At 36.5% G+C, this 72,089-nt stretch overlaps 2 protein-coding genes across 5 annotated transcripts; one reads left to right on the plus strand and one right to left on the minus strand.

The window, feature by feature from the left end:
• Positions 1 to 9,900: 9,900 nt before the first annotated feature.
• Positions 9,901 to 29,594, minus strand: LOC115209219 (actin-related protein 2/3 complex subunit 4). The gene is made up of 6 exons (XM_029777485.2): positions 29,398 to 29,594; positions 18,329 to 18,447; positions 16,235 to 16,346; positions 15,034 to 15,129; positions 14,189 to 14,376; positions 9,901 to 10,271 (listed from the first exon to the last, which is right to left on the minus strand). Exons 1-5 carry the CDS (start codon positions 29,398 to 29,400, stop codon positions 14,200 to 14,202), a joined length of 507 nt encoding a protein of 168 aa, XP_029633345.1. The 5' UTR covers positions 29,401 to 29,594; the 3' UTR covers positions 9,901 to 10,271; positions 14,189 to 14,199.
• On the plus strand, positions 26,978 to 57,322 carry LOC115209923 (nudC domain-containing protein 3). Of its 4 annotated transcripts, none has more exons than XM_036501456.1 (8): positions 26,978 to 27,100; positions 40,548 to 40,629; positions 46,027 to 46,117; positions 46,806 to 46,983; positions 47,978 to 48,080; positions 51,797 to 51,973; positions 54,579 to 54,767; positions 57,139 to 57,322. In XM_036501456.1, the coding sequence occupies exons 2-8, from the start codon at positions 40,606 to 40,608 to the stop codon at positions 57,256 to 57,258; spliced, it is 882 nt and encodes a 293-aa protein (XP_036357349.1). In that variant the 5' UTR covers positions 26,978 to 27,100; positions 40,548 to 40,605; the 3' UTR covers positions 57,259 to 57,322. The 4 variants fall into 4 exon arrangements, with proteins under 4 accessions (XP_036357349.1, XP_036357348.1, XP_029634387.1 ...); XM_036501455.1 differs by lacking the exon at positions 26,978 to 27,100 and adding an exon at positions 31,308 to 31,342; XM_029778527.2 differs by lacking the exon at positions 26,978 to 27,100 and adding an exon at positions 35,730 to 35,885.
• The last annotated feature ends 14,767 nt before the right edge of the window (positions 57,323 to 72,089 follow it).

Raw genomic sequence — 72,089 nt, forward strand, 5'->3', positions numbered from 1 at the left:
AAGGATTAAAGGCAAAGTCGACCTCAGGGAAATTTGAACTAAAAACATAAAGACAGACGAAATACCCCTAAGCCTTTTGCTCAGCACGCTAACAATTGCCAGCTTGCTGCCTTTCACAAACCTCTTTCTGTTCTACATCAGTGATGGTATGTGTGCCACTGTCACTCTCAGCGACGTCTTGATTCACATTCACACACTGTTTTGCAATCTGAAACATTATATGCTTCTATCCACTCATAGCAGAACATTGACAAAGGTCTCTTAGCTTGTCTCTGTGCTACATTTGCTTGATGTCTATCTTTTCTTATAGCTAAATGATACTATTCCCTGTTTCACCTTTCTTCCAAGTCTTTCAACTCATGTCACCTATCTGAACTGTACATTGCTCCATCCACACTTCTAGTCTGTAGCTCATAACAGGTTGTCTTTTACAAGCTCTCACCATGATTATTGTGTCTCTGTACATTGCTGAAAAGCCAATTATCAAACCCTAACTTCCTTAATGATCACTGAATCATTTCAAGTAGAACCCTCTCAAAGGCCTTCTCTAGGTTAACAAATGCCAGCTATAAGGGCTCATTCCTGGTTAGGTACTTCTCCTGTGCTTATCTAAATGGGAAGATAGCATCAATAGTACTTTTATCTGGCACAAAGCCGAACTGCTTCTTATCTAAGTTCATTATCTTCCTAATCAATTGATGTGTGTGTGTGTGTGTGATATGCAGGTGTGGTTAAATTGTTAAGAAATTCACAATCAAGTACCATGGGTTTGATTCCACTGCTCAACTGATGGGTTAAATCCTCTACAAAGGTTTTGGTTGGCTTAAGCAGTGAATGAAACTGGGTTGATTGCAACTGTGCAGAAGTGTATGAGATAAATCAAAGAAGCCAGCCCTTCCTGTGATGCAGTATGAAACTGATTTCTGCGAGCAGATTATATTAAAGATACATGTGTCTGTAAAATACACAACCACGTACACCATAATATACTGAGTAGATAATTCCATTCATTGAACAATGAACATCATCAAAATTAACACATCATTCCTCATCACTATATGTGTCAGAGAGAGAGAGAGAGAGGGAGGAAGAGAAATATATTAATAATATGAAATCAATATGTAACCTTCCTATTCAAACTTCTAAAGAAAAGGTCTTGCAGCTGATCAAATCAATAGAATTCTGTTGGATAACTGGAAAGTCTTGTTTAAAACAATTCTATTACCACCAAAGCAAAGAAACTATTTCCCATGGTATAAATAGATGACTATAATGACTGCATTTGACTAATTATTATCCAATAAGTAGAGCAGCAGTCAACATTAAATAAATGTTTAGAAGCTGCCTTACATATGAGGATATCTGGTACTGACATTTATAGATATGAATTTCCAATGTCTAACAAAGTTGGTTAAGAGATGAAAACCTCATGAATATCCTAGATGCATAAAGTATTTATTTTTTTTTTTTTATGTGATTAGATATCTAAAGTCTTTTCTAGACAAAGTGGTTCAGAAACATGCAGTTTCCTATCATCTTTCTCCCCTCTCTCTCTCTCTCTCTCTCTCTCTCTCTCTCTCTCTCTCTCTCACTCACTCACTCTAATTCTTGTTTACTGGCTTGATCTGAACGAACAGGCTGAGCCTATAGCTTTTGCAGATTTTCTGAGACTGGTGAAATCAACTCCATTAACATTCATCTTGATGAGGTGTGATTCAACAGCTGCAGTGGAAACTTGTGCAAGGACAGTTCCTGAAAGCCAGTGTTCTGAGAAGGAAGAACCAGGCTTAAAGGTTAGTGTAGAGCTGTGTTTGGTGGACACATTGTGGGTGATGAGAAGGGGAGAGATGAATCAAAAGTGTATGAGTAGAAGTGGCAGAAGACCGGACAGCTCCTCAGAGGAGAGGCCAGAAAGATGAGACAATACATCTGGAATATGTTGGAGAATGACTTCATGACAATCAGTCAAGTGGATGTGATCTAAACTGTAAGTATTAAAGCAGTGTAAATGTGATAAAAATATTCTAGCCTTTTCTGCACTTCAATGTGGGTTAAAGTATGTTCTGATTCTGAAAAAGAAGACCAATTTGGTGATTCATTTTTGGCTATATAAAGGATGTACATCTGCCAAGAGAAATCCTGTGATGGTGAAGCCTAGGATTTGTAGTAACCTTCAGGGTTTCCATGTTATCCATGATCTTTCTTTTTTCCCCTATACCAACATACATATGATGAAGCTGAATATAAGCTATGTCAATGTCACCAATCTAGGAAGGGCTGTAAAAATCATGAGCACATTCCATCCTCCTGACTAATACATTAAAAAGAATTGGAACAAATATCCCTAAAGAGTACGCATCAATTAGTTTCCCCTTGCCTTTTGAATAAGCACCCTTATCTATGCATACATAGTTTATTTAAGCTACTCCAGAGATTTGTTACTTTGGGCGTTTACAGTGAGCAGCTATATATATTTTATCTGGTTATTAGTTTTCATCACTTCTGCTATGTTTTCTCAATTTTCCTTTTGCATAGATTTCTTTCACTTGAATCTTTTAGCATTTTGATATCCAACTGTCCTCCCTCATTAGTGCTGTCATTTTTCTTGCACCCTACATTTGATTCTTCTTACGTCCAGTTTTATCTTTGGCTCATTTGTTCTATTATTCATACATACTAACATAGCATATCCAGCAAACCATTCTCACTTAATTTCTTTACAGTCTCTGCACATCCTGTTTTCAATGCCCAAAATTTTACTACCATTCAACACTTCATTTACAAGCACTATAGAATCTACTCTTCAGTTGAAGAAAGAATTCCTTTGCTGTTGGCAGAGGTAACAACTCCTTGAACTTTTTTGTTCTTACTGTCGTTAATGTACTTTCAAAGCACCCACATCATTTAGTCCACCTACATTGTATAGAGCCTTTGGAGCAATACTCTATTATTCTGTTGACATTCTGAATTCATGCATTTAAAGAATCATTATTTTTCTCAACAAGCATAGATCTCTCATCAGTTTTTATGCATTAACAATTTACCTTTGGTTCTAAAACGATACTGTAGTGAGACCAATTTCCATTATTGTATATTCTTTTCTAATTTAGGCACAAGGCCCGAAATTTTTGGAGAGGGGGGGTCAATTGATTAGATCGACCCCAGTACGCAACTGGTACTTAATTTATCGACCTTGAAAGGATGAAAGGCAAAGTTGACTTTGGTGGAATTTGAACTCAGAATGTAAAGACAGACGAAATACTGCTAAGCATTTCATCCGGTATACTAATGTTTCTGCCAGCTCGCTGCCTTGCCATTATTGTATATTGAAAACATTTGAATTATATAGGCTTGTCATATTAATCTGTAGTGATTGGTTAACATACCTTTCATGTGAGTGTTTGGATATTTGTTGAGTCCTGTGTTATGATTGGTTAAGTGTTGCATGGGAATTAGATCAAAGGTCAATCACATTGTGTGTAACATATTTCAAACAATTAATCCTGTATATGTTCTGGAGCCTCCTTTTATCCATAAATTGGTGCAACAAATTATTTACAAGTCAGAGGGTTGAGAGTTTTTCATCAAGGTAAGTTAAATTAATAGAGCCCATGTAACCAATAATGACCCAAGCTGAATTATCAAAATGATGGATGAACCACAACAGAATTTGTAATGGCCCATTGTTATTTTAAAGTTGGTTTCTTTTGTTACTTCTATGAATGAACATGCAAAATATATTATACAATGATATATATGATTCTTTATCAAAACCAAGGGAGACTTTTACCCAACATAAAAATACCTTGACCCTGGCATAGATCAATGGGAAATTGTGGAAGAAATTAAAATAATTGAAGCTGATAAACATTTAATTGAATGATTTTTTTAGCCATAAAACAATTAAAACATATATACAGAAAATACTTTTTTGTAAATGAGTATAAGAGCAGGTGTGCAATAGGTGAGGAAGGGTACAATCAATTGATTCTGCTTCAGTATTCTGGTACTTTGTTTTCTACACTAAGAGCATAACAGAATACAGCTACATACCACAAGGCATTTAGCCTGGCAGTCAACCATGACACCAACTTAATAATAGTTGGCTTTGAATGTGTATTTGTTTGTTTTTGCTAGGTACTAAATATTTATCTTTTATTGTTTCAGCAATTAAACTGCGACCATGCTGGAGCATTGCCCAAAAGAGTTAAACAAATCGACCCCAGTACTTATTTTTATTTTGTAAAATTTATTCTATCAGTCATTTTGCCGAACCGCTATGTTACAGAATTTAAACATACAAACACTAGTTGTTAAGCAATGGTGGGGGAACAACACAGACACAAAGTCACACACACACACACACACACATATATATATTCTTTTATTTGTTTCAATCATTTGACTGTGGCCATTCTGGAGCACTGCCTTTAGTTAAACAAATCAACCCCAGGACTTATTCTTTGTAAGCCTAGTACTTATTCTATCAGTCTCTGTTGCCAAACTGCTAAGTTATGGGCATGTAAACACATTAGCATCGGTTGTCAAGTGATGGTGTGGGGACAAACACAAACACGCACACGCGCACACACCATCATCATCAATTAACGTCCGTTTTCCATGCTGGCATGGGTTGGACAGTTTGACTGAGGTCTGGAGAGCCAGCGGTGCAACCAGGCTCCAATCTGGTCAGGGAGAGTTTCTACAGCTGGATGCCCTTCCTAACGCCAACCACTCCAAGAGTGTAGTGGGTACTATTTACATGCCACTGGCACAGGAACAAGGAAGGCGGGGCCTTGCAACGATCACGTTTGGATGGTGCTTTTTATGTGCCACCAGCACAGGAGCCAGTCAGTGGGTATTGGCATCCGTCACAATCAGTTGGTGCTCTTTATGTGCCACCGGCACCAGAGCCAGCCAGGTAGACCTGGCATCAACCATGTTCAGATAGTGCTTTTTATGTGCCATCAGCATGGGAGCCAGTCAGGGGGCACCTGCTCCAGCTACAATATTGGTTTTACTTGACTCAACAGATCTTCTCAAGTATATCATATCGCCCGATGCATCAAGAGTATTTTTAACAGGGCTGGACATGCATGGCTGCGATCTCACTTTAGTTTCTGGGTCTTCTCAATCACAGAATATCTCCTAAGGTCCTGGTCTCCTGTCATTGCCTCTCTGTGAGGCCCAATGTTCAAAGGTCATGCTTCACCACCTCATCCTATGTCTTCCTGGGTCTACCTCTTCCACAGGTTCCTTCTACAATTAGGGAGTGGCACTTCCTCACACAGCTGTCCTCATTCATATGTAACACATAACCATACCAGTGCAGTCGCCTCTCTTGCACACCACATTTGATGCTTCTTATGCCCAACTTTTCTCTCAGGGTGCTTACACTCTATCATGTATGCACACTAACATTATACATCCAGCAGATCATACTAGCTTCATTTCTTTCAAGCCTATGCATATCCTCAGCATCCATGGCCCATGTTTCACTGCCGTGTAGCATGGCAGTTCACACATGGCATCATACAGTCTACCTTTCACCCTGAGTGAGAGGCCATTAGTTGCCAGCCTGTCCTATGACCCTGTCAAAGGCTTTCTCCAAGTCAACAAAAGCCAAGTACAAAGGTTTATTTTTGGCTAGGTATTTCTCCTGCAGTTTCTCCTCTAGAAATATAGCATCAGTGGTGCTTCTGCCTGGCACAAAGCCAAACTGCATCTCATCTAGGCTAACACTCTCCCTAATTAGTTGGGCTATGACCCTCTCTGTAACTTTCATCACCTGATCCAATAATTTGACACCCCTGTAGTTATTTCTATATAAAGTATCACCTTTCCCCTTGTAACAGTTGACTATGGTGCTGCTACACCAGTCTCTGGGTATGATTCCTTCATAAACTACCTGATTTACGATGCAGGTGACGAGACCATATCCCACACCACCTGATATTTTAAGCATCCTAGCAGTGAATCCTAATGGGCCAGGTGCTTTCCCTGTCTTCATATCCTTAATTGCTTTATCTACGTGGGTACTGTCCATGATGAGGCTAGAGACAAATCCATGTTATTAAGGTAAGAGTTAACCATAATTACAGTGACAGATTTAGTGTACAGGTAGGTGTTCACCAAGGCCCAATTGTCAGCCTCCTTTTAATCATCATCATCCTCCAGGCTATAATTGAGAAATTTAAGACTGGGAGCCCATGGGAACTACTATACTGATGATCTTGCCTTCGTAGCAGAATCTGCAACAGAATTACACAAGGAAATTCCAGGTGTGGAAACAAAGCCTGGAATCAAAAAGTTAACAAAGATTAAGATCCTAATAAGCAAGAAATCAGACAGGATCCTACCCACTTCAGATAAATGACCCTGCTTCATATGTAGGAATAGTGTAGGCTGGAATTTCATTTGGTGTTACCAGTGCAAGCTATGGACACACAAGAGGTGCATGGAATAGTAGAAAGACTAACAGAGAAAGTATTTGTAAGTGGAAGATGTACAGGAGCCATAGAGACTACAGATATGCAGAAAATTGATTTCCTCAAATGCCTCAGAAGCTCTCTAGAAGTAGTAGATAATTGCTCCTATGTAAGTGATTTCATTAGGTTTGGAGGAGAATGTGCACCAAAAGTGTAATTGCTAGAATAAGAATAGGATGGAGAAGGTTCAAAGAGCTTCTACTCCATCAAAATCATCATTGCTTAACGTCTACCTTTCATGAAGGCATGGGTGGAATGGTTTGACAGGAACTGGCCAAGCAGAAGCCTACACCAGACTTCTGCAACTGTTTTGGCAGGATTTTTACAGTTGGCTGCCCTTCCGAAAACCAACCACCCAGCAGGGTGGTCAATGAAAGGTAGATTTTATGATGCATATGTACAAACAACAATAGTGAGATATAGGCCCTGGATGCAGAAGACAATTAAAGACTAATGAAGCTGGTATGCTCCACTGGATGTGCAATGTTAGTGTACTTGTGCAATAGAGTGCTAGTGTATTGAGATAGGAGTTTGGCATAAGAGGAATTAGATGCAGTGTGCAAGAGAGGAGACTGTGCTGATTCAGTCAAGTGATGTGTATGGATGTGGACAATTGTATAAAGTGCCGATCTCTTAAAGTAGATGGAACTTGTGGAAGAGGGAGACCCAGGAAGACATGTGACAAAGTACTGAAGGCTGATCAAAAAGCTGTGCCTTACAAAGATGACAAAGGACCAAGATATCTAATGCTTTGCTGTACCCAAGAACACCCATCCACCACAGCAGAATTGGCATCCTAATGCCATCTTAGTAACGCTTACTTCCATCCTCTCTACCCTGTCAACCTCCCACCACTATTTCATCCCCTAATACCCATCACTTTCTCTATCGCCTGAGAGCAGAATAGACACATCCTATGTCCTCTGCCTACTGTCACCACTAATCACCGCTTTTCTGTGCTGCTCTCCATCATCAACACCTTGCTTACTTGCTATCACCCTCAATGCCTTCACATATCTATTGCAACCCCTATCCCAAGCCTCTCCTATATTTCACTCCGTCATTTGCTACAGATGCCTCATCCTGCTTTCTCACCCAGTCCAAACCTCTGTATCACCTCACCTATACTCACCACCCCCAGTGTCCTGACACATCTCCACTATGATCTCTATCTTACTCTCTAACTCACTTTCCTCTGTTTTCCAACTGGAGTTTCCATGCATCTTCTCTATATCAAGACAACTGTATCTCTCTTCTATACATTAAATCTCAACTGGCACAAAGCCACATCCCCTCAATACTACTACCCACTTGAGGGTATTTTGTCTTGTAAGGTACTTTGTGACCCTGTTCGTACTAGTACCACATAAAAGTACCCAGTACACTTTGTAAAGTTGTTGAAACCAAGCCAAAGTAACGAAACCTTGTGTGAATCATGGCCTTGCCAGCTCCTATCAAACTGTCCAACCCATTTCAGCATGGAAAACAGATGTTAAATGTTGATGATGATGATGCATGTATGTATGTTCAAGTAAGCCTCTGAAAAATTAGATACATGTCTCTTTAAATACAGGTCTTGAAAGTGTTATAATCTGTTTTATGATTAACTTGCTCATACTTTTTTAATGACTCATTGGGTCAAAAAGGAACATGGAAAATATTAATGCTCTTAACTTTGGTGTCAAAGTGACAGGTTCAATTTTATACAAAAGTCACTATTAAAAAAATGATTGTGGATGAATTGATAATGCATAAAGGATTGATTAGTTTGTTTCTTGTAATCAATATTTCACTATACAACTATAGTTACAGTTAAACCCCTAAGTTCTAATTGTGAGAATACTTTAGAAATCCCTAATGTATGTGTGTTTACACGTGTCCATATTTATGAATGTGGATATATATATATATATATATATATACATATATATATTATATATATATACACACACACACACACACACATTATTTTGCAGTACAAAAAACTAAAAATTTCTCAATCCACTTTTGTATTAAAAGTATGTAGAATCTGATATATGTTTTTCATGTGTAAGGTACAGAATTACACATCTGATATATAATCCTTACATATGACAAACATGATAAACCCAGCCATTGACTCAAAAAGAGACATTCATTAAGTTTGGTGTATAATTCTTGTATAGATGATGGCAAGACTTGAAAAGAGTTTTGATTAAATGATGGACTGAGTTGTACAGGAAGGATGACTGGCAGTGTGAGTATATTATAGTGAAGGTAAGGATTTACCAGTTTTGTTATATTTGTTTTACACTGCTGGTATTTTAGGTGTTTGCTAGTTTTTGATATATTTGTCAATGTTTGACATGTAGCTCTTTACACAAACAGAACAACTGGACTGATCTATCAACCCATCATTTTATTTTTTCCTAAAAAAGAGATAACCAATCTCTTCAAAAAATGTGTGTGTAAACACACACACACACACATATTTCTTTGTACATTAAGAATTTTTCCCCTCATAATTTCAAATATAAAAACCCTCTTTTTGTATCATATACGTAAATGTAGTTCCATCTTCTGTTTCCAAAGGGTTAATGACATTTATCCCATCACAAAATGCAAAGATATGATTTTATAAATTAAGATTCAGTTTCTACAGTTCTTAAAAAAATGATAAAAGAGCAACTTCCACTCTTTATATGCAAAATCAATCAACGATTTAATCACTTTTTTGAAAATTTAATCATCTTTGTTTTCAGTGGAAAACCAAAATAAAAAAAATTTTAACTGTTGATTAAAACAAATTTATTTGTTACTTTACTGCAATAGGCTCCATAATAATTGGATTATATTGGTGCTGTAAACCATAAAATGGATTCATCTTATAACTCATATGATTATACTATAATATGTTCTGTATTTGAAATTAAAAAATTAATTATATTTATATTAAATTGACAATGATTTCTTGCTTTAGTACAAGGCCACAAATTTTTAGCAGTAGAGCAGGATCAATTAAATCAGGCAACAAAATAGTCCCAGTACATAACTAATATGTTAATAACTCTGAAAGATGGAAGTCAAAAGTTGATTTTTGTCAAGTTTTGAATTCTTGATGTAAATAGATGAAAGTGAACTCTGAAATTCATTTAGTTCTGCACTCTATACTGAACCAATTTCCATTTGATAATTGTAATAAAATTATAAAGATCCAGAGAAAAAAATTTATATGTAGATTCATTCCAACATTCCATATATATACATGCTTCCAGCATTTACTTTAACAATTGAAGGTGTTAAAAAGTAGAATTCAAACACTTTTCAAGCAACTACTTCGTTTTTTCATTGGACTGTCCGAGCAGAGATAACAGGGTCTACTTAGCAATGACAACAACAACAACAAAAGTTGAAACAAAATTTGAGAGTTAAGTAATTCTTATAATATTTCATCCACTTTATTTCCAACCACTAAGCAAATTTTGATTTTGAAATCTTACATTCTTTGGCACCCATAAAATATGTGAAATTTAAAAAAAAAAATGAAGGGAAGACATTGAATGATAATTTATGTTAGTAAGAATTTATTTGCAATGACTCTAGTTACCTTCCAACAACATGCAGAATTTATACAACTGAATTCTCTGAGAAATGGGTTATAAAATTTGTTATATATTACAAGACATATGTCAAGTTGGATAGCTTTCTTTTCTTTTCCTTCTCTGTTTAAGTGTTTCTTTTTTCTTTTAGAAAATATTAATTATATTGCAGTATTGCCAGAATACATATCAATCTGCCGTAGCTCTGAAAGAAAAACAAATGGCAACAGTTTTCATTATATATATAATGATATAAGTGATAAACAGAAATGGAACCTGACAAAAGAGCTAACAAAGCAGCTGTGAATAGCTCAACAGGATCACAAATACATATTGCTTGGAATAACATGAAAAGACAAAACAATGAAACAGATCTAAGAAAAATTAAAAAAAACTAAATGACTGTCATATTTATAAAATCATTGAAGTGGACACATACAAGGGATGAAAAAACTGACAGACTAGATTCTGAAAATCCATAAATGAAAGAGAATGAAAAAGAACAAGATTAAAGATAAATTGGTTAGATTTGGAAATAAATTATAGATCAGAAACTGAAAACCAAAAGTTTATGAAGAAATACAAGGTAAGCCATTACCAGTAGAGGTTAAAGTAATAGTTGATTTGATCGAGGAGAAGGGACTCTTTAGTACTGGAAGATAATCTCTCAAGAATAAAATGAACCCAACTTTAAGGTGGTTGGTGACTAGGAGCATCCATGACATACAATGAGAAGATTAGTTGTACTAAAGGACTGTAAAAAAACCTATTCAATACTTGTGAGCATAGAAAAATAGATCAGTGTTTTATATCTATGAGACATATGCTACATGCTACTAGACGCAGTAGCCAAGTTTCCTTCAAATAAGAAAAACCCATTGGAGCTAGACAAACACACACACACACAACATATATTTACATCCATAAATCTATCATATTTATCCAACACACACATTAAAACATAAAGGTATCATTTGCTTTTATGTCCACTTTTCCATACTGGCATGACTGGGGAAAATACACTAAAACAAAATGAGTAGATAACCTTCCTGTTGCCAATCCTTAGCTGTTTTTCGAGTAAGGGTTTTTTTCATTCCAAACTTCTTTGAAAGTGTAGAACTACAAGATGTTTTGATTATAGGATATATAAATTTGACATCATTGTTTTGCTCAAATATTCACATGCACACCACAATTTCTGTCAACAAATTTCATTTACAAAGCATTGGTTGACTCGATATTGCTCAATGTGTCACACAGTGAGATAATATATCATTTTAAGAGTAAATCTTGATGTGGATACAACTATAGATATAGTCGTATCTACTATCAAATTCACTGTTAAAATTATTTATATATTTTTTCAAAGTTATATTTTTACACACGTGGTAGCTAAGGCAATTAGAAGCATGAAGACAGGGAAAGCCCCAGGCCCATCAGGAATTACTGCAGAGATGCTCAAAATATCTGGCAGTGTCGGCTATAACCTAGTCACCCGTATAGTCAACCAGGTGATACACGAAGGAGTCATACCCAATGACTGGTGCAGCAGCATACTAGTCAACTGCTACAAAGGTAAAGGTGATGCCCTAGATACAAATAATTACAGAGGTATCAAGCTGTTGGATCAAGTAATGAAGGTTACGGAGAGGGTCATAGCCCAACTAATTAGAGAGAGAGTTAGTTTAGATGAGATGCAGTTTGGGTTCGTGCCAGGAAAAAGTACCACTGATGCTATATTCCTGGTAAGGCAGCTGCAGGAGAAATACCTAGCCAAAGATAAGCCCCTGTACCTGGCTTTCGTTGACATGGAGAAAGCTTTTGATAGGGTCCCCCGATCCCTTATCTGGTGGTCAATGAGGAAACTAGGGATAGATGAATGGCTGGTGAGGACTGTGCAAGCCATGTACAGAGATGCCGTAAGTAAGGTTAGGGTTGGCAACATGTACACAGAAGAATTCAAAGTAGAGGTTGGGGTCCACCAGGGTTCAGTACTCAGCCCCCTCCTATTTATCATAGTACTCCAGGCAATTACGGAGGAATTCAAGACAGGCTGTCCCTGGGAGCTCCTCTACGCTGACGACCTTGCTCTTATTGCTGAGTCACTATCAGAACTGGAGGAGAAGTTCCAGGTGTGGAAGGAGGGTTTAGAATCAAGGGGCCTTAGAGTCAACCTAGCTAAAACCAAAGTACTAATAAGTAGAAAGGTAGACAATCCACAAATATCTTCAGGAAGATGGCCCTGCTCGATCTGTAGAAAAGGTGTAGGTAGAAACTCTATAAGATGTACCCAGTGTAAGCTATGGACACATAAGAGGTGCAGCAATGTCAAAGGTAGGCTAACTGGGAAGATAGTTTTTGTATGTGGCAGATGCTCGGGAGCATTAACCTCCGAAAATCTGCAGAAAACAACTTCCGTCACTTTCCAGGGGGAAAAACTAGAAGTAGTTGATAGCTTCCGTTATCTAGGTGACCAAGTCAGTAGTGGGGGTGGGTGCGCTGAAAGTGTAACTGCTAGAATAAGAATAGCCTGGGCAAAGTTTAGGGAGCTCTTACCTCTGCTGGTGACTAAAGGCCTCTCGCTCAGAGTAAAAGGCAGACTGTATGATGCGTGTGTACGAACAGCCATGCTACATGGCAGCGAAACATGGGCTGTGACTGCTGAGGACATGCGTAAGCTCGTGAGGAATGAAGCCAGTATGCTCCGATGGATGTGTGATGTCAGTGTACATACTCGACAGAGCGTTAGCACCTTGAGAGAAATGTTGTACCTAAGAAGCATCAGTTGGGGTGTGCAAGAGAGACGATTGCGCTGGTATGGTCATGTAGCGAGAATGGATGAAGATAGGTGTGTGAGAAAGTGCCAATCCCTAGCAGTTGAGGGAACCCGTGGAAGAGGTAGACCCAGGAAAACCTGGGACGAGGTGGTGAAGCACGACCTTCGAACTTTAGGCCTCACTGAGGAAATGACCAGAGACCGAGACCTTTGGAAATATTCTGTACGTGAGAAGACCAGGCAGGACAAGTGAGCCCAGCCCACTTATGAATGCCTTTCCTCCCTTGGACACAAAGACCGGTGAGGCAAGCGAAGTCGATATAGAACCTCATCCGACGACAGACACCCATCCCAACCCCCCATGCTTGCGAAGACATGTTGGGGCAAGCGAAATCGAAATCGAAATCGAAACCGAATTGAACCAGCCAGGATCCCTGGCCTGGTGGTACGTAAAAAGCACTATCCGACTCGGGGCCGTGGCACGCAAAATACTCCAATGCGACCGTACGACAGGCACCCTTGCCAACCCCCTTTGCTTGTGAAGACATGTTGGGGCAAGCGAAATCGAAATCGAATTGAACCAGCCAGGATCCCTGGTCTGGTGGTACGTAAAAAGCACTATCCGACTCGTGGCCGTGGCACGTAAAATACTCCAATGCGACCGTACGACAGGCACCCTTGCCAACCCCCTTTGCTTGTGAAGACATGTTGGGGCAAGCGAAATCGAAATCGAATTGAACCAGCCAGGATCCCTGGTCTGGTGGTACGTAAAAAGCACTATCCGACTCGTGGCCGATGCCAGCACCGCCTCGACTGGCTTCCGTGCCGGTGGCACATAAAATACACCAATCTGACCGTGGCCGTTGCCAGCCCCGCCTGGCACCTGTGCAGGTGGCACGTAAAAAGCACCCACTACACTCACGGAGTGGTTGGCGTTAGGAAGGGCATCCAGCTGTAGAAACATTGCCAAATTAGACTGGAGCCTGGTGCAGCCTTCTGGCTTCCCAGAACCCCGGTCGAACCGTCCAACCCATGCTAGCATGGAGAACGGACGTTAAACGACGATGATGATGATGATGACATCCTTAACCCGTTAGCATTCAAATTATTCTGTCAAATGTAATGCTTATTTATTCACATTGTTTTGAATTTATCATGCATTATCTTGTAGCTTTAAGATTTCAATGATGTGATTGCATATTTTTAGAATGATATTGTAGGGTTGGTGTGAGAGGTCAGATCTAGCTGGTTTTAACACAAAACAGATACCGTATTTGGGCCGGATATGGCCTGTTTAAATGCTAAAGGGTTAAAGCATTATACATTACATAGCATAATATACATACCATAGAGTTAGCTAAAATCTCTTTAAGAATTCTTCAGCACTCAGTCGAGCTCTAGAATTGACTGCTAATTTCATTTCACTGATTTCTTTATCAATCTCCTCCATAAACTGAATGATGAAGTCAACCAGTTTATGTTTGAACATCTGCTCTGTATGGAAATTGGTGATTAGGAAGCTGATGTCATAACCCTGAAATTTAAATAGAATGGTTTAGAGACAATCATTTAAAGCAAAAAATGTACTGTGAGAAAAGCTCTACGTGATCACTTTACCTACTAGAAATAGTAGCCAAATCTAATATTTTAAAAAAGAAAGGTCACACTGAATAATGTAGCTCTTATGCCTTCTGGAAAAAAAGTTAAGATGGTCACAGCTTGAATGCTTTTGATCATAGATCTGCTGTATGTCCTGGGGCCACACAATTACAACATTATTATGAAATAGTAGTTCTTAGCATTATCAGTGCAAACTAAATTAATGTCAGTACATAAACATTTACTAATCTACAAGCTATCTCAGACACCAGAGATTTGTTTTAGATAACAAAATATATACATGAGAATAAAAGAACATTTTGAGTTCTGTGAAACTACAAAATCTTATCATATCTATTGTAGGTCAAATAAAAGGAATTAGATGGAGAATATATCAAATGGAACTGGATATAAAAGTTTCCCACTAATGAAATGGAGTCACAGTTGAATTCAGATAGAACTGAATATGATTGTAATGACATGATGCAATATTGGACTGATTATCAAGCTGTTATAACTGAAATAAGCATGCTTTAAAGTTATTCATACAAAGTTGCCTTTTATTCTTACTCATATAAAAATAAAGTCTTACCTCCACTGGTTTTCTTCGTAAAATAATAAAATTTTCGGCTCTCATCATCATAAATCTCATGAATTTGTGACATAAAATTTTCTCAATTTCATCAGCCTGACAATAAAATTGAAAACAGTCTTTTCAGTATCAGATAAAATATCTCATGTTAAAATTTAATCAGAAGAAAAATATCTTTGTTTTTAATTTTTGAAATTCCACAGTTGTTGGCAACAATTGTACAAGTTTACTTTATACACTTCTTATAAAAGTCTAGTGTATGAAAAGACTCTTAAAATTATTCAAAGCAGTCATACATATGGATTTTAAGATGATACAATTTGGTTTAAGAGAAACTTGACTGTTATTCATAGTGGCTTGAATGAATCTGTAGTGACTCCATTGTTAGGATGGTTGCTACTTTGCTTGCAAAACTGCTTACAAATTATTACTAGATCATCAACATCATTTTATGTTCACTCTCCATGTTGGCATTGGTTGGACAGGATGCAAATAGTGTGTCAGTACATATTCAGGAGTGGCACTCAGTTAGATAGATCCGAGGTCTGCATCTTCCTCATGAATTTTATTTTGGCTTGATTTCTACAGCTGGACACTCTTCCTACTACTAACCACACTTTAAAGAGTGTGATGGGTGCTTTCCTCGTAGCACCATCAAAAGGAAAGTGTCATATTCTCAACAAGATTCATGGGTCTTCTCAACTTTCTACTTTACAAAGTGTAGTGAATGCATTTTTTCATGGCACCAGCACTACAGAGCTAACCATGTCCAAAATATGACTAAAGAGACTTCTTGACCCTCATACCTGTTCACTCACTAATCTCTTTATAGAGTGAGAGGTATAAAGGATAAGTCATGAATCACAGAGATAAATCATAAGCGGGATGAGTGATAAGGATAGTGAGTATTCTGAGACAAGTACTATGAACAAGAGGATAGAGGCAATGTGCTCCAAAGGGAGAGCCAATATATGAATAAAAAGGAGTAAGAATATAATGGCAAGCAGTGACAGCAGATGGGGGAGAGGGGGAGCCAGGATGCATAGATGAAAAGGAGCAAGAGTATACAGACAGAACAGGGAGATGACTAGCAGCAAAGAGGAAGTGGTTGAGAGTGAAGGTAAATTGTACAGGGCACAATAGGTTCAATGCAGTAAAATTTGATGTACTGATGAGGATAAAAAAAAAAGACATTTCTCACCTGTTTTACTGCTATACTTATCCTCAATGAATTAATAGAACCTTCAATCAATACTTTTTCTTTTTCATTTCGACTGATTACAACAGGGGTTAGCAACAATTCTTTGCTGGTTCTGAAAGAAAGGATAAAAATATTTTATCCATGTTGGAAATTCAAGAAAATGAATTTTAAAAAAAATTTATTTAACTGTTAGTATTCTGAATGTTAATGGTGTTAAATAATGTTGAAGATAATGAAATTTTATAATTTGTTGCATATGTAGGATCCTGCTACCTAGGGTGAGGTTGACCAGAACAAATATAACTATCATTATGATGGCTAGATTTTGCTAATTTCAATACTAAGAGTTTAATCAACTAATTGTTGTGCTGAAATAATTTATTTACTTAAAGTTAATAAATTACAAAATGCTTACATTTTGGAAGCATCGTCTTCTTGAAAATTTTGCCATAACAAAGAATTCTGTAACACAAACCTGTTTTTCTTATGATCTTCTATGTTATGTAATATGGAAGTCAATGAGAAAACAGGTTTTATACTTTGGAATTCCATGTAATGACAAGATTTTCAGGAGTGCGATGCTTTAGTAATATGGAGGGTGCCTATAATTCATTCTCTCCTGTCAACATACTTAATGGTTTATCTTAACCCTATAGCATTCTAATAGTGTGAGATATAAATATATTCTTATCAAATTAGTGAGCTTGACTTCTGTGATTTGGTGGAAGTTTTCTTCCAATGAAAAGCAATGTGATTAAATCCAGATATCACTGGTTTATCCCTTATCCCTTTAGCAGTTAAAGTGGCGATAGCCAACACAAATATTCTACCTGTTTTATGTTCAAATCTTCAAGCCACCCAGATCTGACTTTTCACACCTACCCTACAATGTCATTCTAAAAATGAATGATGTTAGCAGTTCAAAATTGTTGTTTGACCAAATACAAGGGAGAATGTTGAACCAGAAATGTTGAACATAAAACCAATAGTAGTAATGAATAAAGTCAAAGGTTGATGATCAGAATAATGAGACATGAGATTAGGCTACTGAGACATTTCTCATCATTCCTTTCAATTTTCTAACTCCTGAAACATTTCTAAACACAGTACAGCTGAGAGTATGAGATGTCATCATTAAAGAGTATATCTATGTAACCACCCACTCTACTAGAAACAGCAATCAAATATTTTCCCAAATAAAAAAAAAACCTATCTTCTTAAAAATACAGGACACAATAAGATAATGTTATCCTAAATGCATTATCTCTGGATAAAAGACAGAATGGTCACAGCTGGTCACTTTTAATTATAGTTTGACCTATAGCTGAACAACAACAGCATCATCATCATCATTGTTTAAAGTCCATTTTCCATGTTGGCAGGGGTTGGACGTCTGTTTTAACTACCTCTAAATATAAAAACATCCAATCCAGTTTTTTTTTACTATCTCCAGCAAGTAGCACAAAGTTGCTACAAATGCTAGGTTTCACAGTGACCCCATCCCCACTACACAGTATGGTTAAGTTTGCATCCCATAGACAAGCCTTCTGCTTCAGAGCCAGAAAATACTTAAGCTTTCATCACTTACTGACTCTCTGTAAAGCACAAGTAAGATCTACAATAGAGTACTGTTCCTACATCTGTGACAATGGACAATGCTGCTGCTATACACATACAAACCTCCTAGACTACGTTAATAGGAAGCTATCCAGCTAACTGACAAAATCTCACTCACCATCACACTACAACCTTTGGACCACAGACACAAGTCACCCACCACCATCTATTCTACCACTACTACATCAGCTTCTACTCTTCTAAACAAGCAGCTAGCATAACATCTTAGCTCAAGCTGTCTTATGTTCCAAAACCTATTCTGAGCACTTCACTTAATCCTTCTTTTCCAGTAAGTCTATTCTGTGGAATTCCTCCTACACATGATGGTAGGTGTTCAAGTTGAGCCTGTGCAGATCTTCTACACTGCCCCATCATCTACTTACAGATGTTTAACTGATCATCAATCATGTTAATATCGCCAGTCTCGAAATACCTTTTGACAAGCAAAAGGTTAAAAAGATGAAGCAAGATACTTACTTAACTTCAACTTCTGGTTTATTGTGTCGTTCTACAACTTGTGATTCAAAGTTCTGCAAACACATTGCTGCTGTAAGAGTGTGTTTCACAGCATTTAAATAGGGACGTAATGTGGCGGCCTGAAAATATAAGAGAAGAAAGATATTTCAATCAGTTAACGAATTAGTCATTCAAATGATACGCATTAAAAACTATACCAGGAAAACCCTTTATTATTCCCTATCTTCATAGCTTCTCTTGTATAAATATATATGTGCCATTACCATGTAAAAAGCAATGGTGCTGGCACCATGTAAAAAGCACTGGTGCCACATAAAAAGCACCAGGATGGTGCTATGTAAACGGCATTGGTGCTGGTGCCATGTAAAGGGCACTGGTGCTGGTTCCACGTAAAAAGCACCTAGTACACTTTGTAAAGTGGTTGACATTGGGAAGGGCATCCAGCTGCAGATACCATACCAAAACAGACAATAGAACCTGATGTGGCTTCCAGCCTTGCCAGCTCCTGTCAAATCATCCAACCCATGCCAGCATGGAAAACCGGCATTAAATTATGATGATGATGATGATTCCTAAACTTTTTAATGATTACAATAAGCCTGTCATGCGATAATTAAAATAGAATCTTAGACCTCTCATATGTGATTGCATTAGTGTGCATGTATATGTGCATAAGTGTGTTCTCTTACACATGTCACCATTTAACATCCCTTTTTCCATGTTGACATGGGTTGGATGCTTTGATGCAAACTGATGAGCCAAGGGCTGCACCAAGCTCGAACGTCTGCTTTGGTTTCTACAGCTGGATGTGTGTGTGTGTGTGTGCTTGTTTTTCCCCTTGTCCTGACATGAGTACACTAATTGTAAACGCAAAACTGTTTCATTTGTTTCCAATCCTCTGTGAAAGCATGACCAGCCACTGAGTTGCTAATTGTTCCAAAGTATTAAGGATAACCTTACTTGGAAACAGGTAAGGGCTGATGACAGGAAAAAGCATCTGGCCATAGTAAAATTTACCTCAACAGAGTTCTGCCTAACCCATGCAAAAGTGGATGTTAAAAAAAATGACAATGAAGCTATCTCATATATATTGTTTCATGCTGACATAAATTGAACTGGTTGTCCAACTCATAGCCAGTCACTTCCTACTGGGATTTATTGCTCCCAAAGCCTAGGTACATGTCATTTGATTTCTATGGCTGGATACCCGTCCTAATGCTAACCACTTTACAAGGTGTACTGAGTGCATTTTCTCATGATATACATACTAGAAAGGTTGAACTTTGGCAAAATTGAAAAAAGTTGGTTGCCTTAATTTTGGGACACGGACACACACGCACAGTGAGAGTAAGAGTGGGAATAGAAAACTGCTCTAACAAACAAAATCTTTCTTTCCTTTCCATGTAAACATGAGAAAATGGAGTTAAACAGCAACAATAAATAAACCAACAATAACAACACTGAAGACTGATATTGAAATATTTTTCTCATGCAATCAGGAAACAAATATGTGGATAAGAAAAAAAAGAACTATAATGAAAACTATAACAAAAAAAGAAAAACTACTGATCAGTACATTGATTGCTGTTTTGTATTAACAATCAATAAAAATAAACAATACTAATTAAATGTTGCTGGTGTTAGCTGTATATATTATAAGCAGCTTTAAATCTATATCAAATTAGATTAATGTAGTAATGTGTGTGCGTGTGTGTATGGTGGGATGCACATGTGTATACACACATGCAGTACTTATACACATGTTGGGCAAATACTATGAAGGCTACTCTGGAATATATGATGACACCAAGAATGAGGAGAGATGAAGGGTTCTGGAGTTCTGGGACATAAATGACCTAACCTTTTGCAATACTAATTTTAGGAAACCATCCAATCACTTACATGCTCACCAATAATACTCACTAGAAAATTAGATGGAAAGTTGTGAACATTAAGTCTTTCCATGGAGAAAAACATACTGTTCAACATAGACTAGGGATTAATTACTTCAAATAAGAGTTGAATAAACTCAGAGAAATAAGGCAATTTGGAGAAAGGTGTGAAAACTGAAAGATACTCTACTAAACATAGGTTCAGAGTTCTGGGTGACATGCATATCAAGAGAGAGGAGAAGATAGAGATCTATAGCATAGAGGACAACTGCAAACCATGGACAAAATTTGTGGTTGGAGCAAGTATTAGCTAGAAAAAAGGTGACATAATGATGATAGAATAATATCATAGAGTTATAAAAGCTAAAGGACAGACCTGGACAGAGTGAAAAAAAGGGAGCAGTAAAGAATACTATTAAATAACTAGAAAAGAAGCACACCCAAATTTATGTAGCACAGAAAGGATCAAGATATTGTTGGGAAGAGTGTGTTCAGAATGATAGCTGTACACTTACCCTTTCAAAAGTTGAGGAGAAAAAGGTTTAGAAATGTTATATGAAGTTTCTGAATGTGGAGAATGTGTGGGAGGTAGATCAACAATCTCAACTAGACCCAACAAAGGAACTGGCTATTGAAGTTGACAATTATTTGATTGAAATGGCCTTTCAGGTTATGAAGGTAGGGAAAGCTGTAGAAACATCAGGGATAATCACTAAGACACTGAAAATATCTGGCAAAATAGAGACCAAGCTTATCACTCATATAAGACAGTTGGGTTTGTCATACACAGTGACTGATGTAGCATCATCAACATTAACTGCTACAAAGGCAAAGGAGGAGGAGTTCTAGAAAAAAGCAACTGCAGAGACATCAAACTAATGAACCAGATTAGGTAAGGAACAGAATTTGCTATAGCATAACTAATCAGCAAGAGCTTTGATGAAATGCATTTCAAATTTGAGCCAGGTGAACGGTACCACTGATACCTGAGACAACTTAGCTAGGGGTAAGCCACTGTACCAAGTACTTTTTGATCTAGAAAAGGATTTTGACAGAAGACCACACTCAGTAGTCTAGTGTATTTTAGAAAACTTTTAGCAAAGAGAAAGTTGGCAATGATTTCAGTGATGAATTTAGTGCACAAATAGGTATTTATGAAGACTCAATTCGCAGACCGCTCCTATTTATTTTAGTTCTCCAGATCATAACAGAACTATATGATGATAAATTCAGACTAAACTTAGTGAAGACTAAAGTTTTAATAAGTAAGAAAGAAACGGGCCTTTGCTGCCTTCAGGGAAACAGATGCAAAAAAAGAGTAGGTAAAAATTCTATATGATGTACCCATGGGTGCACAAAAGGTACAGTGGAATCAGACAAGCTGATAGAGAGAAAACTTTACATGTGCTAGATGCACAGTAGTAGATTGCAATCAGAATGCCAGTGAAAAAATTCTTTCAAATGCTTGGAAAGCTCCACAGATGTAGTTGACAGCTTTTATTACCTAAATGATCTAATCAACAATGCAGAAGGATGCTCTGAAAAAATAGCAAGCAAAATAACAGTTAAATTATTAAACTGTTATCTCTTCTAGCAACAAATGCCTTCAAGCAAAGGATATGTGCATAATACATACACTATACATAAAATAATTTATTATATACATATATATACTTGCTGGCAGTATTGTTAACACACTGGCCAAAATATATTTCATCTGCCTTTATGTTCTGAGTTCACGGTCAACTTTGCCTTTCATCCTTTAGGCTCATTAATAGACTTAGCCCTCCCCAAAATTTGAAACCAATATGTATATACTTATAAATGATGGTTATAATATATAATACATATAAATGACGTTGGTTATTATATTTAGCAACATTCTGAAAACCTTAGACCTAATTTATTCATAATTTACAATAATCATAATTCAAGCAAAACTTCAAGATTATAGATCCCACCAGAACATAAGAGAAAAAGTATTTTGGAAGTATTACTTAAAAAAATCATTTAGTCTGAGGAAGAGATTAAGTGCTTAAAACATTTACAGGACTCCCAGGCTAGTGAGACCAAGTATACAGATGTTTAGTTTGAACACCTGCAAGTTGATGGCTGCTAGAGGCAGATTCCAGAGAGTTGCAATTTGAGGCAAAAGGAGTGTTTAGTGCCGAATTTGAAAGATGTGTAGAAGAGAGGCTAGTACACAATGTGCGATTGCATATTTAGTTAGTTCAGAAGAACAGAAACTATTGTAGCAGTGACATGCGACAGATGTGGAAACATTTTATTGGTGGGTCAGTGATTGTAATGTATTGATGAGTGAAGGTTAACCAATCATGGGATGATCTTTACGGGAGGGACTGCGGTCAGTGTGAATCAATATTATGAAGCAGTCATAGTCAGCTTGAGCAAACTTATAGCATGGAGTAGGCAATCAAAACCTTCGGAGCAATTAAGCTCAGTGATTTATTTGTTTAAATATCATATGTCTTGCTAGTCAATCTGGCTGCATATACTTGAAGCCTTTAGTAAAGACATCAAAGACAAATAAATAGGTTTGGTAAGTATATGCTGGTTTGGACTTAGTATTGTTTCATTCAGTAAATTGATTTTCAATTTACCTTGTTAGATTGAGCTGACAAGGAAGTTTAATACATTTTAAAATGCTCATATTTAAATTAAAATCTCTTTGAAGATTTAATATAAGGACCATTTGAACGACAGAGTTATACACCAATAAATACTAGTTATTTTACTAAAGAGCCTCAGAGCTTTGATTAATTTCAAAATGAACTGAAACACAAGTATAAGAAATATGGTCATGAAAGACATAAGCTCTCAACCTTCTGTATTAATCCTATTGCTTTGGGATTACTGTATACTGATTTCTTACATAGTCACAAGGTCAATTTTCATAGTAATTTGTAACTCAGTATATTACTGTTACTTATTTTATTGATCACAGAATAATTTGATCTAATGGTGAATGCTAGGTCACTATTAATTATCAATCTCTTATACAACAACCAGAGTTTATAAAGGAGGAAGAGCAGAATCATAAAATGTGATGTTCATACTACTCTCAAAGTCATTATGATTACTAATTGTTATTTTATCTTGGCAAAATCATTAGAGCGTTGGAAAAATGCTTTACAATGTTTGTTCTAGCTCTTTATGTTCTGTGTTCAAATTCCACAAAGGTCATTTTGCCGGTCATCCTTTTGGGAGTGGTTAATAAAATGCCAGTCAAATACAGGAGAAGAGGGTGTTGAGGGTATCAACTAACCCCAATATCCTCAAAATTACTGGCATTGTATCTAAATGTAATAGAACTTTTTAATCATCAAATAGCTATGAGGGTCCAGTAGTGTAAAATAGGAATCAAAGGGGTCTGTATATAAAAAAAAATAGTTGCAAAACATTGTATAAATGAATAGCAGTGTCAGGAAATTGGCACTAATCAAATGGTAGATCAAAACTTCATTTAATGTAACAATGCTACGAATAAAGACTATAGCATAACAAAACTATAGGTGGAAGAATTAATAGAATACCAAACAATCCGAGAAAAATAACATAGTATCCTGTTATAAACTTATAATACATTTATTGTATTTTCAGCCAAAAAAAAAAAAAAAAAAAAAATGGCACTTTCAATAGACTAATCTACTTATCTGCAAAAGGTACCATAAAGGATAGTAGTTGCTGTTTAGTCCTAGGTCAGCCTTGATCAAGCAGGCCTATCAGGCTAGCCAATAAGATTTATTTTTTTCTGTCTATCTAAAATCACAATATTCAATGTCCTTTTTTAAGTTATCAGTATGTTATATCTTAGTGAGAGTTGGCTGCTACTTCTATCAGGTTAAGTAATGACATAAAGGCATACTTGTTAGCTTTGTATAGGGTAATATAACAGCCAAATCTTCTTCAAATTATACCACACTATCTTAAAAATATAAATATACATTGAATAATAACTGGGAGGAAAAAAACAATGATCATAACTTCAATGCCTTTGATCACAGGTCATTTGCTCAAATAGGGCAAACCAGGGATTAAAAATATCAGTCACAAATTTTATAGAACTTGAACTGTAAAATTAATGAGTGACACATTAGAATTTCAGTTCTTAATTTGATGCTGCCAAGAAGAAAACATTATCTGCAATACCAATACAGTGAGATATATTTCTCTTAATCAGCCCAAAGTCAAGGAAACTGCAGATAAACACTGGCCAAGTGGGCCAGAAAGGTTTGTGAAAGGAAATGATAATATAGTATAAGAGTTAACTGCTGAAACACTTAACAGTGACCTAAAAACTGAGTATGTCTGGCATGTGAAGATCAAAGGAATGTGGAATTAACTGCAGCCATCCCAAATGAGGCTGAACTGGACATTGCTAATTAATCTGCAGTTTACAATTCTGGAGACAATTTATTATATATGGTACTGAGAATAATAATGATAATAATAGTTTTATTAGTATTATTATTGTTTCACAAGGCCTACAAAAGTTTAGAGTGGATAACTTTGAACAAACCAATCCCTAGTACTTGACTGGAAGAATAACTATCACCTGCAGAGTGAGCCAGTAGACTCCAACTAAAATTAAATTGTAATAAAATGGTCACAATTTCAAACTGGATTTACTTCTTTTAAAAATCATTTAAGTGGCATTGATCTTTTGGTTTTAAATTTGATGAACTTTAGATTTTTGATGAAACAAAGATGTTTCTGCTTTCTTCTTTACGTATTTTTATAGTTTATTTCTTTCATGCCCTTAATTTTCAGCCTTTGATAACCATAGCCCCATTTTTAAAAAAATTTGCAAGTTTGTCTTATGTTTGATCCAAAGTAACTTACTTAATATATAATATGCAAAACTGAAATAGTATGCTTTTAGACTTTAAACTCAAACTTGAGCAAGTTAAGGTGGATTCACTCTCACAACATATGTTGCGTGCACTCAATAAACATAAGAAATGTATGCTTAGTCTAATTACAAATAGGAGTCAACAGTACCATAAACTGATGAGACTGAGGTTTTATGAACTGATTCTACAGCCTTGATCGCCAGGAGCCTTACATAGAGGTGAAAAAGCAAATTAGATAGAATATTGAATAATTAGGTCTCAAATTCAAAGTTCAGTGCAGGTGTTTTGTTGTGAATATGGACAGTACAAAAACACACTTAATTCTATATCTCAGTTCACCTAGTTTTGGAAATAGGCATTAGATTTTCTCACAATGTTACCAGAACGTTTAAAATAATATTAGTAAGCCAAATATGATGTTCTTTCCTTACTTCATAATTAACTTAAATTAGATTTTTAATGTTATCTACATTAAATACATAAACACTTAATTCTTTTGATAATTAACCTCAATGACTTATATTCTTAAATGTGTTACCTATAATAAACTGGAAAACTATCAAAGGAGAGATATATTTCTATACATAATAAAACTAGATCTAAGTAACAATCAACCTACTCCTTTTTCATAAACCCTTCTGAATGTTAGAGATGCTGGACCAAGTACCTAACAGTAGTTAGTTACATTTCCTGACTTTACTTATCATCCTTATGAGGTCGAAGAAAAAAGTACCAGTTGAGTACAAAAGTCAATGTAATCGACTTACCCAAGCCCCAGAAATTGTTTACCTTGTGCCAAAATTTGAAATTACTATTACTATTATGATGATGGTGAAGGTGGTGAGTTGGCAGAGCCGTTAGCACTACGGACAAAATGCTCAGTGGCATTGCCTTCATCCGAGTTCAAATTCAACCAAGGTCGATTTGCCTTTCATCCTTTCGGGGTCGATAAATTAAGTATCAGTTGATCACTAAGATCGATGTAATCGACTTACCTCTCTCACTTGAAATTGCTGGCCTTCAGCCAAAATGTGAAACCATTATCATTATGATTGGTGACGGATTGGTTAATCATCAGAGCAACTTGCAGCCCTTTAATAGTTAGTTAAATCCCACCAAAGTCAACTCTGTTTTGCATCCTCTTGGGATCGATAAGATAAAATACCAATTAAGTACAGTAATCGACTAATACCTCCTCCAAATGTCTGGCTTCAACGAGTATTACTAAGAACAATGGATAAAAATACCTAGTGGTATTTTATCCTTGGTTGTCCCTAAGTTCAATAAAATTACTAAAGTCAATTTTATTTGCTTAACGGCATTTCGTCCGTATGTACGCTTTGAGTTCAAATTCCGATGGGGTCGACTTCACCTTTCATCTTTTCGGGGTCGATAAAAATAAGTAGTAGTTGAGATCTGGAGTCGATGTAATCGACTTAGCCTCTCCCCCAAAACTGCTGGCTTTGTGCCAAAATTTGAAACCAATTATAATTATTGTTATCTTTATTATCAAGAATCTATAGAGCGGCCGTCAAAACGCTTGAAATATTTTAATCACGTGAGTTAAATTCCCGCTGTGATTGACTTTACCTGTCATACTTCCAAAGACGATAGAATAAAATTCCAGTCGAATATTGTTACCTATATAATCAGTTGTTCACTACAAGTTGGCTCTCTTAAATCCGGTATTCATGGGACCCAACCACTGTCGGACCGCAGAAACAGAAAATAACCTCTAAGAAAACAGTTCTGTTATCTCATTCCACATATATATTGATGCTTTATCAAACTTAGAACCAATTTTGAAATCAATCAATGAATATAATACGGCTTCCTAACAAGGTTTTTAATTTGCTTTGTGGAATATAAAGTCTACAACAAACCAAAACTTCTATGTGCCGGACCATGCATTGCGTGATCTGTATTACAAATTGTGCGACCTTGTGTCTAGAAATCGTGGTTGGTGGATGACAGAATCGGAGGATAACCGAACAAAATGCTTTGGGGTATGTAATTGAGTCCCTTCTCATTCAGAATTTGAATCCTGCTTAGGTCAACTTCTATCCTTCCTGTTCTGATAAAATAAACTACCAACAAGTGTTGAGTCAACTTAAAAACTCCTCCCCTATCAGTATGTAACCTTAGTAGATTGGCAAAAAAAATCGTCAGTTAAAAAGCCTTTAGTATTCGTTCGAGTTCTTTCCGATCCGAGTTCAAATCTCGCCGAAATCATCTTTGCCTCTCATCCTTCCGGGTTAGATAGAAATAAATTACTAGTCGTGTACTGCGGTCGATATAATCGACTGTTTTCATGAAAAAAAATATTGAAACCTTAGGGTGACATTCAAAAGACAAAGTAGAAAAATTTTATGCGAACTCAGAAATTAGAGCAAGAAAAAAATAAGGTTATAAGGAAAATCTAACAAGCTATCAGATATGTTGGTAATCAACAAAAACTAACATGCTGAAAATAGATCCTACCAGTTCAGATTACAGTATGAAGAATAGGAGACGAGGGAGTCTCCATGTGCTAGACATAGCAGGCAAGTTTCCCTAGACTAACACCCAACTGCCCTAAAATAAAGCGATTCCTTACATAACCGGAATTTGCTGTCTAGAAAAAAAAATGGGATGATTACGACTGAAATGATCATAGGTTTGCTTCATCAAGGCCGACTTGGTGCTAAACAACTTGACGAATAAAAGACAATACAGGTTGTTATTTTTGTTATTTTCAGCTATTTTGAGAGATGGGGTGAAGTCACTGTCTTATACTTTACTTGCGCTCTCTCTCTCTCTCTCTCAGTTACAATCAATTATAAAATATTTTTGGAGCCTCTACATTATCATCGTATTCAGTTATGAAATTTTGGAACAGTTATAAGAAATTATATTCAGACCTACTCTAAAAATCATCAAAGAATGTTGGAATTTTCTTCCAAGTAGACATTATAGCTGCATTTGTTTTCTTTCAAACTTTTGTTGCGTTTGTTTTTTACAGTTGACGCATACAACTTATCTCAGATGACTCAACAGTACAAAGAAAAACCTAGTAAACTACCTGCTATACACATTGAATAACAACCGCACCGAAGTTTTCTAATATAATTAAGTATTTTAATTTCGACAGTATGGTGAAATTTTAAAATTAAAAATAAACCAACTTAAGTTAGATTGTTTATTTTATTTGCATTTTAATTCTCGACTCTTTTCTAAATTAACTCAAAGCATAACGAAGAACAAAAAAATAATAAACCAAAATTAAGAAGCTTAAAAACCGACGTAATTTCACTCTTCATTAAAAATAGATTATATAAAAACTTCTTTGTATTAAAAAGGAAGAGGGCGTGGTCTGACTAGATAGATTCATATGGCATGTCATAGTAATATCTGTCTAGTAGAAAACAGCCGCATTCATTTACAAAACTATTCAGACAAAGAATAAAGAGTTATGAAGTTCAGTGTTGGCACATTAAAAATAAAATATGATGTAGAAATAAGAGAAAAATATATCCACTTCTATAAGATCAAAAGTAATATTTTAAGATCAAAATGCAAAACATCACCAATAATACTAACAAAAATGACAGGCAATTAGCCAAAAGACCAATTAAGATTAGAAGAGTTGAATTGGGTTTTTCTCTCTAAAGCAAAAACAGAGCAATGAAGTTAGATCTCTCCTAACACATATACACACATCTTTTTAAACACACATTATGAGTATTTTGAGAGGTATGTGTGTATATAAATAAAATACATATCGAGAGGGTGAATGTATATATACATACATACGCATACAAATATGTGTAATATATATGTGTTCAGAGATAGAGGAGTGACGAAGAAATTTCAGATTCTTAAATAGTGTTTCAGAAGACTATGCAGTAATAAGAAAAAATAACTGAAAGTTAATTAGTGCCATCATATTTTGTTTATTTAGTAAAAAGAACCATTATTAACGAAATTTAGACAGACACTACATAACAGATCCGGGATTGGTCAATAACAATAAAAGGATAGATTCTTAAAAGTGGGGAAAGAAAGGTTAAGTGTGAAAGCCAAACTAGCCTAGATCGCGTGACAAAAATGTGCTTTTGAACATTTGAGCAAGTTCTAAGAACGATGGACACACAATGACAATTAAAGAACTACATTTTTGTCCTTCTGTCATCTTTTTTTGCTTTGATTTTTTTTCACGATTTTAGGAATATTGAAACCTTATAAGACGAATATACATGTTACAGTGTAATGTCACTGTATTCCTTTTTGCTATTAATTGAGATAACGGAATAAGTTTACTCACCATGGTGTGGGCAGTTGTAATTTACACACCAATCCTTCACTTCTCTCTTCCTCTATGTAACTGTGTTTCTATCTGTCTCTTTCTCTCTCTATCTAAATGTATATCTTTCTCTTTCTCTCTTTATTTTTCTATGATTAGATAGAAAGAATTAACACTACTACAATCATTCTCTCTCTCTCTCTCTAATCCCCTCCCATTTTATTCAAATAGAGGCAAATCACGAGATTCTACGTAAGTCTCGCTCTCTCGGATTTAATCAAGGGAAGTTACTCTGTAAGAGACCTGTCGTTAGTGTCCATCCTAACCGGTGTTAATAACTACTTAAGATATTCATATTCTCTTTAGAAGATAAACGGTTGTTAGACGAGAGCTAATCCGACACTTTTCTCTTCACCTAACAAGGTTTCATAGTATTTTGTTTCATTAAGTAAATAACACGAAAATATTCGCTTCATCTTGTCTCTAACAGAACGCTAATCTATTGCAATTTATTTTCTTAGAAACTATACATATTCCTAACAGCTAAGAAAACTGAAATATGTAGAATTAGTCTTCTTCAGCAACTCAATGAAACATAAGTGACAGATAAACACCCACAATTTTTATCTATGAGTTTGTCCGTTAAGTTGTATTTATGACTTTTACAGACCCTTCTACCTCTTAACTGTGCAGTTTGAATGCAGTGGAGAGAGTTGGGTTGTCAGTTCCGGTTACAGTGGAGGATTGACGGAAACTTAGTATGGGACAATCTGCGTTCATGTGTCACTTTCAACTCTCTCCTTGATCAATCTGATCAATTTTCTAGGTATCGCTAACTTTCAGCTAGTGCAAAATTCTCAGGGGAGTGGATTGATGCCCTGCCTGTGGCCAACATCAGAGGTCTGCTCAGTTTAGATGAACTCCACATCTCCATCGCGCTCAGAGTGGGTGCTGACGTCTATAGGAGACTGAGATGCCGCTGTAGCAGGCCCCTCGACCCTACAGGTCTTCACGATCTGTCTTGCCGCCTAAATGCTGGTCACTTCGCCCGTCACACCGAGCTAAACCTCATCATTAAGCGGGCCCAGGCTCGGATTAATATCCCCTCAGTTCTGGAGCCAGCCGTCGAGGTTATCTAGAAGTAATGGAAAGAGACTAGATGGTCTTACCCTCTGTCTCTGGGTTAGCGGTAGGTGCCTCATTTGGGACATCACAGTCCTTTGCTCCCTCCCACATCCTGGACGCTACAGTTAATGCTTCCGAAACCGAACGGAAGAAAACCCCGAAGTATCGGGAACTGACAGTGAACTATCTCTTCCAATCTGTGGCGTTTGAGACGTTCGGAGGGACTGGACCACTAACCGCGAAATTCTTGTCAACGTTGGCAACTCGCCTCACCGAGGTGTAAGGTGATGCCCGTTAGGGCGCTTGGCTTTCCCAACGCCTTTAACCTCGCCATCGCCCGAAGTAATGCTGCGAGCGTGCTGGCTTGCTTTAGTAGGTTCCGTTAAACCTTGTGGTGTGTGACCAGTTGCTATGATTAAAAAAATTCCCATAAATGGTTTCAATGCAGTTTTAACAGAGAGATTTGGAAGAATTAGATGAAAGTTCTCCAGTCATTTTCTCTCATGTAAATAAATGTTTATGTTAATTTTAAAATTTGCCAGTAAAATCTTATAAAACGACAATGTTCTAAAAGATGTACATGTTTATATGTTATATATGAAAATAAAAATTTTCCACATGCCTACAAGTCTTTAAAGAATTTTCTGCATCATCTTGAGAACTGTAGTGGAGACAATACGAGTCTTCTGTCGGAGCTGTCTGGGATATTTATATAACATTTCAGAGACTGTTCTGCTGGAAGCAGAAGAGGGAGAGAAAACAACGGACTTAAAATGGAGAGATGGTGAATTTATACCAATTAACCGGAATAATTCGACTGAATGCAGTTTTGCATGTTTGTGTGAGTATAGCAACAGCAATGTTCTAGGGATGTGAACTGCATTAATGTAGGGTCCTTACCAAAAGTCCAAGGCCGATGTACTTTGTAAGCCTAAAGAAGCATTGTCTTCTGTATGTAGTTTTATAGCAATATATAGAGTTGCCATGTGAAATAATTAGAAATCGTTAAACCAAGCATTTGTATCCATTCTGAGAGTTTTAGTTGTTGATATCTAAGTAATGAGAGTGGATTTCACGTAAGCATAGACACTCACTTTTAGGAAGAATTTGGAATGTCAAGTATAGCCTGAACAATAAAGATGGGGGATAGAATATTTGTTTTTCGGAGAAGGATTCATCTAAGGTGAGGAATTAAAGAAGGTAATTGAAGACAAAGTTGGTCGTCCTAAAACTTTATTCACTCGCCATTTCTCTTTTACCGAAAAATTATATATCAGAAATAAACTACTAATTATGTCAGTCATTTTTATCTCATCACCTCCGAATCGGGATATTAGGTGAAATTTTTTATTTATAAAAAAAAAAAACCCAAGCTTTGCAGACTAAACTTGCTAAAAGTTTACCTCTACTCACTCTTTCGCTACAACTTCCTACTTTAAAGAAAAAGGTTTTAGAGAGAGAAAAATTTGCAAGGCGGAATAAGACAGCTTTCATACCCGACTTCGGAGAGAAGTCCTTAAATTTTCAATCAAGCCTTTTCGATAAAGATAATGGAATAACATAAGATTTTAAAGTTGTAGTAGAAAAATATGGCAAAAAAATAAATATGAACAAAGTTGGCCACTTCTCACCCCAATTTGACATCGAGCACGGTGCCTATTGACAGGCAACCGATAAACCTCAAGCGCGCAGTCAATGCCAAATTCAGTGAATTTGACATAAAAGGTGCTATCCGTCTCTTCTCTTCTCTATCCTCCCTTGCTCCGTGTGACTGAGTCTCTTAGACGTCTGAAAGAGAAGCACCCACCGGCACCCCCAGATAATCAACTAAACTGTCCCAAGACCCCAGAATACTTGAGATAGGTCTTCACCTGATAACATCAGAAAGGCGATTTCATCCTTCCCTGCTGGTTCAGGTGCGGGAATTGATGATCTTCGGCCTCAACATCTCAAGGATGGTATCTCCTTATCGGCCGGTGACGCCGGACTTGAGCTCTTGGAGAATTTGACTCAGTTTGTGAACCAGTTCTCCTCAGCAAACGTCCTCCCTTATATCCGCCCACTATTCGGTGCAAAATTATTCGGGCTCACTAAACCCAATGGAGATCTCCGCCCCATTGCAGTCGGTTGCACCTTTCGTAGTCTCACTGCAAAGATGTGCTTACAATCGGTCTCTAGCTTATTGGAGGAGGAATTTTCCCCCACCCAGCTAAGCTACCAGAGCTTATGCCAACTTACCCTCCTTGTCACCCAAGGTCATCCTCAAACTTGACCTTAAGAATGCCTTCAACTCCATCAGCCGCGATGCTGTGCTCAGCTCAGTAAGAGAGAAGATCCTACAATTCTATCGCCTTGCATAGCAGGCTTATCGGGTGTCCTATCTCTCTTTCGGTGATTAAATCATCACTTCCGCCTCAGGAGTCCAACAGGGCGACCCACTCGGGCCCGTTCTGTTCACACTGGGCGTTGATGACATCACCAAGATGGGGGACGAGCTACACCTCAATTTCTGGTATCTCGACGATGTTTGTTTGGGGGGGACCTCCGGACAGGGTTCTCACCATTGCAAACATGATAGTTGGGAAGCTTGGTCGCCGGGTTCTCCAAGTAAACAACTCCAAATGTGAGCTCTGGATCCATCAACCAACTATTGACCTTTTTGCAGAGTCCTTCCCTTCCATTGCAGTCCCTCCCCCATCTGCTTGGTGCTTCCTAGGAGCCCCAATCACTGACCATGCTTTCCAGTCGAAGTTGGCTTCCCTTGAGCAATTGCTGATAAATATTGAAGCTATCGAACCCCATCAAGATTTTTTCATACTTATGAATTACCTCTCGATCCCTAAGTTTCTATATTTGCTCAGAGTCAGCTGATCTTACCGATTCCTATCGTGCCTCCAACGCTTCGACAATCTAATGCTTAGTCAATGTCAGACTCTCTCCAACGTCCCGCGACCAGGCTGCATTGCCCAAGCGATTTGGAGGTCTTGGACTTCGTAAGTGTTCGTCCCTCGCTCTCCCCTGCTTCCTTTCCTCCACCCACACCTGCTCCACCTTAGTGAGCAACATCTTCTCCTCTCCAACATCGACCAGTTCCAACAGGGAGTTGGATGAAGCTCTCCAACACTGGAGGGAATTGGGCTTGTCTACTCCCGAGGAAGTGGAGGTCTGTCGGAGTCAGAGAGCTTGGGACAACATAATTTCGAAGGTCAGTTTTGACTCCCTCTTCATCCAGTCGGACCAGTTTTCAAGGTGCCGCTTACTGTCTGCTGGCGCCAAATACTTAGATGACTAGATTGATGCCATCTCTGTGGCTAATATTGGTGACCTACTCAGCTTGGACGAACGTCGTGTCTCCATTGCCTTCAGAGTGGGAGCTGACGTATGTATGGGTTTGATCTGTCGTTGTGGCAAGCTCCTTGACTCCACAGGCCACCAATGCCTTTCTTGCCGCCTGAATGCTGGTCGCTTCGTGTGTCATACGGAGTTGAACTTGATCCTCAAGAGGAGCTTGACCCGGGCAAACATTCCTTCTATCTTGGAAACATCTGGATTGTCCAGATGTGATGGGAAGAGACCTGACGGCCTCATCATGTGCCCTTGGTCGCAAGGCAGATGCCTTGTCTGGGATGTCACAGTTAGCGACTCCTTTGCTTCTCACATCCTGGATGCTGCGATTAGGGCGAGATCCAAAGTTTCTGCGGCCGAGCGGAACAAAATCCTGAAAAACCACGATCTGTCGGCCAACTACATTTTCCATCCTATGGCGTTCGAGACGTTTGGTGGGGTCGGACCACTAACTGCGAGATACCTGTCTTGACTGGCAACTGGTCTTGCAGAGGTAACTGATGAGGCTCGTGGGGGCGCTTGGCTGTTCAAGCGCGTCAGCCTCGCCATCACCCGCACAACGCTGCAAGTGTGCTGGCGTGCCTCAATAGCCATTAGAGAGGTTTCCCAGCGCCCCCAACTTTTCAACCCAAAGTGGTGAATTGTTTCGGTTTTTTTCTTTTTTTTTAATTTTTTCAATTGTGTTCTCTTTTTTGTCTAATTTTCTAATTTAATTTTGTAAAACGGTAAACACTGTGAAGGCAATAAACTATTACGAACATGACGGCTAGTCTCAGGTTATTTCAATATGACCGCTAGTAAACTTACGTCAGAATGACCAGATAACAATATACAATATACATATTTCAACATAGTGAATCAGGGCGAACTGAAAGTATTAAGGGCCCTCAGGCATAACTGTTTACCGGACCTCTTAGCGTTGATTTAGTAGAGTTAACATATAGAGTGCGGGCGCTCAGAGTTCCGCGCCCGATTGACCGATGGTTCAGTCCGCTCCTGCAGTGTATTGGAGACTATGCTATCCAACGTCTTTCTTTTTCAAAAGTTTAAGATGGGATATGAGGGAGATTGGTCTGATATTTTTAAAGGATTGAGGGACTGTGTAAAAGCCCCCAATTGATTGGCTTGATTGACTTGAGAACATTACAAAAAAATTACTGCAGTTGGTTGTTATTCAAAGACACTGTCCGCGCTGAATACAATAGCTAAGCTAATACTGACATATTTAGTAAAATAACACTGAAACGAGAGAACAACTCAATGATTTATCTTTATTTGCCATTGTGGGAACATGGCTCCCGATGAATATAGAAAACATCATTTTGGATATGCTCCGATTTTATTTGCCTTCTTTAAATAAGCATAAGTTTTACTGTACTTACTAAAGCGATAATAAATCATTAAAAAAAAATATATATATATATATACAATGATAGATCGCTAGCCACTAAACTGTTTTCTATTTTCTCTCTGTGTTTATTTCTGTGTTCCTTTCTGTCGAAGAGCGTAGGCTCGAAACGTAAAAGACTTTCTCACTTCCCGAGCGTTAAATTAATACATCTGTTCGTTGTTTACACACCCGTCTTCGTCTTTTATTATCCTGTAAATTCTCACTATACATATACAATATCATACGAGAACAGGTGTAAAATAATTAGCATATTAAAAATTCCGAATTACTGGAATTAATTATTCGGGGAAGCTATCTACGTGAATAACAAGAATTGATATAAAATTAGCATATTTAATATAATGAGCATAAAATGCCTAATTAGAAATACTTATATAGTGTGAAAACGCATTAGCTTAATTATTTACATCGACTTTCTATCATTAAAATACATTCCAGAATCTTTGATTCTTGAAAATAAGAGAATTCTAAATACAAGGGAAGTAACTCAGCCTTTTATTTTTGTCTCCATTATACCCACTTGTATCATTATGGACGCGAAGTACGACCATTCCCTAATGGGCATCTTGCAACAAGAGGGACAATTGGGCTCGTTTTTAGATGTTATCATGGGATTTCTATACCGAAGGTAAAAAGCAAATTTCCAACCTGTCCTTTTGTTTACCGAAAAATTAATTCTTTAAATGCTTTATTGATTTCTACTTTCATACATCGTACTGCGTTGATGACGTCTTTTATTGTCAAATGTGAGGAAGAACTTTCAGGAAAATAGCATTTTTTTTTATGTATAAACTGTCTAAATGATATACAGTCAACTGTGTTCCTTTTGTTTTCGAGTGATAAGGCTGTTAGGGACAAAATTTGCCACTGTTCACTCCAATTTGAACTCATAATTTCTTTTTATCAGAAATATATTGTCCTGATTATTTCTGCTGCTATAAGTTTGTTCATAATTATATGTTTATTTACAACATTTGGTAATTTTAAAGGTCTCAGAGGTATTATTCTAACGATTCTAAAGTATAAACATGCTGTCAAAACAATGGATGTACGTGTATGCACAAAATTTATTATCTAATGTATACATCATTAATTAAATCCACGTACAAACATGTATGCGTATGTTGTTATTGTCATTTAGCCATCGCCAAGCAGACTTGTGAGCAAAGGCGTTCTAGTTATGACCATCTCATCTTTTAAAGTTTCTGACTGCAGTTTCCGAGATTGCAGTCAGAAACTATAACCTGCTTCATTTTCATTTTTGCACATGTAAAATGTGTAATTCTAGATATAAGACTACACTGTCCGTTTTTTTTTTTTAAATATAGTTTAAACTAGATCGGATTGCTACTTTTAACTACTCCATCAATTGCGTAGAAATTCCCTCGTTAGCTTGATACCTATATATTTATATATAAATCCTACTAAATGGTAGACTAACTAGCAAGAGTGCCTTTTTTGTGGTCGTCCAACCTGCTAGAAATAGCAACCAAATCTTCCACAAATCCCATACTACCATTTTAGAAAAGTATACGTTGGATGTAGTCAAGGCTACATTATTTTTAGAAGAAGAAAAGAAAAGGCGAGGATGACCATTTCTTGAGTGTCTTTGTCCGCTTGATTAAGGTTGATAGGATTCAGCTATTTGTGTTCACAGTTCGTTTCATTCATTCTCTTAAATTGGTGACTTTAAGAAATCAAATAGTGAAGTGAGCGCTAGCATACTTGATGTAGTAAAATATAGTAGTAAAAATATTTAGTTAATTGATGATGAGAACATTCATTAGCTAAATGACTAATTCTGGTCAAAAACGGAAAAAGAGCCTGGGAGGCAGTTTAGTGACAACATATTTCAGAATTATTAGATCTTATCAGACCAACTGTAACTGCAAGAGCTTACTAGAATGGTTATAGGGATATAAGTTTTCGTGAATGAATACTGAGTGGCATTATGATTTAAAAGAATGATTTGTTACACTACATCAAGTATGCTAGCATCAATTTTGCTATTAAGCTTTCATATACCTGTAACCTGGCGTGTTTTTTTCATAATGTCTTTTTATATCCATTCATTATCAACATTAACTCCAGGCTGGTTCTGTGATCTAGTTGTTTTTTAACCCAAGACTACTAACTCTGATCAAGTAGATCTATATTAAGTGTTTTAATAGTAACCATCTTGTCTTTTTCTCTCAAACAGTGTATCTAAGATTATTCTTGTATTTTTTTACCAAGGTAGTAGGCGATGTGCAAGCACATTGGACAATGTAGAGTCTGAAATATATATATATATATTAACTGGATCCCTAACCCTAATCACAGGTTTACTGAATCAAACCTATGATTAAGTTTCATCCAGTAAAATTATGACCAGACTGCTGGAACGTCACACAGAGGTTTTTACATTAGTTTGCCATGAATGAATGGAGGCATTATAAAGGATTTTATATTTAGTTTTGCAATGAACAAGGCAGCATCTCTATTGATGGGGATACAATGAAATGCATCCAGTACATTGTAAAATGGTTGGTATTAAGAAGAGCATCTGGCTGTACAAAGCATCCCAGAATGGAATGTACAGGCAAGATGTGGATTTTTGAACAGTTATATATGCAGTAACTTTGAGTAAGAACTCAGTACCATGACAATCTGCCCTCCCCTTGCTAACATGGAACACAGATGTAAAATGATGGTGATGATGATTACAATGCATATTTCTTTACGAATCATAATAAGGATAGAGGTTCAGTGAGGAAATTCCGGAATATCACTTTCTTACAAAATATTTGCATTGTTATGCTTTTGTCAGAAGATTGCTCTAATCAATGTTTTAAACTAATCAGCTCTAAAGAAATTTTATCTGAAAGTATTGTATTTTATCCATGCTAAGAAATATTTTTTAGTGAATTACTGATTTTTAGTCCTGAAATCCTCAAGAATTAAATGAATATTTAATCACATAGAACTCCTCATCATCATTTAATGCCCATGTTCCGTACAGGCATGAGTTTGACAGAATCTTATTTCTTTACTACCCACAAGGGGCTAAACACAGAGGGGACAAACAAGGACAGACAAACTGATTAAGTCAATTACATCGACCCAGTGTGTAACTGGTACTTATTTAGTCGACCTCGAAAGGATGAAAGGTATAGTCGACCTCGGCAGAATTTGAACTCAAAACATAGCGACAGACGAAATACCGCGAAGCAGTTTGCCCGGCGTGCTAACTTTTCTGCCAGCTCGCTGACAGTTTGACAGAATCTGATGGGCTCAAGAACTTGCATCATGCTCAAGTGTCAGCTTTGGCAGGGTTTCTATGGCTGGATGCCCAGTCTAACACCAACAACTTTACAGTGTGTTCTAGGTACCTTTTTTATGCCTTTGACAACAGGGAGGTTGCCATGTTGCTTGCAAATGTATGAAAGCTGAGGGGAGAGGCTTTATGCTAGCAGGTAAGGGTTAAGGTATGAAAGAAGGGAGTTGGACAGAGAGGTTCTTGTAGGAGAGCTGCATGGCTACTCTCACGTAGGGGAGGTCGACTATACCAGGTAGCATCTTTAATGTACGAGGTGAGTAGGAACGGAGAAATTAGGTGTGGCTTAGGGTTTTCAAAAGTATATAGTGGGGGAAGAGTTATGAGAAATAGGCAACATTTGTAAGGATTGGGCAGGGTAGAAGGGTGGACACAGGGGTGGGGATTGCCAATTATGCCTGAATTGGGGAGGTAGAGGGATGCAAGGAGAGACCAGTAACAGGATAGTAATGATGAAACAGTTGACATGGGGGAAAGAACAGAGAGCTGAAGTGTTTGGCTAAGCTAAAGGAAAAGAGGAGAGAGAATGCACAAGGATAGAATTCAGGGATCTAGTGAGGGGATAGATTAGATCAATGTAATGTGTGGTGGTAGAAGACAATATTAATGGATAAGAGAGTGATATAATGGGGGGTGGGATGGGTAGCTAGTGTGGGAGGAATGTAAGGGAGATACTGGGTAAGGTGTCTGAGGTGTTCATTGTGCACCTATGTAACATGTACCCACTGTGCTTCTAGTTGTTAGTTTTGCCATGATGGATGGGTCTTCTCAAGGACCACATATCACCAGACATCTTGATCCTTTGTCATCTCCTCCATGAGGTTCAAGATCCTGCGGTCAGCCTTCACTACTTCATCCCATGCCTTCCTTGATCTCATATAAAAGCTCCAATCATATTTAATGACTGGTACACTCTCGGAGTGGTTGGCATTAAGAAGGGTATCCAGCTGTAGAAACACTGCCAGATCAGATTGGGGCCTGGTGCAGCCTCCTGGCTTCCCAGACCCCAGTCAAACCGTCCAACCCATGCCAGCATGGAAAACGGACGTTAAACGATGATGATGATGTAAATTTTTTATACAGCAGTCCTCATCTGTCTGCAATCGCATATCCATACTAGTGCAGTCTTCTTTCTTGTACACTACATCTGATTCATCTTATGCCTAGTTTTTCTGTCAGCACACTTATACTATGTTGTTTATGCACAGCTGTTTTATTTTTTTTATTTTTCCACATCACAGTGGTTTAGTTGAATAATTTAATTTATTTTCATGGCATTTAAAGCAAAAGGAATCATCATTAAGCATTCAAATTGCTCTGTGGTAACTATGTTTGGAATATACTCGAGTGTATTTGCATTTTACTACTCAATAACAGTTTATTGTATTGAACTTATAAATATGAAAGAGAATAGATCCTTTTGGGACACAGTTTTGTAAACAATGGATCTATGAGTTTGCTTTGCTAAGTGATATGTAGGCTTCATTCTGGAATTAGTTGATAAATATGATTTGGTGTTATCTAAGGATATTTAAAGTATTTTTTATTTATGTTGTAAGAAATAGTTAGAAATCTTAATTGATATTATTTGGTATCAGGATTGTAATAAAATTTTATTTTCATGTTAAAATGGTGTAACATTACTGTACAGGGGTAAAGGAGTTAAGAATACTTAAACTGTTTGTTAGAAATAAAGTCTTTGAGTTCAAACTTAGCTTATAGACATATAAGAATAGGGTAGCTGAAGGTTAGGATTAAAGATGAGCAAAAAAGATGTAGAAGATGAAGTCATTAGTCTGGAAACTTTTAATTCTTATGTATTTCTTGTGATGATATGAGTTTCATGTTTGAGTTGGAAAGTCAGAAGTCCTAGAAAGAGTTATATGGCAGATGAGTGATAGAAACTACCAGCATTATCATATTGACTATATTTTCTCCAGATAATACTATTTTTTTTTTTTTTTTTCATTACAGAACTGACTTTTACCATCTACTCAGAGATAAAAATGACACTAAAGGATTTCCTCCTGGAATGGCATTAAACATATTACTCAAAGTAAGTCAATGTCAACTTCTAAAGCCTTTACAGTTGCAAATTAAAGGGTTTTAGCTCTTTCAGAAGGTAATTCACATAACTGTTAACTTTTAAAAGTGTTAAGAAGTGAATAATAAATTGTGTATCATTTGTAGTAGGAGAATTGAAAAACAAGCGTGGTAATGACGGTCACTCATATTGATTTCGATGTATGTGTGTTTGAAGGAGAGGATTTAAAAACAAAAAAAGTATGACAAAGAAAAAACAACTTCAAAAATAAAAGAGTAAAAGAAGTTGTATCTATTTGCGATGGATGTGTAAATGTAATTTGAGTACAGTTATAGATTTTACTTTGGAGTCAAACTGGAGCCACTGATGATTTTGATTTTGCCTGGGATTGGACAAATGTGTCTGTTGATTGCAGGATATAATCCTTTTATTCTTGTTTCTTCAACTCAAATTGTTTCGATGCATCATGACATATGCAATGCAGATCAATCTAGGCTATTACTTTCCCAAGATGTAGAGACTTTAGTGATTGCTTCAACTTGTTCTTGTATCTAAAGACGGGTCCTTTAACACAGTGTCCCTCTGCTTTTTGGTCATACAAAAGACTTTTCAGAATGCGGTCATCTTTCATTCAAACAATATGTCCTACCCATCTGCTCTGAATTATCAACAGTATGCTTTGCATACTGGAGATATTACATTTTTCTAAGATTCTGACATTTGATATCTTATCTTGCCACTTTAGGTTACAGATATTACACAGACAGTACATGTGAAAAGTTTCAAGTTTCTTTGTCTGTAGTAGGACATCCATGCTTCTGCCCCATACAAGAGTGCTCAAAACACAAGAGTTTTATACCCTTATTTTAGTTTTCAGACTGACATTGTATTCATCCCACTAATGTTGGGCAAGTTTTCCAAAAGCATTTGTAGCCTTAAATATTCTAACATTGATTTTGTCATCAAGAATACTCTTAAAGTTTACTGTACTCCTAAGTTATTTAAATGACCTGACCCATTTGAATGGCTTGTTGTCAATCATCACATCTTGAGTGTATTCTACCCCAGGTTTTGGTTGGAATAAAATTTCAGTCTTCATGATGTTCACTGTTTTCTGAATTTCCCCCAAATGTGTGAGAAATTAAAGCACAATCATCAGCAAACAGAAACTTATGTAGAATCTCTTCTTTGGTTTTTTTCCTTTGATCTGAAACTTTGCCCTTTTAGGTTTAGTAGACCTCCTGTGTGAAACTTGAATTTTACACCTTCATGGCAATCTCTAAAAGCATGTTGGGGCATCATTGAAAGGAATATGAGAAAAAGTACAAAAGCTAGAAGACATCTCTGTTTGGTTCCAGTGGCAACAGAAATGCCTCTGAACATTAACTGCTAGATATCACTGCTGCTATCATTCCTTTGTGCCGAGATACTGTACCATTGTCATTAATTATAATAATAGTAATACAAATTGATCAAGTTACTTGGCAAACTTGCTAGAGTCAGTGGCACATAAAGCACACTGTACACAATATAAAGTGGTTGGCATTAGGAAGGGCATCCAGCCATAGAAACCATGCCAAAGCTGATACTAAAGCTCAGTATAGCCAAGACACCCGCCACTAACCAAGTGATGGTTATTTTTAGTGGCGCATTTATCACTCTTACTTTTTCCAGGTGCTGGCTGTCACAGCTGGAGATTACACTGTGTTCTTCATTCCTCAGTATTTTGGTGGAGTGAAACCATATCTCTCTTTCTATCCCGAATCTCACACCAACTGTGTTGAACTTCTTTCCTTGAGTGATATGGGTTTTCTGTTCCCACATGCACCCAAAGTACTTTTGTATCTGGGCCTCAGTTGCATTTTCCATCCACTGTGATTGAATGTTTTCTATAATGTCAAATGGAGGGTTTAGAGTTATCTGTCATCCATTTGTCTTAACAATTTGTATGGTTAGTTGTAGCTCCTGATTTCTCATAGTACTTACAAAAGAAATACCTTTTGCTGCTGCCTCTGTTGAGGCAGACTTTCTGTTTCTTGTACTTGTTAACATTGTTGATGCTGGTATTGTTGAATGTATTGACGTTGACACTGTCAGACAAAATTCTATTACCTTGAGATATTAAGTTCTTTTCAGTTTTCACTGGCTTAGTGACAACATCATGTTCCATTGTCAAGGCACCATCAAAGTTTTTTGGTATGTAGGATGGTGGGATATTCTCTGTTATTGATTATTATTGTCAATTCTTATTCCTACATTTTTTTTAAAAATATTTGAAAAATGTTAAAATCTTTTGTTTTACTAAGTAGCTCAGAAAAATATCAATATATAAACGATGATGATGATGACTGCCAAAACCATGGCATTTCTAAACAAAATATTACCACCACAATCCAGACAATGTTAACAATAATGATATCACAAAATAAATCACTGAATAGGGCCTTAACAGGCCAAAACGGTGGAAAAGACTCCCAAAACTTACAGGGTACAAGTTCTGTGCCTTGACAGTATGGCAATAATAATAATTCTTTTCTACTATAGGTACAAGGCCTGAAATTTTGTAAGGGAGAAGGTTAGTCAATTACATTGACCCCAGTGCTCAACTGAAAGGATAAAGGCAAAGTTGACCCCAGGAGAATTTGAACTCAATATAATGACAAATGAATTTCTGCTAAGCATTTTGTCTGGCATGCTAATGATTCTGCCAGCTGTTTCTAATTTAGATAGGTGCAGGCAAGGCTGTCTAGTTAAGAAGGTCACCTCCCAACCACATGGTTTTGTGTTCAGTTCCACCACAAGTAGCATTTTAGTCTTCTGCTATAACCCTAGGTCAGCCAAAGCCTTATGAGTGTAATTGATAGATGGAAATGGAAACTGAAAGAAGTGCATTGTATTTGACTACTTAAAAGTCTTTGAAGAGCTTGGTTAGGATAGAGAGTTACTGAGCTTAATAGAAGGGACAGTATCAGGGCCTGTAGCCTTGTTGATTTGAAACAGTTTGAGGTGTCTCCCACTTAGCATGTATGTTTATATGTGGTATGACTGGTGGAGTGAAGAAGGGAAGTTTTGGTGTGGATTTGTGAAGTGTTTGCATTATAAAGAGTTGGGTGGAAAAGGCAATCTAATAATGAGCAATGCTCATGACCTTTGCTGGTCCTCTTGGACTGGTGAGATTGAAACAGTTGATGTCCACCTGTACATCTGTAGGTCAAAAGTCTGTAGGAAAAATGTAGGTAAATAGATATCCAGGAATCATGTGTGAATCCTTGAAATAGTAAATTCTGCTAAAGTCAGTCAGAGATGAGATGACAGTATTTAACTGGTCAATGTATTAGGCCTATTGCAATTTATCAACTAATTTTATTATCATAATTTAAAATTCATTGTTACAAGCTATAAAATATTGGGTCATCTCATAAATAATGCAGTTTTTTTATACTTCTTTTATTTTTAAAAATTAAGATAAACAAAGTTCTTTTTTAATCTAAATTATACTCTCCTTCATTTTCTATAATGCTCTTCCATCTATCTGGTAGACTTGCAAGGCTCCTCTTTCAAAATTCACTTCATGACGAAAAATACTCCTCCGGTACTGTTCTGACCTCGTCTACGGAATTCATATTTTTTCCTGAAGACTGTGGAATAAATGATAATCAGATGGGGCAATGTCCACCGAATATGGTGGGTAGGGTATCATTTCCCGTTCAAATTGCTCCAGCTTTTGGAATGTCATCCTCGTATGTGGCCAAGCATTATCCTGATGGAAGAACACCTTTCATCTTGAAACCAAAGATGATAGTTTTTCTTCAAGCACTAACTTAAGCTGCTTGCGGTAGATCTCCTTTGTTATCATTTGGCCTGGGTTTAAAAGTTCAACGTGGACTAAACTTTTCATATCCCACCAAACAGATAAGAACAATTTATGTGGGTGAAAACCTTCTTTAGCCTGGGGTGCTGGTGTTTCTCCTTTCCCTACCCACTGTCTTTTGACATTTTTATAGAAAATCCATTTCTTTTCACCAGTCACTATTCAGTCCAAAAAAGGTTCATTCAGGAGATGTGACAGCAATGAAGAGCACACATTCACTCTCTGTACGTAATTAGACTTGGAAAGTTTGTGAGGAACCCATTGACCCAATTTGCTGACTTTTCCGATGGCACGCAGGTGTCAATGGATGGTTGAATGACCAGATCCAAGCTTCTCTGCTAGTTCCTCTACAGTTACGATGGGGTTTTGTTCCACCAGGGTTTGCAAAACATCCTCATTCAGCTCTTCAGATCTTCCAGAACAAGGCTTGCCTTCTAGGCTGTAGTTTCCAGCTTGGAATTTCTGGGACCACCGTTTTCACTGGCTTACACTTATTGTCTGATCCCCATATACTGCATTAATATTCCCTTGAACTTTCTATTGCATTGTTGCTTTTATTGAACTTATAAAGCAAAATATGCCAAATATGCTCCTTTGTCACTTCCATTTTAACTTTGAAAAAATAACTGTTAAAATCAAACTATACTCTTCAATCATCATCATCATCATCATTTAGCGTCCGTTTTCCATGCTAGCATGGGTTGGACGGTTCAACTGGGGTCTGTGAAGCCAGAAGGCTGCATTAGGCCCAGTCTGATCTGGCAGTGTTTCTACGGCTGGATGCCCTTCCTAACGCCAACCACTCCGCGAGTGTAGTGGGTGCTTTTTACGTACCACCCACACAGAAATATTTACTACTTTCTAGTATAAATTAAGTATCTCTTGAAAATTGTAAAATTTAGATTTTAACTCAACACCAGTCAGCTACTGTTTTAGCTTATCTCACTTTTTTTTAAGTAACGTCTCTATATATTTATGTTTTAAGTTTGACTGTCCTTAAAAAAAAAATCTGCTTCTACCAAGCTTGTAAGGACTCGCCTAGGTAAGTGAAAGGAAAATATATATTCTAAATGGCTATGACACTAGTCCACAACAATAACATTTTCAGAATATCTGACAACCAGGTAAAGTGAAATTCAAACAGTTGTGTTTTGTAAAATTTGTTGGCAAGTTGGTCTAGGAACGAGGGGTAATGCAGTATTTTAATTTAGCATCTTAAACTGCTCAAATTCATCAGAAAACATTTGCATTGGAATAGAAATTATGTTATATGAGTCCAAGGTGGACATTGCTCAATTATTTATCTTATGGCATCTAGTTCAATATTTCAAGTTTTTAAATTCTGCTGTAGCTAACTTTTTGCTTTCTCTCTCATTTATCTTGTTTTGTGACACTGCCATTAAAAATACTGATAATATATTGGAGTTAAATCAATTGACAATATTCACCTTTACACAAAATGCTTTTTTTTATTATTTGGAAAGAAATCATTGTTTATTTCAATAGTTTGACATTTCATGTGTTGCATTTTATTTTAGTCATATCGTCAGTTTGAAGACATGGCAAAGAAAGATCCAGAGAAAATGATGATTCAAAGTGATGCTGACATCAAGAAACAGGAATGTGAAGGTTAGTTTATCTTTATTGCTTCCTGGTAGATTAATTATATAATTTGGTTTATTGCTGATGTTGACACTAGTAATATTCTTTTATCCCATTCTTTTTTTTTTTCTTCCACTTCTTCCATCTGGTCAACATGTTGTTACTCTACAAGGAAGACCAAATTTAAGTATGCTTATAAGATTTACTAGCTAACATTGACAGATCCACTCAACAATTCTACCTACTATAATGGTGATTATCAATTTGGTCAGAAAATTATTCACAATTTTAAATTATTACAAAATGAATTATAGTCAATGACAAATGAATATGACTGAGGAATTTTAAGTTTGCTATTATTAATAAAGAAGTACAGTGATATAGCTTTAACAAGTAAGATTTTGTAAGTTAATTTTGAAAATAATTCTAGTATTTCTGAATCTATTTTAAGTATTTAAGTTTTTCTTCTGATTATTAAATGTTTAACATGTTTCTTCCATGCTAGCATGAATTAGACCAAACATGACTGTGGCTTTTACATTAATTCTGACAGTTTAAGTCTTTAATATTAAAAAAAGCGTGATAAGTTAGGGTAAGATAATTAAAGTCATGTGCTTTTGCTATGAGAAACTTTTTTTATTATTTTTGTTTTTGCTGATACTATTAAAGATAAACTTGGATGTTGGTGATAAGCTATTATTTTGCTTCTTGATAGAAAAAAGAACTTCAAAAGCTGAAAGTCCAAAGAAAGCATCTTCTAAAACAAATATAACTGTGGGCCAAAAATCTGAAGCAAATTCACAACAGACCAAACAACACAAAACATCTTCAGAATTAAGCACTTCTGAAAAAGAGAAAAAAACTGAAGAAAGTTCTAGCAAGAATGACTCTAAGTATGTTTCTTCATTTTCTCTCTTACATTTTTCCTTCGTATATATATTTATTCCAATTATATTACTATTCTAAACATGTAATGGTTGTGTTTCTCAAGCTTGGACTGGAGTTGATTTACTATGGGGGTGGTAATAGTGGGGAGGAAACAGTAAAATATAAACAGAACAAGTTAATTTTGCCTTGCAAATAAGTATTTTGATTTGCTACACTATAAAGTATATTTTGAAGACCTGTTGAGGCAAGTGAAAATCAAATCAAATCAAAATCGATGAACATCAATGGAATTTGTATTTTTGTGGCACATAAGAAAACTATCCGAACATGGCTGTAGCCAGTACCGCATCGACTGGCCTCCGTGCTGTGGGCACGTAACAAACACCATCCGAGCGTGGCCGTGCAAGCCTCGCCTGGCCTCCGTGCTGGTGGCACGTAAAAAACACCATCCGAGCATGGCCGTTCGCCAGCCTCGTCTGGCACCTGTGTCAGTGGCACATAAAAAGCACCCACTACACTCACGGAGTGGTTGGCGTTAGGAAGGGCATCCAGCTGTAGAAACACTGCCAGATCTGACTGGCCTGGTGCAGCCTTTGGGCTTCCCAGACCCCAGTTGAACCGTCCAACCGATGCTAGCATGGAAAGCGGACGTTAAACGATGATGATGATGATTATTTTAAAGATAGTGAATAACGCAATGTAGAGGCGCAATGGCCTAGTGGTTAGGGCAGCGGACTCGCGGTCGCAGGATCGCGGTTTCGATTCTCAGACTGGGCGTTGTGTGTGTTTATTGAGCGAAAACACCTAAAAGCTCTACGAGGCTCCGGCAGGGGGTGGTGATCCCTGCTGTACTCTTTCACCACAATGGCGGTGCCCCAGCATGGCCACAGCTCAAGAGCTGAAACTGGAAAAACAAAAACAAAAACAAAAACAAAAACTTCTACTATCAATCTTATATTGTGCATATAGTGATTGTTTAACTTATGATTGTTATTCCAGTGTACCGTCAAACTATCAAGCAGATTCTGAATGTTACAATGGAGCTGAGCGAGATACTTATTCATGGTCACAATCAATCACTGACTGTGATTTGAGAGTCAAGGTAGAGTAGTATTTTTTTGCAACTAAATTATATTTGACATTGATTTATACTTTTCTTCCCATGTTCATCAATATTGAACTTCTAATTTTTTTATAAATTTGAAAATACAAATGTAGATCATCATCATCATCGTTTAATGTCCATCTCCCATGCATTCATAGGTAGGACAGTTGACAGGAGCCAGCCAAGTAGAAAAACTACCCTGGGCTACTGTGTCTGTTTTGGCAGGGATTTTACAGCTGAATGCCCTTCCTAACACCAATCACTCCACAGAATGAACTCAGTGTTTTTTATGTGGCACTAGCACAGGTGAAGTTAGTTTTGGCATGATTTTTACAGCTGGATATCCTTCCAAATGCCAATCACATTACAGTGTGGTCTGAATACTTTTAGCATGGCACCAACACTGGCAGGGTAACCAAGTAACTCACAAGACAAGGAATTATGAAAGAAGCAGGGCATTTGAGGAGGGGAACTTGAGAGGATGAAAAGTTAGAATGTGATAAAGAGACAGAGACAGAAGCGGGTGTCTTGCCACAACAGAGGAGGCATTAGACAAGGTGATCCATGGTACATGGTTACTCAGTGAGAGAAAGGTACAAGAAAGGCCGGAAACAAGTGTGCTGATGTAAAAGAGACACTTGGTTACCTAGTAAGAGGTAAAACAAGGGAAGGAGAGAGAGAGTGACCAAAGGGAAATAGAGAGAGCAAGTAGGAAGCAGCAAAAGTGTAAGAGACAGCTGAAGAGATATGGTGTAGTGTTAGGGTATACTCATGAGTAACAAGAATATGAACATAGAACCTGGTTAGAAAAATTGGGTGTGGGGAACAGGGCAGTGAGGGTAAGAAAGGGGTTGGAAAACAATCATAATTTATGAAGAGGAAATGTGAGGAAGAGACAGATGCAGTTAAAAGAGGAGCTGCAGTTTGATTTCGTGGATGGGACTTCTCTAAAATGTCATATCTCCAAACATCTCAGTCCACTGTCATTTCTTCCGTGAGCCCCAACATCCTAAGATCAGTCCTCACCACTTCATCCCATGTCTTCCTGGGTTTCCCTTTTCCACAGGTACCATCTACTTTCAGCGACAGGCACTTCTGTATACAGCTGTCTTCAGTCATACGCATCACATGTCCAAACCAACACATTCTCTTCTCCTGCATACCATATTTAATCCCTCTTATGCTTAACTTTTTTCTCAGTACAGTTGTGCTCTGTCATGCACACTGATGTTGCAAATCCAACGGGACATACTACCATCATGCCTCTCCAGCCTATGCTTGTCCTCCACAGTCAGAGCCCATGTCTCACTACCATGTAACATAGCCATTCTCACACAAGCATCATACAATCTACTTTTTACTCTGAGAGAAAGTCCTTTTGCTGCCAACAGAGGTAGTAGTTCTCTGAACTTCCTCCTCCACATTCTTATTCTAGAAACAATACTTTCAGAGCATCCACCACCATTACTAATTGGTCACCTAAATAGCAGAAACTATCTACTACCCTCCTGGGCATTTGAGAGAGTTTAAGCCCCTCATACTCTTAGTACTTACTGTTCCTGTGTATCTGTCACACATGAAAGTGACCTTATCTGATAACCTTCCCACAATTCCACTGCATCTCTCATGCATCCATAGCTTACACTTGGTGTAGCAAATAGAATTACATCCCACTTCTTTCCTACATATTGAACAGGGCCATTTGCCAGCTAGAATGAGAGTCTTATCTCCTATCTTTCTAATAATAACTTTAGTCTTTGCGAAGTTAGCTTTAAGGCCCTTTGATTCCAGGTTTTACTTCCAAACCTGGCACTTCTCCACTTCTGCTTCAGAATCTGCAATAAGAGCAAGATCATCAGTCTATAGTTCCCATGAGCATTCAGTTTTGAATTCATCTGTTATGGCCTGGAGAACTATGTTGAATAAGAGTGAACTAAGATCTGATCCCTGGTGTACTCCAACTTGTACATTAAATTCATCACTGTATTCAAAGCCAACTCTCACCTTACTGACAACATCGCTGTACATGGCTTGTACCACTCTAACAAGCCACTCCTCTACTCCTAGCTTCCTTAGAGACTACCAAATAAGAGAGCAGGGAACCCTGTCAAAAGCTTTCTCCAGGTTAACGAAAGCTAAGTACAGTGGCTTACTTTTCGCCAAATACTTTTCTTGCAACTGTCTCACTATGAAGATGGCATCTGTAGTACTTCTCTCAGGAACAACACTAAACTGCATCCCATTTAGATTAATTCAGTCCCTAATTACTTGAGATATAACTCTCTCTCTGATTTTCATGAACTGATCCAGCAGTTTGGTACCTCTGTAGTTGTTTCGATCTAAGGCATCACCTTTACCCTTATAGCAGCTGACTATAATACTGCTACACCAGTCTTGGGGGACGATGCTTTCCTGAATAACCTGATTAACTATGTGAGTGACTAGGCTGTATTCCACACCACCTGATATTTTATTCATCTCGGCAGTGATACCCAATGGTCCAGGGGCTTTCCCAGTCTTCATTTTTTTAATTGCCTTATCTATTATACTGCTATCCATTCTGATGGCTGGTCCCTCAATTGGTTCACTATTTGAAAGACTCTCTTTCTCCCAATCATTTTCCACATTTAACAACCTTTCATAATGGCATCTGATACTAGGTTTATCTAAGAATGCTATTAACTATTATAACAATGAAATATGAAGTTAATTTGGCTGTTTGAGTGATACTATTCTCTATTTGAAATGTTTTTGATTCATCACCCAGACTATGCTTATGACAATATTTTATTGGTTTCAGTCATTAAAATGCAACTATACTGAGACACTGTGCCTTCAAGGGTTTTAGGCAATCTCATCATTTCTACTACTCATTTCTGTCTAGGCCTTACTCTAATTATTGGATGGCTCAATTATCTTTTTGACATTTTTTATGAGCTGGTAGTGTTGTATCAAACACAAGAATGCAAACATGGATGTGCACACATGCATACATACAGTGCTCACCAAATTCCACTCTTCATCATCATTATTTAATGTCCATTGTCCATACTGGCATGGACTGGACAATTTGACATGGGCTGGCAAGCTGAGGAGCTGCACAGATTTTGGCATGGTTTCTATGGCTGGATGCCCTTCCTAATGCCAGCCATTTCGATAATGAACTGAGGCTATCATCAGAAACACTTGTCTCTGGCCATGCAGTGAAATCAAACCTGAAACCATGCCTACATATGTTTCAAGATGCTGAAAACTAAAAGCTCTAGTTGAAAACAAATTTATAAACAGGAAAATCTTTTAAGCATAGAAATAACTTTTGAAGTTTATAGGTACATTCTGATTTTGATATAAAATGATCATGACAAAATATAGTACCTGATTACAGATAGGGTTTTTTTTTTTTTCAATTTATTTTTTTTATGCCAACATTTGTGGAATGATATTCACAACTTTAGACATTGGGATACTGTTGAAACAATGATTTCTTCAAGTGAATATCCTTTCTGCTGATAATTACTCAACTGTAGAACCAATTGTTTGTCAAGCAACCAGAAATAATCAGTTCTAATAATATCAAAAGCACAACGCAGGATTTATAGCAGCATTAGTTGCAGTAATATTTGAGTTCATGACCATGTGTTCAGAAGTCCAGCTCCTAAAACAAAAATAAAGTTGTAAGGGAAATTAATTTTAAAATGTTCTTTTTATTTCAGGTTCCAAAAGATTTGGTTAAAGGAAAACAAGTGAAAGTTGTGTTTAATAAAAAACATCTCAAAATCTCCTATAAAGATGATAATGGAGAAGAAAATATCCTAGTAGACGATGATCTAATGTGGGAGATCCACAAAGAGGAATGTATGTGGAGTTTAATTCCTGGAGAACATGTTCATGTAAGTATACATTACTATTTAGAACTGTAGTACACAGCAGAAAGATAATAATCACATCCATTTGCATTCTAGGTTTAAGTCTAGTATTAAAATGTCTATGCCCTCTAACAAAATTTGTCACCTTGTACTTTTATTAAAAATTATTATTAAGAGAGCAGTCTAAATGGTGGATTGGTAGGGTTAAATGAGTGTTGGACAAAATGTCTTCCAGTATTTATTCTGACTCTTTATCTTCTGAGTTAAAATCAATGTCAATTTTGCCTTTTATCTCATCATAGTTGATAAAATAAAGTGCTAAACAAGTATGTGGATCAATGGCATTCACTAATTCCCACTCCAAATTACAGGCCTTGTGCCTATGCTAGAAACAATTATAAAGAGTGATGATGATGGGTGGCAGAATGAATAGACTTGCTGGACAAAATGCATTGCAGTCTTTAATTATCTCCCTTCACATTCTGAGTTCACATCCTTGTCCTGTTAGCTTTACTTTTCTTCCTTCCAGAGAAGTACTTTGGTTGATGCAATTGATTGTACCTCTTCCACCAAATTTGGGGATTTAAGGTAAAACTAGAAATCACCGGAGAAAGTTCACTGAGCTTTTACCTCTGTTGACAACCAAAGGTCCCCTCCCCTCTCTCCCTCTCTGAGTAAAAAGAAGATTGTATGAGGTATGTATGTAAGCTACATGGTATTGAGCCATGGACCCTGAATGCAGAGGACATGCGAAGACTAGAGAGGAACAAAGCTGGTATGCTCTACTGGATGTGTAATGTCAGTGTGCTGGGGGAAAAATTAGGCATAAGAGGAATTAGATGCAGCATGGCTTGGTCATGTGATGCAGATGGATGAGGACAGTTGTATAAAGAAGTATTGATCACTTAAAGTGGAGAGAAGTTGTGGAAGAAGGAGACATGGGATGAAGTGTTGAAGACCAATCTCAAAACACTGAGCCTTACAAAGGAAATAACAAAGGGCCAAGATGGATAGTGCCTTGCTGTACTCAAGAAGACCAGCCCACCACAGCGAAATTAATACTCTAAAACCAAGGTTCAATGTAAAAAGCATCCAGTACTCGCCATAAAGTGGTTGGTGTAAAGAATGACATCCAGTTGTAGAAACCAAGCCAAAATACCTGGTATGGTCCCTGTTCTTGCCAGCATGGAAAATGGATATTAAATTATGGTTAATCTTATTAATGTGGTGAAGTGAAAGACTGGATCAAATGCTTCTGTATAACTTTATACAAATTGCACCAGGATTAATTCTAAATGTCATTTTTCCTATGGTGAATATAATACACACTAGTTATATATTGCGTAGTGGTTTATTTGGCCTGTGCTATCAATAAAAAAAAAAATGGTCATTAAGTAAAGTTAATTTATTGACCACAAGTTTTAAATTTTTGTTTTAATATCTTTCTAATGATTTGCCTTCATTATTTTTCATCAGTTTAGCTCCAGATATGCTCTAAATAAGTGGACACATAAGTAAAGCACTCCAGCTATGATCATGCCATCCTATTTTCAAATAATGTATTCAGGACTATATTATTCAATGCCTCTTTCCTTTTAGCAAAGTAAGTTAAAAGTATTGATGGTGTGTGTATGGCAGATGTGGTGGCGATGGTGGTGGTACTGTTGTTTATAATGCAGCTTGGCAATAAATTCCAAGTCGACAAATTATATCGTTGTTTTGATAAAATTAATTCATTGCTTGAAAAATATTGTTCAAGTTTAATAAAATTCAATATGTACTCAGTGCATGAAGTGTCATTGTTGGGCCCAAGGCCTAATGAAGGTCCCACCACAGGAGTTAACTTAAAAGCTGCTCTCTCGGATGGCTTTTAAGCTAGTTTCTAATATACCACAAAATATCTTCATTGAATTTTAATTCTAAATCTATGAGATAATTGTTGAAGATTTTATCTACTTAGATTAAAGTATTATTTGTTTGTATTTTTCATATATGCTATTGACTACTTATCTATCGTGATATGTTTTTGCATTATGTTTTGTGTTGTTTATTCTTCTATCATCTTTGGGTTCTTTATTTCTGAATAGTCATGTTTTTGTCTGTAATATCTGGTGCTACCGAAGACCCAACCACCACCAGCAAAACAAGTGTTGTGTTTAGAGTCAGGGATATTTTTACCCTGCAACCTTCACTTGCTGACCATACCACTTTGATACCGCTCATCTGCCTATTGCTTACCTTTTCTTCTCTATTCACATATCTTTCTATCATTCCTGTCCTTCCATCTCTCATCTCTCTACCACTTGCACTGTCTACATCATTCTTACGCCTCTGACTTCTTCATCTTTCTTCAGGCCTCTGTATAAGACACTGTATTGCACCATCTTCATCTCTCTACCACACTCTCCCATCCCAAAGTCATATATGAGAGACCACATAGAACCATTCAACACAATAACCTCACAACCATCATACTTGAAAATCTTCTGATTGCATCTTAATTTACTATATTCATCATTATGTTAGGAAATCTTTATCTACTTGCTGTATTGGTTCTACACTCTAATAACAAATATCAAAACTTACATTGAAGCTACTCTTTCTCATTGAAAATTTAATATATTTCCAGATTTCTTTAGAAAAAGTACAAGAGCGTTGGTGGGAAGCTGTGTTTGTTAATGAGCCCAAGATCAATGTTCGAGAAATTGACTGTTCACGCCCAATGTCAGATTTAAAAGAAGACGAACAGATGAAACTACATGAGTTGATGCACAACGAGCGACAGAAACGTCTGGGATTGCCACAGTCTCATGAAGAGGTAAATCTTTTTGATGATCCTTTTGACATAGTTACTTGACTTCTCAGGATTAGCGATACCTATCAATGGGTGATTCTTTATTCCCATAAGACACAAAATAAAAAAAATTTTTTAGTATATTAGACTGAATTCATTCACAATTACTGCATCATCATGAGAATGATATATTATGGAAATGATGTTGATCACTTTGAATTAACCCTTTTTCCTTTCTCATTATCAATTTTTATTGATTTTGTCGTAGTGTTTTACAGAAACCTTTTTATATTTCCAATTATTTTAACATGGAATATCACTTTATGTGTTTGTATATATATATATATATATATATAATGTGTGTGTGTGTGTGTTTATATTTTGGTGTTAGGAAGGGCATCCAGCCATAGAAACCATGCCAAATCAGACTAGAACCTGGTGCAGCCTCTGGCTTACCAGTTCCAATCAAACCATCTAACCCATGCCAGCATAAAAAGCGGCTGTTAAAGGATGATATATATTTATTTATATATAAATGATCAGAAGATGAGAATGGCTGTTAAAGGAAAACTCCTGAAGGGAAAGTTTTCAAATTGCAACAAATGATGTTAATTTATTTAACCTGAGAGGAAAGCATTGAGAATTTCAGTAATGTAGGAGAGAGCTGAACATTTAGAGATAACTTCAAAGCCACTGAGTAGTTTTATAGATGAAATAAAATTTCAGCTGAGCAGTAGCCAACATAAATGTGGTAGAGTCTTATATATGTAATATAGTGGATTAAAAAACTTCAACTGACTGAAGATTATCTATGAAAAGTTTTTTTCTCGTTTCAATTATTGAACTGCAGCCATGCTAGGGAACCACCTTCATGAGCTTTAATCAAATAAACCAACCCTCATTACTTATTTTTCTTTTTAAGTCTGATATTTAATCTAACATTGCTTTTGTGAAACTGCTAAGTTAAGGTGAATGATATACACTCATTAGATGGAATGATTCACAGCAGGTCTGTCAAAAGATTTGGAAATATCTGGTACCATGAGGAAGAATAATATGAAGTGCTTACAGTTACAGGGCAATTTATGGAAACAAGCCAGAACATTATTAGAGAGAGCTATGTGTCAGTGATTCAAGTATAGTACCTCTCTTCAGTTACAAAAAGAAAAACGTTTGTTAAATGGCACTGTGAGAAATCTTAAGTATATGCAGGTGTCTACTAAAGTCTTCTCTGGTTTATTCTAATTACTAGTCATAGCAGCTGATTTGGTGGCATGTAAGTATTCCAGTCGCTTGATTCTAGTAGATTCCATCAAATATTTTAAATTTTAGTTTGAAATCTAGAAAACAGATGGAAAAAAATGTATAACAGTTGATATAGAAAAAAAAACATGGCAAAGTTGATCAGATACTGGGTTACCCCGCCAAAGGATTGTCAGTCGTATCTTGTAACCAGCATTGTTCTTTGTTTATTTTAAGATTCGTTAGCAACAGGAAATACTACAATTCAGTAGCACAATGGTCTTGTGCAGCATATAGAAAAGCAATTCCATTCTGTGTAGACAATAATTCTGTTCACAAGTAATGCAGTAAAAAGAAACATCATTTCAACATATCAATTATGCTAGAACTAGTAACAGAAGCAACTCTGAACTTGGGACTTTAAATTCCCAGATTGTTTACTAGCAGTAGTAGTCAAGTTTTGATATGTATGTGAATTGATTACAGCACAGGAGAAATTAGTGTTCTATAATGGTTATGATTAGATAATTATGAAAGAAGTTCCCAAAAGATAAAATGCTTCTTGATTCAAGCAAAGAGCAGTTTGTATGGTGCATATGTAAGAAGTGCAATGTTGTATTAAAGTGAAACCTGATCAATGTTTGTAGATGATAGGAAGTAAGTAGATAAGGTTGAAATGATTCTGTTATGTATATAAAACAGGAACTTTTAAGTGGATGTATGTCAGAGTGACAATTATATTAGTTTCAACACATGAATGGACAATATAAGCAGTATGAAGAGCTGCTAGTCGAATGCCTCTAGCAAAGCAGCAAGCCAAGGAAAAATTGGAAATCAGTCATGGCTGACTAGAAAATAAGGCTTTACAAGACTTAAATATCTGGAAGGCTGCTATCTAGCATTTCAGCAAGGAAAAGATTTACATAAACCTGAAATTATCATAGCATATTCATGACTATTCTATCCATTCATTATAAGACACTCAGATAAAATTTGAATAAGATTTGACTGCTATTTCCAACAGGTCAAGCGACTGTTTTGTGACTCCTTCATTTGTTCATTTGTGGCAGTGATGATGATGATTACCATTTTGTTTTCTTCATTTTCTTTTAGCTTGCATTTAATTTACTTTTTTCATATTTCTTTATTACAGAAAGCACATGATATGCTGAAACAAGCTTGGCATGCTGAAGGGTCACCTTTCAAAGGTCAGGAATTTGACCCAAGTAAATTTAAGATAGACCCCAGTGGTGTTTTGACAATGAATCAATGATAGTAATATATATTCATTGTTGTGAATTGATGATCTGTATAAATAAAACATTAATACCCCAACACCTATTGGTTATGTATTTATTATTCTCTTCTTGAAGCGACAGCAGGCTTTATTAATATACTTTAATCAAAGGTCTAACAGATTATTTATTTTTAGGTAATTCCACATTCATGTATGGTCAAGTGGTTGAAACTGTAGACACCTGTTGGATGAGCTACACCTGTAATTAAGAGGACTATTAATGGACTAATCAGTCACATACACTATAATTCAGTAAGTTCAATAGTTGAGCTGCTGGAATATTCATCAAAAACTGGTGGAGATTCATTTAGTTTTATTTTGTGTATTCACAATTATTACCTCTACAATGCTGATTGTATTTAAATTGTTCTGTATGTCTATAGGCCCCTGGCTACATTTGTCCTCTCACTCACTCTGATGAAGGTGGAACCAGTCATGCGGCACTGGCATCCATTGTGCTCAACTGGTACTTATTTTATCAACTCTGAAAGGCAAAGTCAACGGCAATGGAATTTGAACTCAGAATGCAAAGACAGATGAAATGCCACTAAACTTTTGCCCAGCATGCTACCAATTCTGCCAGCTAAAAATTGGAAAATTTGGTATATTTATAATTCTATGCTACATGTGTTTCATTATAGTATAAGAAACACACTGGTATTTTTTTTTTAATCTTTGAGAAGTCACAGTTTAGGAGATCCTCTATTTGTTCTCTCTCTCTCTCTATTTATATATATATTTATAACTATTATGAATAATAATAATACATTCATAATGTATTTCCTGTACTGTAATGAATCTTTTCACATGAAATTAGAAATATACCAAATTTTGCAGTCTTTGTTTTAATATATGTGTATGTGTGTCTGAGTATTTGTTAATATTTGCAATCTCTTCTAAATTTTTTGCCTCTATCAACAAATTGTCTGCTCATTTCACACCTATGAAACTGTGGAATAAGGGATCCCTCGCTTAAAAAACAAGCTAAAACATTGAAAGCTACTCAACTATTTTTGAAACTCCATCATGGTGTTTTATTTGAATCATTAAACTCAAAGTATTGTATCACCTAGGAGAAATAACCTAATTTCACCTGGCCAGTAAAGACCTAATGCTGATAACCTCATTCATATTGGAGAATCCGAGGCAAATTTGGAGAGGAAACCTGCAACTGGTGGGCCTTAAACTAAACTTAGCCAACATTAAAATTATACCAAATAGAAAAAAAGATAGAACTCATCTGTCATCAGGGAACTTGCTATGCATAATGTGTGGAAAAGGAGCAAGTAGAAATTTTGTATAGTATGCTAGTGTAAATAATGAATGTACAAGCAATGTAGTGGAATCTTTGACTTGTCTTGGCTTGAGACAGCATTCACCCGGGGTGGGTTGAGCTGGCTTCATTCATTCTCAATGCTGCATCTCTCACAAATGCCAACCAGACCTGGCGATTTGAGGCTAATGACCGCGTGATCGCCAACCACTCCTTATTCCAACGGCAAACGCTGTAGATATAGGGGCCTAGGTTGGGTTCCAGATCAGTCTTAACTGTCATCAGCCAGGTTTTCCGTTGTCCACCACATTGCTTTTGCCAACCCTGAAGGGGAGCTGGGCAATTGCTTCGTAGATGAATTCTCCTGGTTGACGATGGAGGGCATGACCCAGCCAATGCAGACATCTCGTTAGGATGACTTGTCGGAGGGAGGTGATTCTGCACTGGTGTTGCACCGAATTGTTGGAGACAAAGTGATGCCATCGGACACGAAGGATGCGGTGTAGACAGAGGTGATCGAAGGATTCTAGTCGCATAATATTTTCCACCCTCATTGGCATGACTCACTGCCGTAAAGGAGAATCGTTCGCACTAGTGCTTGGTAGATCCGTACTTTGGTGGTGTGTCGGATCTCAGATCTTCACCAGAGTCATGCATTGAGTCGGTTGAAGGCTTGACGAGTGAGGCCGATTTGTGTTTTAATGTCAGCCTCACCTTGACCTGTAGCTGTAATGATGGCACCAAGGTATTTGAAACTCACAACCTCTTCAAGAATATCACCATTGAGGACAATGGGTGTAGTGGAATCACAGGTTGGCTAACTGCAAAGGTAGCCTTTATGTGGTAGGTGAACAGAAGTAAGAAAGAGCACCAGGGAATTAGATTCTCTCAACTATTATGATGGCTTCTTAGAAGTAATCAATAGTTTTATGTTGGTGACCTGAGCAGCAGTGGGAACAGGTGCTCTGACAGTATAGTAGCCAAAGTATAAATATTCTATCTCTGTTGACAACAAAGAGCCTCCCCATCAAAGCGAAGAGCAAATTGTATGATGTTTGTGCACAAAGTGCATTGCTACATGGTTGTAAGACATTTCCGTTGAATGTAAAAGATTTTTAAAGATACAAATAAATAAAGTTGAGTAAGCTTTGCTGGATGTTCAACATCAGTGTATATACATAGTGCAAATGTGTTGAGAGAAGAATTGGACATAAGAGGAATCAGATGTAGTGTGCAAGAGGGAAGAATGCACCAGCATACAGAGGAGAACCACTGCATAAAGAAGTGCCAATTGCTAAATGTCAATGGAATGAGCTGAGGGAAGACATAGGATGAAGTATTGAAGAATGACTTCCAGATGTTACGCCTCATGTAGATGATGACTAAGAACTGAGATAATTGGTGTTTTACTGTGCTTGAAAAGACCCATCTGTCTTAGCAAAAACAAGGCCCTAAACACATTCATGTCTATTCACATGCACCCAATGTGCTCTTGACAAGTCTCCCTAATTCATTTTCCTAACACTCATCCCTCCTGCTTGCAGCACTATCCACTCAACTGTTGTAAATATATGAGAGCAGAACAGTATATATTTTATTACTAGTTTTCATGATACCACTCACTTTGCTTGGAACCACTTCCTTTTCTTTCCCACATTCTCAATATCATCACTTACCACCTTATTTTCCATTGAATTCCCCTTTCATTCTGTCATCATTTCCAGCCTTATGTACCTCTGATCTCATCCCTGGTACTATGCATCTATCTCACATCCCACCCCCATACCATCTGTGCTACCACCTCTTACCTCTCTGACCCACTCCTCTTTCTTCTATTTTCTTCTCCCAAACTGATACCATTGACCATGGCTCCACCTGTGCTCACCATTCACTACATTCACCTCTTGTCTTCTCTATCCATCTTCCATTTTCTTTTTACACTCCTTTTGAACTTACCTGCCCATTCACCTTATCCAATCATCTAGACTACTTCTATTTTATTCAGCATTCAGTAACTAGAGGGTATGCCATGACAACTTTTCACTACCATCTCTCTCTTTCCAACTAGGGTAACCTTGTTTTTTCTCTACAGTAAAATACCTTTCTGAAGCCTCTGACGTATTTAAACCTCTCATCACCTGGCATAAAGCCACTTTCCTCAATACTACATCCATCTCATTTGAAGGGGTCTTGTCTTGCAAGTTACTTGGTAACCTCACTAGTGCCAGTGCCAGGTAGAAAGCACTCAATACACTCTGTGAATTGGTTGGCATTAGGAAAGGCATCAAGCTGTAGAAATCACGTCAAAGCAAACAATGGAGCTTGGCACAGTCCTCTGATACACTGGTTCCTCTTGAACAGTCCAACCCATGCCAGCATAGAAAACAAATACTAAATGATGATATATTTATTCATTTATATATGGTGGCACATAAAAAGCACCCACTACACTCTCAGAGTGGTTGGTGTTAGGAAGGGCATCCAGCTGTAGAAACATTGCCAGATCAGATTGGAGCTTGGTGCAGCTGCTGGCTCTCCAGACCTTAGTCAAACTGTCCAACCCATGCCAGCATGGAAAATGGATGTTAAATGATGCTGATAATGATAATATTAGCAAGACTGGAAAGAAATGAAGCACGCATACTCTGTTGGATGTGCAATGTGAGCGTACATTAAAGAATAAGTGCTGAGTGAAAAACTGGGTATAAGAGAATTCAGAAGTTGTGTTCAAGGAAGAAGACTGTGCTGGTATGGACATGTGATGTGCATGGATGCGGACAGCTGTATAAGGAAGTGCTGATCACTTAATGTGGCTGGAACCTGCTGAAGATGAAGACATGCAATGAAGTGGTGAAAGCTGGCCTTGAGACCTTCAGTCTGATGGATGAGATGACAAAGGACCAAGATCTCTGACAATATGAGGTTGTCAAAAAGGCTTACCCTTCTCAGCAAAACTAGGTTCTGGAAGTTCTGTTTTAGTTTCACCGCTTGTTACAATAGAGCTCCACCTCCTCATGCATTATGCCTACCTCTTCTCAATCTGCCCTGGCTCCATAGACTATCCGACCATATCATATCTTTCTTGTCCTTCTCCCACCCCAACAACTGTATCGTCTTTACTATTTTACTATTCCTGCTACTTACCACTCCCACTTTTCCTCAGATCATGGTTCGTATTTCATCCACTCTTCAGCCCTACCCATTTTGGCAATCTGCCTCCCCACCCCTGATTCACCTTTCCATACACCCACTTCTATTCAGTGTGTGCCTTGTGGGGCCAACTGGGCACCTTATTACCATTACCTATGTCTTGCAGCTCCTATTGATCATTTTTTGTTTCTCTCCCCACCTTTTTCCCAGCTAGATGTGGAGTAGCCATGCAAATTCTTCTGCAGGTACCTGCTTTGCCTCACCTCTTGTAGTAATCCCCATCGTTCCTTATCATGAAGCTGGCCCTCCATCTCCCCAGGGCATATAGTCATGCAAACGCCATGGCAACCTCAATGATGCAGGTGACATGAAAAAGTAACTAGTCCACACTGTGAAGTGGTTGATATTAGAAAAGACATCTTGCTATAAAAACTATGCCAATGCAAACACTGGAGCTTAATGCAGTCTTTGGACACACTGGATCCTGTCAAACTCACCAACCCATTCCAGCATGGAACGTGGACATTAAATGATGATGATGAAGATGATATATGCGTGTGTGTGTGTATAGTATATGCATATATATATATTTATATATGAATGGAACTTATATAGTAGGTGCATGGGAATTGAACCACATGTCTGCATAGATAGGATAGCCATGACACCTCTACATCAGAGATACTTGTCAACTGTCAACCATAAAATTAGAAGTAGTTACCTTTGATAACATCATCCACTGTCTATTAAAATGTTTTTACTCAATATAAAACCTTTATGTGTGGCTACATTTACATTTGAATTATTTCTCAAAAAGATTTACTTTAAAATGTTTTAATGATTCAAAATACAACCCAAAAAATATAATTTTTTTTCACTAAACTTGTAATTCAATGTTTAAAAGTTGACAAGCCTCTTTGATGTATGGATAACATTGCCATCCGGTCTTTTGCAGATGTATGGTGCAATTTTCCAAATAGATATTGCAAACATAAATGCTTACAACTCGTTTTAATGCTTCCTCAAAATATTAGACACAGCTTGGTAAGTGGATGATATTGCACTACACCCACCAGAACTACTCCAAATCTACATTAATTTGCAAGAAACCTGACATCAGACAACAAATTTGAAGCACCACTTATTAAATCTACCATTTTCTCTCGTACAAATGACATTGGAAACAATCAAGCATTATAGATAAAATTATAACTATACCAAACACACACACTCACATACATAAAAGACAATCATATTAGAAGCTACATATAACATAACAACATCTACAATACACATAAACAACATCTATAATATAATGGAGAAAGTGCTTATTAATTAATTGAAATTATGGAACTTTTACTAAAAGAAAGCAATCATTAAAGTCTCCATTGTCTAGAAAATACTTGAAAATTCCAATTTTAATATATTTTTTTATCAAAATGTAGTTTCCAAGTTTCTTTTTATCTAAATGATTAGTCTTAATTCAATGTAAGATAGTGCTTTTTAAAATCTTATACTGTGAGATAGCCTTTTTTTAAAATCATAAAGTCTTCTTTTTCCCTTTCCACTTCTTTGTTTATATATTTCCAATAGTCAATTCCTTTGCTGAAACCACTACTGTTCATACTGCTGTAGTTTATATGATAAACAGGATTTTAAAAAATATCATTTCCCATCTCTGCACATCTGCAGTTGTGTGTTTATATAGGTTATTAATACTGAAATGAACAAATAAATATGGTGGCAAAAAAAAAAATGAGTTATACAGTTACACGTTTGAACCAACAGTAAGTTTTTTTAATATTATTTTTTCTCCCGTACATCCCCCCTACATTTTTATGATGTCTTTAAAAAAAATACTTTGATACCAGAGATTCTGAGTCTGCAATTTTTAACAATAAAAACAATTTTTTAAAAATGTGTTTCATTTGTATTTGAAGTATATAAATATATATTTTGTTTGCATTAAGAAACATTTGTTTGTTTTACTTTCTGATAATTTAAAAGTGTTATATTTTAGTTCAAATTTATTAAAGATAAAATGTAATTACAAATACAATTATAGATTTCAAATGGAATTGAAATACATATCATACAAAACAAAATATATCAATACACTTTAAATGTGATGGAAATATATGTATATAGAAAACAGAATATATTCATACATAATTAAAAGCACCTAGTCTACATTGTAAAGTGGTTGGTGTTCAGAAAGGTATCCAGCTGTAAAAACCTTGCCTGTGCTTGTGCCATATAAAAAGCACTAAGTCCCCTCTGCTGAGTGGTTGGTGTTAGAAAGGGTATCCAGCTGTAAAAATCCTGCCAAAACAGTCACAGAAGTCTGGTGCAGGCTTCCATGCTAGCATGGAAGACGGACATTAAATGATGATGTTGATAAATTGTTATACAAAAAATATATCTGTCCAACCCATGCAAGCGTAGAACATAAGCATTAAGTGATGATGATGAGGATATTTTGAATGCAAGTTTTTCAATTTCAACCAAGTGGCTGCTCCAAACTCTTTCTCTATGATTTATACATGTGTATCTAGCACATACACACAAGCAGAAAACACATTTTATTTGCCAACAAGGCAACGGACATTTAGGGGAATGATATGAGGGGGTAATCTGAAGCCGCAGAGGGTAGGATGAAATCAGTTTCAAGATACAGAGAGGGCAGTCTTTTTGTTAGTAGTAAAGAATGTAAAGCAACATTTATACTTTTAGCACTCACAGGTACTGCAAGTCTTCAGTGCTGCATGAAGGGTAGATGGCATTACTTATATATAGATGATAGCATAGTTGATTGAAACAACAGGGCATGAGCATGTCAAGAAGTTAATACTTTATATCCAGTCACCATATTTACATTACATGTAATGACAAGACACTTAACTTTCAATGTCCACCTGGCTGTAAATAAGTAAGGAAGAGTAAGAACAACACACCGCTGTAACAAGGAGCAGCAATTATATAATAGAAAATATTTTGTTAACTTGAATGGTTTGTGTTTAGCTCTTTCCATAGACCCTAGAGAAGACAATGAAGAAGAAAAGCAAAACTATTAGTCATCCTGATATCAGAGTTGGCATGTCTTGTCATTGATTTTGAACTTTGGTTTTGACTACAGGCTGCATAAGATAATTATTGTATAACAAGCTAAATCTTAGAGATGTCTCAAGTGTGTTTGCCAAGAGATAGATCTACAGCTGTGTATTTACTTAAGAAGACATGTCTGAACAAAGAGCTGTCATTTTCCATTTATCATACCCAGACAACGGAATATACATTTACAGTTGAAACCAATATAGATAATATTAAAAAATCATAGCTTGCAAAAATGTTTCAACCTCAATCACAAATGCATTTATGGTAACATATGTACTTATTCACTCAGCTGTTTATTAATACAGCTGAATTGTGAAGATAGATATTCTAATAATAACAATTAGCTTCTAATTCTATTTCTGTTGAAAGGTAATTATTTTCATGGGATTGATGTCAACTATGGCCAGGTTTGGACCCAAAATATTGTGAGATGAAACTAGATACTGAAAAAGCATTTAGTCTGGGGCTTAATTATTTCCTTTATTCCACTGTCTTCAAGCATATGAGTAATAATTTCTTACATTAACACACAAAGTTTTAAATCTCAGTATTTGACTAGAACTTGTTTTATCAACCATCAGAAAAATAAAAAGCAACCTCTGTGTTTTTTTTAGTACAAAAAATTAAACCAGTCCATAATACAATATTTCTCCATGCATTTTGATCCAGTGACATCATTTTTAGATCTGACATAATAAATTCTTCTTCTGCAGCTAGTCTCTATCATCAACTTAAAATCCCTTTTTTTTTACATCTGGATTTATCATAATTTTATATTTTCATAACCATCATTCCAGCACAAAGTATTTAATATTAACCAACCTTTAAAAGTGCTAGAGTAAATTTGAAGAGATAAAATGATTAGATTTTGAAAATCTTTAATGGAAAATCAACATTAATAGACTAAAACTAAAAGAAGCCCAAAATATGTATCTATGTGTGCATGCGTACATGCGTGCGTGCATGCATGCGTGTGTGTGTTCCTTTGTATTGACATTGTGTGATTGTTGTAAATGAACATCATTCATTTTCAATATTCTGAGAAAACATGTCTGGCCATGGGGAAATATTACTTTGCTTGGAAATAGGAAATAGTTGGCAACAGGAAGAGCATCTGGTTGCAGAAAATCTACTTCAATAAACTCCATCTGACCCATGCAAGCATGGAAAAGTAGATGTTTAAATGATGATGAAATATGTAGTCAATTTGCAGCTATCAATTTGGGTGAATCAAAGGAATACATCAACCAGTTGATATTTACATAAATTAGAAAATAATGAATATAATTCAGGAAAAATTTAATTAATTTTTAATTTTGGTAAACTTACATTTGATGTTCATAGAAATATGATACTGAGTTTGGAACTTATAAAGAATTTTTTTCATCTTTATTTTGATAGTAACCAGTTTTGGTAGAAGCAGTTATTATAAATGGTTCATAAAATGAACTAACAAACTCCTTTGGGAATTCCATTGGATTCAAAATGGAACAGAGTTCCAAGAAACGATGATCTGTGAGTAATTTTTCTTGCTTAAGGAAATCTTTACTAAGCCTATTTTTAAAAAATTATGTTTTCTTTCTTGGCCTGCATTGATATTTCTTATGAAATTACATTTTAAACTGGGTAATTCTTTTCTTCTGTTTTGTAGAGGGAAAATTGGTGAATACTCATCACATTTCAAATCATTTTCTATTCTTTGGAAGCTCTTCAAGCTAACATGTGAATTAGGAACATATTTATTTGTGAAACTTGAGTCCTTGTTCAACAAGCTAATTTTTTTTATATTTTGTTCATCTTTTTCTTTCCATTTAAGGAATTTGTTTTCTTGCTGCCTTAGAAAGTGTGTATGAACATTTTTTCTAGCATTAAATTGCTGCTTCTGAAGAGTTTCTAAGAAGAGCAAATGGTTTCTGAACTTCCCCTCATTATTTGGGTTTTTAAACAAAATGACTTGTTTCAAATTTGTTTTAGGAAGGAAATGTCTTGCACAAAACAACTGCTGGATTCTCATGTCTGTTTTACATATATCACTAAAATATTTTCCCCTATTTTGTTTTTCAGAATTTGCCATTCTTTATCTCTGAATATGATATCTGAATGAAAGAATAGAGGAATTATTTTGAAATGCTGCTTATAATTTCTATGGCTTAAATTAATTATTTCATTTCATCAACTAATACAAAAATCAGTTATTATCACAATCAAATAATCAATCAATATACATTTATCCCCTGGAAATATAATTAACATAGTCAAAATGCATCCACGGATGTTTGCCTTTATAATATAGATTACAAGAATAATCTGTTAATTTTACAAAAATAAAGCTAAAAAAGATTTAAAACTGATTAGTTAATATAAACTCACCAAATTTTTCTTTAAACTCAGAAGATGTAATTTGAATCCTAGAGACACAATATTCTTGTTTTAACCAGGCTGAGCCAAATAGATAGGAAATACTTTTCAAAGATAAGAAATGCTTTTTCTTTCTTTTAAATTTTTTTCAGTATCTCTTTATCTTCAACAATTCAGTTTGACAAAACTATTTCTTTTCTATCATCTCTTTTCTGTTTTCACAATGCACTTTGTTACAAGAAAGGGAAAATTCAGATTAAAGTAAAATATTCAAGCAAGGAAACATTGATATGCTACAACAAACAGGTCGATTTCAGTAGTTCTGTTAGCATTTCATTAAATTAATTACTTGAGAAAAAATTTAGAACTAATACATAGGCTACAGATCAAGATCATGTGCTATCTTGTTTTGAAAAAAAAAAAAAGAAAAAATGAAAGCAGTTAGCTGTTGTTAAAAATCGGGCCTTTGCTACACAGTTAGAGTTTAATATTTAATGAGCAGGTCAGCATTGTGAAAGTATTTTGCTGATAAATAGATTCTAATTCTTCAAACTATGAAAAAGCTTATGCATTTCAATTACACCTTTCTTTTTCCTTTAATAATTAGAATTGCATCTAATATATGAGAGTTGGCTGAAAAGTTCATAGGCTGACCATGATACACTCATGGAATGCGACTAAATGAGGTTTATTTTTCAACACAATTCCCCTTGTGGTTCACACACTTCTTTCATCTGTGTCACAGTGCTTGGATCCCATTGGTGAAGAAGCTTTCATCCTGTTGGTCAAAGTCATCAACAGCAGACATGACATCATCATCACTGCAATACTGGTTCCCAGCCAAGTATCATGTTAGGGAACATGATAGTCAGATGGGACCAAACATATGTCAACTACTGACAGGATCCTGTGTACTCATTGAAGACAGGCAAGGCATTTTATTTGGTGGATAGGCTCTGGAGTATTTTGGAGCTGTGAAGTATACCTCCCTGACTGGTTGGGCTGAGGGTGACTTTGTATATTGGAACAGACAGCACAGTTCAGATTTAGGGATCAACATTTGACTCTTTCCTAGTTAGATCTGGAGTCTGTCAGGATAATGTTTTAGCTCCTGCTCTGTTTAGCGCCAGCATGGATTGGATACTTGGCCGGATAGTGGCTCAGTTGAGTTGTAGAGCGCTCATTACAGGTCTGGATTTTGCTGATGATGCAGTTATTCTTGCTGAGTCTTTGGATGTCTTAAGGAGTGCTCTCCCTCCACTAAGTGAGGAAGCATAACCACTTGGCTTTAGAGTTTCTTGGTTCAAAACAAAGATGTCTTTTGTTGGCTTCCCAGGGGACTCCATCTCACTTGACTCTGTTGCAAGTGAGAATGTTGACTGCTTCACTTACCTTAGCAGCATTAACTGTGACCCTGAAGTCTTAAAAGACTCGAGTGTGCTGGTGCAATTGTGGACTCACTGGACAAGGGTGTTTGGCACTGTTGATATCTGACCAAGAGGACAAAGATTTGGGTCTTCAAGTCTATGGTCCTTCTCATTTTGCTCAACAGTTGTGAGACTTGGACACTATGCATTGCCTTTCGAGGCCACCTGAATGGCTTTGATATCAGGAAAGTTTACAGAATTATGGGCTGCCATTGGTCAGATTTCATATCCAACTAATGACTATACTCAGAAAATGAGATACATCCTGCTACTTGTATGATTTGAGAGTGTCAACTTCAGCTGCTTGGTCTTGTTGCTTGATATTCCAAGCTGGATCCTGTATACCATGTTTACTTCTCTGATGATCTAGCTGGGGCAACATCTCATGTTGGTTGCCACATCCTTCATGGACACAGAGTATGAAGAAGTATATCATGGAGATGGGAACTGACTTGGAGGATTACCCAAGCAGATACTGAATAATGGCAGATGCAGTGACATGTTGCAACCATCTTCTCTACCTACAATTCCTAGGAAGGTCTGGGGGTAGACTCCTCAAGTACTTCCTCTGTAGGGTTCTGTCAGAAGCAACTGTTATTATACTTTCTGAATGGATCCTAAGTATGACTAAGTCTAAGGATATTACCCAATCATCTCATTCTTGGTTTACCCCTAGGTCACATGCTGATTGGCTCAGATTGAAGAAGCCATCCTGCAAATCTTTTCTTTGACATTCTAATTGCATGACTGTAGTACTGCAGCTGCAACCTCTCAATGTAAAGTAGTGGATCAACCTAGAGAGACTCCCTGATTTCTGAGCCATGCACCCTGTCAAGTAATGTTACTCCTGAGATCCTCTGAAAGAACCCCATTTCAGCCACTTGTATTTTTAATAGTACTCTTTTGGTCATTATCCAACATTTATGACCATAGGTGAGGATAGGCTTGGAAACCAAATTAAAGATAGTAGTTTGGCTTTTTTTTTTACTAAACTTTCCTCTTCTGAAGGCTGAATGCTGGAGTGGTGCATTACTGCATCAGTACCTAGCATTCAGTTCAGCCTCCTATCTTCTGTCACTCATGAATACGGTTCTGAGACACTTAAACTTCTCCACTTATCTCAGTGATGTTTCACTAACATGCAGAGTGCACTGGGAAGACTTTCTTGAAAGGACCAATGTTTCAGTCTTTACATCAATAATTCTTATCCCTGCCTTGGAGAACTCAGCAGTAAACCCAATCAGTGTATGCTAGAGATCATCTCTCAATGAGGTAGCACCAAGTCATCAGCAAGTATCAACCTATCCTTCAACCACCCACACATTGAGATATTGTCTTCACAAAGGCTGTGCATGTCAGTTTTCAAAAAAATTACATAAAGGAGAGGTGATAATTCACACCTTTGCCAAAGTCCGACACTCACATTGAAAGGTTTTGACTTAGCATCATTTATCTGAACACAAACATCTATAGAGACATATATAGGATCTGTATGGCAATCAGAAGTTGCTCAATAATCCCAAACTCCAGCAAAACCCTCTGTAGTATGTCCTGCTGCACTCAATCATGTCTTTTTGAGATCTACAAAGCAAGCATACATCTCTTGGTAATATTCCCACTTTAACATATTTAATGCAAGAAATATTAAAAATCTAACTAGAAATATATTTTGAAGAGCAAAATAATACTAATCAATAAATGATACGATTTTCAATTTTTCAGCTAGCATGGAAGACAACACTGGAATGTTTCAGGGTTATTCTGACTTTCAGCAAAACATAGCTTTCACTATGCCAAAGAAATGACAAATGGTTCATTATGTAAATATATCAAATTGTACATGTATTAGCGAAACGTGTTCAAGCCTGTCATACTGGAAATTTTAAAACAACATCAGTCATTGTCTAATATTGTTTTCATTGCATATTTTTAGTTAGCATTTTAATATTTCTTATTCAATATATTAACATTAACTGTTATGATTAGAGCTGCTTTACAATAAAATAGTTATGTCTCTTACATCTGGACCATATAAGGTTTGAACCAGAAATTGTGATCTTTGTTAGATTACCATATATATGTTAGGATGATTGTCCAGACAATCTGATATTTGTTCTGCTGCAATGAATCACAATCCATAGGTGTAGCACTTCTGTATTATTAAGTGGATAGGAGATAAATCTTAATCAGCTTAGGACTCTGGCCAATGGCAGACTGTTTTGCCCACCAGAGGATCTGATTTCAGTAATAAAAACCAAGATCATCCACAGCATTGCTGTTGCTGTTAGTAGTAGTCAATTATACCACTTATGGTACCTCTTTCCAGCTGGGTAGACTCAGCTACTAAATGATTTGTGTTTTGGACTAAGCCATGATGCAATATCAGTGCTAAGATTGGAATCACTAACCCTTTTTTAGCATGGTTATCCAACTGCATTCTCATAATTTAATATTTAGTTTTGTCCCTCTAAGTTCTGAGCTCAAACCTTGCTCAGGTTAACTGCAAGGGTGATAAAATAAGTATTAGTAATGTACTGACATTAAATAAAATAATCTGTATCCACATTGTGCAAAATATTACATGAGAAATTTATTGTTATTATTATTATAGTAGTTTTCATTTGGACTTGTTTAGCCAGCTTTTTATTGATTTAAAGTATCCTATATGATGGATGCTTCACCAAGAAAAGTTTTAAAGAAACTTTCAATGGAATAAAAAGATGGTATCTTTCATCTTTATAGAAAGATATTCCTTAGAATCATAGAATTGCAAAGAAGAGTAAAATATTGAAATATTTTTATATGTTACTGATACAACCACATTTATTGAATAAAAAATTAATACAACAAGCTTTTCATTTCCGGAGAATTTTCATGATCAAAATAGTAAAATACATTTTAGAAAATATTTTAAATAATGCAAGGTTCAAATAGATAGCTCTACAATTAAAAAAAAGAATGATTGATATAGAATCATGCATAAATTTGAGATCATCTAATTTCTTTCCCAACAAATTTTGGAAACTGGCAAATTTTTAATTCTATTTTCTAAACATTCACATCACCTGTCAAGAGCATTACAGGATATTGAACAATCAAAAAATAGAATGATAATTATAAAATTTATAATCTACATTTTAATATTCACAATGGCCAAATCCAGCTGCTAGGAAAACAGTACAATTTCTTCAAACTTCCACTTGAAATATTAGGATTTTTCTCATCACAGAACAAAATACTTTACTCTTACTAATGTTTACTCATATCTTTAACATTTAAACTGGCCCAGATAGTCTACCTGTTTTATGTTCAAACCAGCCAAATCCAGTTTCTCACACCTATCCTGCATGTCATTTTAAAGATAAGCAACCACATCATCAATATTTCAAAGCTACAAGATAATGCATGATCAATCATAAACAGTGTGATTAAATAAGCATTGCATTTGATAGAATAATCTGAATACTAAATGTTTAAATTCAAGT

Source organism: Octopus sinensis, linkage group LG3 (genome assembly GCF_006345805.1).
Source record: "Octopus sinensis linkage group LG3, ASM634580v1, whole genome shotgun sequence".
Lineage (NCBI taxonomy): Eukaryota > Metazoa > Mollusca > Cephalopoda > Octopoda > Octopodidae > Octopus > Octopus sinensis.

Bases quoted from the DNA above. Each gene is read 5' to 3' on its own strand.
- LOC115209923 (XM_029778527.2), top strand. From the start codon at position 35,788: ATGGACGCGAAGTACGACCATTCCCTAATGGGCATCTTGCAACAAGAG. The intron at 35,886-40,547 runs GTAAAAAGCAAA...TTTTCATTACAG, and splicing joins ATGGGATTTCTATACCGAAG to AACTGACTTTTACCATCTAC. The intron at 46,984-47,977 runs GTATGTTTCTTC...TTGTTATTCCAG, and splicing joins TCTAGCAAGAATGACTCTAA to TGTACCGTCAAACTATCAAG.
- LOC115209219 (XM_029777485.2), bottom strand. The intron at 16,347-18,328 runs GTAAGTATCTTG...CCTTTCTTTCAG, and splicing joins AAACCAGAAGTTGAAGTTAA to AACCAGCAAAGAATTGTTGC. The intron at 15,130-16,234 runs GTGAGAAATGTC...TTTTATTGTCAG, and splicing joins TAAGTATAGCAGTAAAACAG to GCTGATGAAATTGAGAAAAT.